This window comes from Scardinius erythrophthalmus (genome assembly GCF_964197995.2).
Source record: "Scardinius erythrophthalmus genome assembly, chromosome: 2".
Lineage (NCBI taxonomy): Eukaryota > Metazoa > Chordata > Actinopteri > Cypriniformes > Leuciscidae > Scardinius > Scardinius erythrophthalmus.
Window position 1 is genome coordinate 9,764,869 of NC_138222.1, and position 72,089 is coordinate 9,836,957.

At 38.9% G+C, this 72,089-nt stretch overlaps 1 protein-coding gene across 3 annotated transcripts; it reads right to left on the reverse strand.

Moving 5' to 3' along the window:
* Positions 1 to 4,182: 4,182 nt before the first annotated feature.
* Positions 4,183 to 51,980, reverse strand: ppargc1a (peroxisome proliferator-activated receptor gamma, coactivator 1 alpha). 3 transcript variants are annotated; one of them, XM_081359518.1, is made up of 13 exons: positions 51,810 to 51,980; positions 48,167 to 48,346; positions 26,118 to 26,312; positions 25,021 to 25,143; positions 23,134 to 24,331; positions 22,275 to 22,320; positions 22,027 to 22,100; positions 17,187 to 18,219; positions 15,914 to 16,006; positions 14,748 to 14,868; positions 10,421 to 10,542; positions 9,922 to 10,073; positions 4,183 to 7,012 (listed from the first exon to the last, which is right to left on the reverse strand). In XM_081359518.1, the coding sequence occupies exons 1-13, from the start codon at positions 51,855 to 51,857 to the stop codon at positions 6,909 to 6,911; spliced, it is 3,489 nt and encodes a 1,162-aa protein (XP_081215644.1). In that variant the 5' UTR covers positions 51,858 to 51,980; the 3' UTR covers positions 4,183 to 6,908. The 3 variants fall into 3 exon arrangements, with proteins under 3 accessions (XP_081215644.1, XP_081215645.1, XP_081215646.1); XM_081359519.1 differs by having other exon boundaries at positions 26,118 to 26,309; positions 51,810 to 51,974; XM_081359520.1 differs by having other exon boundaries at positions 23,971 to 24,331; positions 51,810 to 51,974.
* Between the last annotated feature and the right edge of the window lie 20,109 nt (positions 51,981 to 72,089).

A 72,089-nucleotide genomic window follows, 5' to 3' on the forward strand; every position in this document is an offset into this window, starting at 1 on the left:
ACACCTCAAAATAACACACTGGTGAGCTCACTGAAATCCTGGAGTATCAGCTTACCACTGCTCCTTTGATGTTGTTTCATCATCATCATCATAAAAGCTTCTGAACTCCATCCTAATAAATCTCACGGTGAATTCAGTTTTTGTTGCCTTATTTCTGCTGCCATTATTTGCTTTTAATGCAGCTGAAAGGAGAATATGTATTTTCAAACAACATGCCGCTCAGAAAGTTTGGGGACAGTAATATTATTTGTTTCAAATAAATCACTTTTTTTTCATCAGGGATGTATTAAAATGGTCCAAAGTACAGATTCTTGCATTTTAGCATACACACACACACACACACACACACACACACACACACACACACACACACACACACACACACACACACTTATACATATTGTCACATACATGTTCTGTTTTGACTTAGACCGCGTACACTCTGCAAAGTTTCAGGACAGTGACAACTGCATTTAAATGCGGGAGTGTGTCCCCTGAATTATCATTCCATGTGTGTATGGAACTCGACTCACTCCTGAAACTGCATTTTTGACACCATGGTAATATAGCAACACTCTGGCGTCTCGCGTGTTTGATCTCCACTATTCTGACCAAAGTTATATTACAGTGACAAAAGACTTGTTGTGTTTTATCTAAAGCACAGTCGACGGAGGCGTCGTGTTTTGTTTAGGGCCTGCTCAAAGGCCAAAGTTGCCATGTCCACTTATTATAAGCATTTTTGGGCTTGTTGTTTAAGCTTGGCTCATACAGCGATATATACAGTAGTCATAATTTGAAGTGGATCAAAACCTTTCATCAAAGTTACACATGAACCCAATGCAACAATACCCGTTCTTGTCTTAGGACAACTTTGATGAACTTTTTTGATCCACTTCAGATGTTGACTACTCTATATTATATATTGTATATTATAATGCATTTCCATTCATTTCATTTTTAAAGGGTTTGTTCTTGTTTGCTGATTTGCTTGCAAGATCTGACAACACGATTCAGGCTCGTACCGCTTTCCCTGTGATTTCATACAGATGAGTAACACGTACATGTCTTTCTCGAAATACGTATTTTAATATGCACCTGAGAGGTATCTCTCATCTGTCATCTCTCGTATATCTTGTTGTACGTCATTAACAACTTGTTTTTCAGTTCGGTTCTGTACAGAATATGTAGAATTTTTGTAAATGTGGTTGTCACTACCTGCATTTTTCGGGAGATAATTCAGTTGCTGTAAATTACTGAACTGTGTGTGTACAGAACTGGATTAAGCACTAAAAGATGAACTGAAATCCAAATTTAGCTGCAATGTGCATGTGGCCTTAGTTTCTTTATGTTTTAGTTCTGTTCCTGTTTGCCCGTGTGCCCTGTACTTTGACCCAGTTTCCTAGTGTTTGATTAATGATTCCGTTCACCTGTCGTTTAGTTAATTACCTCATTTAGTCTGTGCATATACTCCCTGTTTTGTTCAGTTCTTTGTTTTTGTGAAGTGTATGGGTTACCCTGTGTTTCTGCCCTGTATCCTGTGGATTATTGAATTAAAAGATTTTATCCTTGCATTCTTCGTCTTTGTACACTCAATATACAGCCACCTGTTACAGAAGACCGGATCTAGATGGTATTTAATTTTGCTGCTTTTTCTTTCTCCCCTTTTGATTTCTTTTCCCCTCTCATTGATTTACCTGCAGTTCAACTACTCTGTTTGTAGCAGAGGGATCAACCACTGGAGGACCATACCCTGGACTTTATCAACCTGGTGTGCCAGACTCACTATCAACTGTGTTTTCTTTTACACCAACGATCCATGGCATGCTTCCCAGTGGATGGTCCAAGGGAAAATTTTGCCGTGTTTGTGAAATAGGTACTGACGTGTAACAGATCGCCTTTTACCATCTGCCCGATCAAGGAAGACACCGCCAGCCCCACTCCTCACCCAGAGACCTGGCAGCCACCAACCAGAATCGTGATGGAGATTATGCATGAGCCCACCACAGACAGAGTGCCCGAGCCTGGTTCGAGAGAAGCCCAGAGAGTCTGACCAGGTGTGTGTGCCGGCTACATCAACCATTCCCGTGGGGCTGCTCGTAGAGTTCGAGGGCATGGTGTGGAACCCCGCCCACACCACCAGAGTTGAGGAAATGCTGAATCCAATCTCTGTGGAAATTCATGGCATGGATGAGTTTAAAGAGAATGCTGCCCTGTGTTTCCTATGCCCTCTGGTCCTGCCCAGCCCCAGTTCCCCTATATCTCTGTTGGTTCAGTCCAGTTCCGAGTGTCCAGAGTCCCCACCCAGCCTCCCTCTACCACCTCCTCTACCAAAACCAAAAGTGCATCGGCCCTGCTTTCGCTGGTCCCCTCCAGCTCCCCTACTCCTCCAGCCACCCCGCTGTGCTGGATTGATGAACTTCCAGTAATCAGCTCAGTCCTGGCAAGAGGATCCTGTGGCTCTATATCAGTCCTCCGAGCCCTTGACTCTTCAGCGTCTCCTTGGCTCCACGTTCCCTCAGCTCCACGGATTCCACTAGGCTCCCTTACTACACCATGGTCTTCCACTCCTCTGGCTGTGCCTCATCCCTCCATTCCTCTGGCTCCATCAGGCTCCTCCTTCCCTCCAGCGCTGCCTTGGTACTCGCTCTGCCCCGCCCTGCTGAGCCCCCATCTCCAACTCGGTCCTGCGAGCCTGCAGTTCCGTCTCGGCCCTCCGGATCACTGGTGTCACCTTGGGTGTCCATTCCGCCTGAGACTCCTCAGTCTCCATCAGTCGCCACCATTGGTATCGTCTAGGGATTTTTCAACATGGCTTATCCTTCCCTCAACGCCGCCGTGGTCCTACTTCTGGCTGGGCCCATTTCTCTGGGTCATCATCAAGCTCAATTTGCTCCTGGCTCCTCCATCCTTCCACTCCTCCTTGGACTGTTTTGCCTGCCCCTAACTTTGTCCGTCTCTCTCCTGTTCATCGTCCTCCTCCAGAGGCCCCGTCCTTTCTCCTCAGTTGTCACATACATGTTCTGTTTTGACTTTGTGTTTTAGTTCTGTTCCTGGTTGCCCGTGTCCCTGTAATTTGACCCAGTTTCCGAGTGTGTTTGATTAATCATTCCGTTTACCTGACGTTTGTTAAATGCCTCATTTAGTTTGTGTAAATATATATAATCTCTGTTTTGTTCAATTCTTTTTACGGCCTAGTCTTTGAAGTGGAAGTTACTCCATCTTTCTGCCCTGTATCATGTGGATTATTGAATTAAAAGACTATATCCTTGCATTCTTCGTCTTTGTATGTACAGCCATCTGTGATGCATAAACACACACACACACACACACACACACATATATATATATATATATATAAACACTAAATTTTTTCATACTGCAGTTTGTGTCATTTGATTTAGTTTCAATGACTGTGGTCCAGACGTTTGACTGGTAGTGTATGAATACACTATATATCATATATAGTCATATATTTTAGGATAGCAGGTAGAAGACCCTCAAAAACTGCAGACATGGCCAGTTTTACCAATGGCTGTGTGAAATGAAAGATAAGGATGGATTGCCAGAGTAAGTACCTGCATCACACAAAAAGACAGAGGTGAAGTGAAGCTCTTGAGCTTCCAGTTTCATTGTGTGGAAAAGGGCAAACTGCAAAAGACCTCCTGCCTGGATGATTGTGACGGCGAAATGAAAGAAGTCTCTTTTCTCTGAGGCTAAACTGAAGCATTAATGAAAAAGATAAATAAATAAATCCACAATTGGATCCTCTTCTTTTAAAATTTAATGTCCACTCCTGCCACATCTCTCAAAGAAGAGAAGAGGTTATTCACCTTCCCTATACTCACTGGCTGAATAGTAATGATAAAGTATTATGTTTCATCTGGACAGATGTGCCATCAAATTCTCTCGGCCCCTTTATAGGCACGCCTTCGCTCGGATGCACATGCAAAACCTGTCAAAAAGAGTTTATGGGAATTAAGAAACAAGCTCCACGGGATTATCATCAGTCATTTTCCAGGGTCGTGCAGAGTTGGCGAAAACACGAGCATCCGCCAAAAATAACTGACTCTGCAAGTGAGTCATCCAAAACAATGTGCTCTACAGCTTACAGTGATGATGCGCAGAAAACAGCATCACCCGGCAGGGGTCCGTATGATTCCTGTGCGCGCTTTAGTCAATAGGAACGTCGCAAAAGCCTGAACACTTGCTTGTAATCATTTGAGCAACTTCTTTTAAATGTATTTAGTTTCTGCAAAGAAAAGAAAAAGGAGGATAAGAATAAATTAGACACAATTCCCTTTATTGGCATGGTGAGGCTGATGAAAACTACACATAAAAAAGAAAATCCACAACAAAGATTGTACAATACGTACAACTACAAAGGCATTGGTTAGGACTCAGCAGAAGGCAACATGGATAGGAGACAAATAGAAGATAACACAGCCAAACACAGTCCCCTTGACCCGAAATACACGCACACTCTATCAAATCCACACACAAAATCACACACAGCCTCATTTAGATATATCTGCTTCTTTATGGAAACACAAAAAAATCGTCCAACGCAGTGGCAAATCCTTCAGTAGTAGTTTTCACTATGGTAAAAAGTCTGCCACTCCAAAAGATACACCCCATCAGGTGTTGTAACATATTGCTACAGCAATTTACAAAGCAGATTTGCAACATACATGTTGCATTGATTAAAGCCACACATATCGAACGCGACATGACTCCATACCCAAGCTCTGTGCAGAAAATAATGTACAAAACATTTCTGAAACCAGACATTTACATTGACAGTTTGTGAATCTTGTATTATAGGCTGCAACAAAACCTGCTGTTAATCGACGTTAAAAAGGTTACTTTAAGCGTCCGTGAGAAGTTCTTGTTGTATTTGGGTGATTCCAATTATTAACAGTTCCTTTGCCTTCAAACCACAGCAAAGACAAAAATAGCTCTTGCTTTGGAAAGAGACTCAATCTCATTGATGCAATTTTTGGCTTTTCAACTTCTTTCATTGCTTATATTGAATTCTTAAATTTGCTCACACTCATGCACACACTTAAGATCTGTGTTGAGGCACTGGAATGGATCCCCCGTATTTGAACAGAGTCTGGGTAATTTGTCATGTCTAAAACCATACAACAACATGAGCTAAAATACAGCTTTGAAAAATAATTTATTGCTTTTTTATTTATTCATTTTTTTTTTAATTCACATTTTCATATTCCATTATTACTTTTCATTATTTTGAGCTATTGTGAGTAATTACAAGATTAGTATCATCATATATATAATTTTTTTTTTTAATTTTTTTTTTTTACATCAAATACATCTTTTTTCTTCTTTTTAAAAAATTCAGGAAAGAAAATTGTAAACTTTAGTTTGGCATTCACATAATCAAAAGTGTGGAGCAAAGACACAGATTTTCTGTGGTACAACAAAATACCTGCAAAATTATTTTATTGCTTCATGTAATAAAAAAAGAGATGAAAAGGTGGATGTTTTAGAGCTAGAAAAACAAATAAATCACTTGAGTTTTGGAGCAGCAAAGTTCATCATGAGCCTAGAATATGATCATACAATATATTGTTTGTTCCATCTCTGAAGGCATATAAAAAGAATATTTCTCTAGAACTTGTAAATTTACATCCTTTCCAGTGATTGTTGAATAACAAATAATATAAATAGCAAAATTTGTAAGGCGCATCACGTGAGATGGCTGCCATAAATATTTTGATTAGAATACTGAGATAAATACATAAATAAGCATGAGTAATTCTGTGTTAGAAGAGTAATCATCTCTGTGAAAGTGTATTATCAAACAGGAACAATAACAATTATCAGTGTGCACAGAGAAATTAAAATAAAATCTATTGATTCCTTCAGACATAAAGGATAAAAAAATATCTTGGGGTTTATCTTCTTCTTTTTTTTTTTTCTTTTTTTTTTTTTTTTACACAGTAGTGAACATAAACTCTTAAAAATCTATCTTACACTGCATGTATATACGGAAAACACTGAGTTGTTATTAACTTCAAAATCGGATAAAACTGCACATGGAGTTTTTCAATGAAATAAAAATGAACAAAAAACAAAAGCAAAACAAGAAAAACCAACAGAAAAACAGACACAAATTTGTTGCATGCTCCCCCAAAAAGAGCAATAAATCTCCATACATATTTTTTACAATCAAATCACGTCATCTAAACGCCATGTAGGTTATACATCATCATAATGACTACAGATCAACATTCTTGATTAAGAAAATTTCATCTTAAAAAGGCTGCATTTTACAGTGCATAGCTGTAACAAACAAAGAACGCTGATATGCACATCAAATAAAAAATATTCCTTTTGTAAATAGGTGACTACATTTCCCCCCCTCAATAAATGTAGACTGTTACCTTGAACATCCAAGAGATTTCCCCAAACCCGTCTCGATAATGTAACACCACATCCAAACACCAGATTAAAAAAGGAACAGAAAAAGCCCACAAAAATAAACTCCAAACAATAAAAACAGACTGAACGAGCTGCACTTTTCCCCTCTCAAAGTGCAGAGGGTGGTACGCATGTGAAGCGAACTCTGATGAAGATTCGTGTCTCTTACAGAGCCTCACGCGGCACTCGGATCTGTGTAGTCCACTAAAGTAGTGTGCGCTACTTCACTGGTTATTCCCCACAGGTAGTGTCTCTCCTCAGCTTCGCAGCAGCTAGGTTCATGTAAACTTTGCTTGCAGATATACACATATATCCCTTCATATACGTAGAACGTTAGCGTCTACGTATACTCTTTCCACTTAGAGAAAGTGTAAAACGTCTTTAGTCTTGTATTCAAAGAACAGAAACAACAGTGAGGTATTGCAAATCCCTCTGTTTGCAGCCAGCCGGTGCAGTGGTGCTCATTACCTTCTCAGGCTATACTGGGCCTCTCGTAACAAGCTGTCAAAATCCATGGAGTCGTACTTGCTTTTAGTGGAGGCTGGATCAAAGTCATCCGAATGGGAATCTGAAAGGAGAAAATGGCACGTTTGAACATCTGTGGAAATGGCCTCATTTTGAAAGGTGTGCTACTCATTTTGCAAGAGCTCCTTTGTATGGAAGCCAACTTCCGCCACGTTCGTAGAAAAAATGCTTTTGTAAATCATAATTATGACTTCAAAATTCCAACCTGTCAAAATGACTTTTTGTCATAATTATGAATTTGATCATAATTCCGACTGCCATAATTTACTTTTTATCTTATAATTATGACTAAGGCATAATCTTGACTTTTTCATAATTAGGACATTTTATGTCAATTTAGAATTTTGTATGTCAAAAAATTATGACTGTCAATTTTGACTTTCATAATTTTGACTTCTCATGTCAATTATGAAATGTAATCGCATAATTGTGACTTTTTGTCATTATTTCGTCTTATGTCATTATGACTTTTTTAGTCATAATTTTGACTTTTTATGTCACAATTGTGCATTTCCACCTTATAACTTTGCCAGAATTTCAACATTTGATCTCATAATTCAATGTTGTACATAATTTCCACTTATCCACTTTTTTTTTTTTGCGTTATTATGTGACAAAAATGGGCTTCCATAAGTGCAATGTGATTGTGTGGAAATACCAACAAATACAAAGCCAGACAAATAATTTCACAATGTTCCCGTTTCCTGTTCTATGATAAAAAAGTTTTTAATTTCTGTATTAAAATTCATTTTGATATTTGGAATCAAGGTCGTACAACTGTCAAGATATCATATGAATACTTTTATTATTATTAACATGATATGAATGAACAATTTGTGATATTTGTAAAAACAAAAATGAATAATAAAAAAAAAAAAAAAAAAACATTTAGAAAATAATTAAGATGTGTACCCTGACATGAATTCAAGATAAGGACAATTTTAAACATAAAATGTAAACTTTTCCAGAAAAAAAAGTTTAAAAGTTTAAAGTTTAAGTACAAAGAGTACATTTCTATGAACTTGGCGCATGTTTTAAACTTTAAAAGAGTTTGTCCTTTTCTTTATCGTGGACACTTATTTGTCACTGTGGGTCAATTTTATGCAATATTATATGTTTTATGATAAAATGCAATGAGTTATCCATTTAAAACACAGCAAATCAGTCTTCCAGGCCTCCGTCTCAACCTCTCCTGTAATATACTCATCCATTGTCTTGAACCGCCTAGTTTAATTATTAAACAGTCAGGAGTAACTTCCCGAAGATGAGAGCCGAACGGCCATTAGACATACAGTTTGATTTGTGGCCAGGATAACAAATACGGCTGTCTTATCTCTAGTAGTATACAGCTTCACAAATGGTGCCCTCGTACGCACAGCGGCAAAGTCGAAGCACGTGAGAAATGGGAATGACCGTGGCATGCAGGAGATGCCAGTCGTGATCTAATACTATGGCTAAGGGGAGAATGGTGTCACGCAGCGCACCTTGAAAGATGAAAAATGCTCCTGCGCTCTACTTCGAACTAATGGACGGTGTCTTGGAAAACAAGGAGGAAAGAGGAAGAGAAAGGCAGAAGATTGAGAGGAAGGTTCTCAGGCTATTGTGGCGTGGCGTGCTATTCTAGTCACTTGCCTCTTTCCCCCCCATTCCCTCTTCATCTGAAACAGTCGCTGCGCTTCAGCCTACACTCGCCGTAAAACTCTGTGTCTAGCGAAAGGTCTCAAGAAAATGAAGGTCAACTCATCCATCTGCCCTGAGGTGAGGGTAGTTTCCCAAATACAATGACTCTGCTATATGACCCTTAACCAAAGCTTCCACGCTTACCTTTGGAGAGCGTATTATGTCCACAATCTGAATACCTTTAGCCTTACCATGAGCCTTTGAAATATAAGGTAATGTCCCCATTATTTGAGGGAAAGTGCTCTTGTTCCTTTCCATTGACCTGCAGCACCATCAACGCCACTGAGACGGATCATCCCAACCGTCCCGACCATTACACGTCCCTGACCTCACATTTTGCAGAAAATAAATGTGGAGTGGAGCATTGACTAAATTTTGAAGTGCATGCTGTTCACCAACCTCACATTTTTCCTGTTATAACAGGAAGTAATGATTTCATGTTGCATGGCTGCACAGAGCAGAATCCCCCTTTCACCAACATGTAAAGGCATTGCCCTTAGGATTCAATTCCTTTGCTTCCTTCTACATCTCGTCCCTTCCCCCAAAAGACACTTTCCCCTTTGGGTGGAGATGATTGCCTATTACAGCCACAACCATATCGTAGGCATCATGGGTAGAAAAAAGCCCCATAACATTTTACAAAGGAATTTGTCGCTCACAGATCCATCCATCTGATCTAGATTGTCACCTTGGTAATCCTGGACAGAGGGCATGGTGCATATGAAAAGAAGGCATGCTGTCTAAAAGCCTTTTGGCATTGTGTGAGAAAGTGATGGGATGAGAGTGAAAGAAAGAAACGCATTGGGATCGGTTCAGAGACGGCCAGTGTTTTTTAGTATTATTTATAGACTATTATTAATATTTTGAATTACTTATTGAGTTAATGTTGTATTGCAGACAGGTTTGCTCCTATTGAGGTTGGATAAAGGTAAGGTTAGGGACAGGTTTGGTGGTATGGGTAGGTATAAAGGTGGGTTAAGGGGTAAGGGAAGTGTCAACAGTTAAATTATAGATTACAGAAACTAATTACAGTTGTAATTGCAGGAATTTGTTTTAAATATAAGTACAATGTAAAAACATCTACATACACATGAAGTGCATAGTATAAGATTGTATTTAAATGTTAGTGCATACAAGTTAAAGACTATATAGAGACTATATAGAGTATAATATAATAGCTGTTGTTGATTTTCTTTCTGTTTTAAGGCGGCGGTTTTTATTAGTTGCATATCTAGTCAGCTGTACACAATTGCAGCCAGGCTGTGTACTTACCTAAGTCTGTGTAATTCGATTTACTGTACTGCTTTTGTCCACCAAGGCAGAGCTCAAAGTGAGGCTCGTTCGACCTGCGCAGGGTGTGTCCATTCTCAAGGGCAGCGAGCGCATCACAAGTGTAGCGGTAGGTGATGAAGCCAAAGTTGTCTCTGGGTTGAAAAATAGAAAACGAAGCGTCAGTCATCGAGAGCGCAGCAAAAACATGCTCATCTTTCATTCCCCATTCAAAAAGCAAAATTGGAATCAGTAAATATGAGACATCTTGCTGTTTGTTGCAGTATAATCCTATTTGTATTCAAACACGCCTGTGCTGTCTGTGACGTGTGCAATGAGAAGCAGATAAGTCTGCTTTCCTAATCACCGTCCAATGGCCACAAGTACGTCATTAACTAGATTTAGAAGATTCCTTTTATGCTGAAAGATAATATTGACTCCTTTTAACCATTTGACACACGCAATCCAGAAAAAACACACAGAAACGGGCCCACAGTCTTACCCGTCATGTCTCAAGTTGACTGTGCACTCCTCAATCTCGCCGAAGACTTCAAAGCGGCGTTTGAGCTCCGTGCGTGTGCTGTTGGCACGAAGACGTCCCACATACACCACTCGCCTCTCCTCCTGGTCATAAAGGGAACGAGAGAGAAGAGATTAGTCTAACATAGTGCTTCTGCTACTTTTTTCCTCTTCCCCCTCTCCTTGACTTTTCTCAACCTCACCCCATGACTGTAATTAACATCCACCACTGTGGGAAAGCCAAGAACCGTCTGGAGAAAATAGCTGGAGGACTCTCCTTTATCTTTTTCACTCTGATTTGTGAGTAACAAAAGCTGAGTGATACAGCTTAAAAAAGCTTTCATTCTTTTTTATATAGATCCAATATATATCTTGATATTTATGTTTTTTTTTAAAATAGTTTAAAGGGTACCTTTCTGTGGCAAGCAGTGCGGGGCCGAGAACCGTGGGAACAGAGCGAGGCCGGTGGCGCGATTGCTTATGAGCGCCACCTGCGCGCCACACCGGTCTTGAATCTCTCGGAAGGAGATCTGTAAGAATAAAAGGAGGAGTGACGGCAGTGCAAGACGAGAGAGGACCAGGCTTGGACGTTATGTTGTGTTTTTATTATGTTTATATCTTTACTTTCGTTTTGTTGTTTTTACTTATTTTGAGTCAATCTTTACGTTGATTGTTCGCCTGTTCCTGCCTCCTCCTTCCCTGAGCCTACATTGGTGCCAAAACCCGGGAGGATGGAGGAACACACTGTCAAAGAACCCTTGCCGCTGTGGGGAATCCGTGGTGCCATCCAACCGAGCGGAGTCTACCGACATCGACGCTCGAGGCGGTGGGCTGGAGTGATATGCCGGGGGGACGGACTAACTAACTGCCGTCCCCCTTGGTTGTGGAGAGGTGGCTGCCGTCCGTATTTTTTATTTATTTTTTACGTTTAACAAACTTTAATATCAAAATAAACAAACAACAAAACGAAAGTAAAGCGGCAGCCCCTCATGGACGACTGCCGCACATAAACTTAATAAAACACAAAATAAAGTCCAGACCTGGTCCTCTCTCGTCTTGCATTGTCATCACTCCTCCTTTTATCCTTCCGGGTCTCCTTCCGTGATACTCGAGACCGGTCCGTTCCCAAAGCTCTCGGCCCCGCACTGCTTGCCACACTTTCATTTTAACCAAACAGCATCATTGCCAAGCAGATTCAAAATACTTGTGTATATATACATAAAGAAAGCCACCCGGGGAACAGCACAAGCTCTCTTTCATGCTTTTAATAACTTTTTTTAATATCAAGCAGGTCCCACAGTAGACTGCATTTTACGAAAGTCACGTTACATGATTTGACTGATTTGCACATTAAGTTTGGGCTTTTAAGAAATATTATACTATATTATTTTATCTGGGTTATTGTGTTTTTTTAATCATTGGAAACTGAAGTCAAACCTAAAATTCGATTAATCACATGACCCACTGTCATATTCCCAATGTTACTTATTTTGGTAACACTTTACAATAAGGTTCATTAGTTAACATTAGTTAACTACCTAAGTTAACATGAACTAAGAATTAACAAGTCTTCTACAGCATTTATTAGTTAATATTAATTTCAACATTTTACTAATACCTTAGGTTGTATTTGTTAACATTAGTTAATGCACTGTGAACTAACATGAACAAATGAAGAATGATATTTTAGGTATTTTATTCCTGCTGCGATTAGGCTGTACAACCACACCCTGATTCGAAGTATGTGCAGAATAGTGAGGGTATGTATATGTATATGCATTTATATGGATAGAAGTGTGTATGTGTGTATTTGCGTGCATGTATAGGTATGTATGTATATGGGTATATTTAGGTATGTACGTATGCAGAGGGATGTATACGGGTATGTATGGTTTGCGTATTTGTGTATATGTAATTACGTAGATGCACGAATGGAAGTTATTTCGTATATTTACAATTTGAATATTTTAGTCCATATTACTGTAATAACTTGTTTTAAATAATATATTAAATGTTTTTGCTTGGACTAGGGGTAGAGTGGCATTGTTTGGTACGATATGTAATGTGAGAGTACTGAGTGTGTATGTGGGTAAAGGAATTGGAGATGTTTTTGAATTTGTTATGTTAAGTAGGTCGTTGTATTTTGTAATTAATATGTTCAGATTATTGATCAATTGATTGTATTGTCTATTTTTTTTTTTGCTACGGGTGTTGTCTCAATTTTCTGTTGCTGCTGTAACATCTTATTTTACACCGCCAACAAAATTATCATAAATATTGTGAATATTTATTATATTGCCCAGCCCTACTCACAGATGCATTATGTGACTAATACTAAGCTACAGCATTGTGATGCAAAACATTTAATAATAATCAGTTCTCAGTTCTAAGATGCCTAAATGTAGGGTGTTTACAGTGCCAAGCAACTCATCACATTAAAATAGAAATGATGTAGTCAAGTTTTATCATCAATTTTAGCTACAGGCTAATATGACTTTGTTCCATTATTCATTGAAGCAAAAGAACACATAGATTGAGAAAACGTAAAGACCCCATCAGGCTGAATATATAAAATGGTGGTATTTAATTTAGTTTGCTAATCTTGAGACAAAGCACAAGCCTCAGGCCTTATTACGTGGCATTACTTATTCATTTGTTCATGTACCTGCCATTATGTGTGACAAAATATACTTATGATCCTCGACAATAACCTGAGGTCTCTTGTAAGTCATACATAAAATTATGATTCGTATCTATTGCCCCACAACAGAGTCATAATTCACCTGTGTATATGATGTCACCGTGTCACAACAACAACGACAGCTACAACAAAAACCTACAAATTAGCTAGAACACCTGGGAGAGGGTTTTCTTTTTTGCATTTCCTCTGAAGCTCCCCTCACATTTCCATCATGTACAATAGGAGACAAAAGTGTTTGCTGAATTGGTGGTTTTGTTGCTGACAGCTGATAAATGCGGTGAGGTTTTAAAGATGACACCCTGAGACTAGCGCTTCATATGAAGCTCTCACATCCTTTGCCCCCCCAAAACCTCTCCTGACAGCTCAGCCGCCACCGCTAGTAATTGTCTCGCTGCCGCAGAACACGGAGAAAAAAGAGAAAAAGAAAAAAAAAAGAGAAAAAAAAAAAAAAACGTACGCAGGGCCAAGTCATGCGTGCATTATTTGACGTGTGCATTTATCAGTGAACTGAGTTGGAAAGCCGTCTCATTTCACAGTCTGGTCAGGCACAGCGAGAGAGAACAAAACTGATATTTCATCTCAGAGAACTGCATTTCAAATATGTAAGTGTTAGAAATTAAACTGCTCATTTTGAGCCCACATATTAACATACCTTTGATTTGGGCAATCTTATTTCAACTTTTCCCTCAATTGTCTGGTCGAAAGCATTTAGCCCATGGTGTGATTAATTGAATCTGGCACCATTCGGAAACTCCACAGAGATGTTAAAAATACACAACTGGGAGATAAAGAGGAAACGCGTGCAGCCTGAATGATTCAGAGTGCAGTCTTTGCACGAGTTAACTTTTTGAGTGAGAGAGAGAGAGAGAGAGAGAGAGCGCGCTGGGATGGCTGTGTGCTTCGAGCTTTCTGTAGGCATACACAGTGACGGAGGCAGAGAAAGCCTGAGAGAAGGATAACGTCTGTGCTAATGTACGATTCCTGCTAGAAGGAGAGAGACCACAACTGAAAAACACCTCCAAGCATAATAGGGTTTTCGTCAACTATGGGCATGTTTGGCCCTATGGACTTTTAGAAATTCAACACCCAATATTTTGTTTAAATTGTCCAACAGTGGACAGACATTTAAAACAAAATAATTCTGTCATGTTTTCTGAAACATTTGAATCCCAGAGCCATTACCATCACATTCAAAATTATATTTTGTGTTTAATAGCATTCTGGGATGGAAATATATATATATTTTTTACATTTGTTTTTTATTTTTTTCATCATTATTATTTTTATTTCACTCCTATTTAGATTATCATGTTTCAATCTAAACAATCTTATCAATGTTTTTAAATTAATATTTGTATGATGAATTTTGGTTGAAAGTCTGGCTCATAAAATCTATGCATAATGGGCATTTGAAAAGATATAAAAGTAAATTATGAAACCAGAGTAATAGTTTCAAGAAAGTGTTATATGCCCTTTATAAAACAAAACAAAGCAAAACAAAACCAATTTTTTTTTTAAATCTGTAGGTTTTAACTCCAATGATATAAATGTGTCCATAGTTGAAAAAACATCCAATAATTTAATAAAATACTAAAGAGGGTGTACTTACTATTGCTTTTTGCCGTTGTCTCTCCCTCTGCTCGGCTCTCTCACATTCCCGTTTCTCATAGTCACGTCGGAACTCTTCCTGCTTCAGACGCTCATGCTGGTATTCCTCGTAGCTGTCATACCTGTAGTTGAAAAGGACAAAACATTCCATAATAAATATACACACCCTCTAAACACACAACTATCACAACTATATGAAATATAAAGAGAATATATATACTTTTTTTTTTTTTACATAAATTCCCTAGTAATGTCAAGTGTCTCCTCTAGAGTTCATAAAAGAGTATTCAAAAGAACACACAATTTCTGGTAAAATCTTTCAGGGATCAAATTATCTTGGCTAACTAATTCAAAAAATACTTCCGTTTTAATTTTTTCAAAGGAACTGTTGAAGAAACTTAAATTAAATATAACTGAGAACTCAATTAAGTCTTCTGAGCTGTGAAAGAGCAACCCCTGAGCAATAAAATTTTTCTCTGAGGACATAGATATATTGTTTGCTGTTTTGCTCAAGTGGCCTTGGGAATCAGCTAGCTCAGAGCAGACTGCTTTCCATTCTTCTTAGCGTGGAAGACAAACAAACACATTAATAAGATGTCTCATTACATCGCAAAAGGTTACAGCTCCCAATGGCGGGACTCTTAAGGGAATATGGCAGAAATTTGGCAGCTGTGTCTGTCAGCACAACTTCACATGCCATTACTTTTTGCTTAGTTTGAACTTTACGTCCAAAAAGTGCAACTTTTTTCTACAGCCATTTGCAAAAGAGGCAACATGGTGTAAAAGCACAATATGAGCGGACTACAGCACCATCAGGGAAAAGGTGTAGATGGGAGGTAGTGGGTCCCTAATGCAAGCTGCTCTTGCCAACGAAAGCTTTATTGTAAAAGTTTGAAAAGTTAAGGCCTTGAAATGATGTATCATGATAACTCATCATATCAATTAGACAGAGTCAGCAAGTGACTTGCTTCCTTTGCATAAGGACAGACTGAAAGTATTGCAGACATAGTACATTATCTTGCAGCACTTATTTAAGTCTGTCTCATGTACAGGTCTTTAATATCAGCATATACGCTTTTTTTTCTAGTATAAGTGTAACATCATACATTTATACAGTATATTAAAGAGTGAAAAATAGAAAAGCATTTGCCATGCGCAAGCACTCACCTGGGTCTCCGACCAAAAATAGAATTAGACTGGGACCGAGGGCTTTTATAAATCCTGGGAATAATAGTGCTATCGTCCATATTGTGAGGAGACCTGTGTATAAGCAGAAAAAAATAAAATTGTACCTTAGTCTTAAACTGAACACTTTCTTTACTTACAAAGGATCATCAGCAAGTGAAATCTATACAGTGTATAGTGTAACTTTAAATAACAGACATAAGCAATAAAAAGAGAAATAAAGGGGGAACCTTGGAATAAAAAAAAGGGGAAAACAATGCTTATGGGAAAACGTTTAGCTATATAGGCCATTAGAAGTTTCGAGAGCTTGTAAACGTGAACAATGTCAATATCACTAGATATTGAAAAGGAAGTAAACAATCTGAGAAATCTTCTGGATAGCGGTTTTGATTTCTCCTTTATCAGAACAATCACTTTATCATGTGTTACTAAACACACACACACACACACACACACACACTCATATATATCAAAAGGAGGCACTGTAAATATTGTCTTGCTGGCATGCTATCTGGATGTAACCCACTTTAGAGACTTCACTTACTGGGCATTTCTTTCATCTCGCGGGGATGGAGCGGGCAATGCTGTCGAGCAAAACAACAGCTGCTACTAAAAACAACAGAGCCCCATCAAAGAGTGCTGGAGAGAAATTAATCTAAAATTCAAGTTAAAGGGATGAAGGCCCATTGAGGAAACAATGTGAGACTTCCATAAGTCTCCCAAGTTCCTCAAGTGACACAAGCTTGTTTGCCCAAGAAATGACTCTGCTGGACTCTATTTGTCATCTGCACTGCTTGCGAATGATACGTGAAATGAAACTTCAAATCTCCTCTGAAGATGTTTCTGCAATTTATGAAAAGTCAGTGTATCGCTATAATGGTGAGTGAATGTCTAAACTCAGGTTTGGAATGGCTCATTTAGTGTAACAGCAAGAACGTTGCAAGTGTGTAGATGAGCAATTTACCATCTAAAAAACTGTTTATCTTCCAAGCTCATTTTATCTTGTGTCTCTCAAAGCCAATGCTTATTGTATACTGAACATAATTTTTCTCTGGTTGTGCAAAATCAGCCGTAATGACTTCAGTGTCCGTTCTGTGAGACCCAGACTGGCGCTTTATCGCAATGACAGCCACAGAAAGATGTTTATATTCTTTACAGCCCCTCCTGCAGAGATACTGTATGTGGATTTGTGTCCAAAAAGATTGCTAGGTAAACGTGTTTCTGAGACAGGTGGTAGGCTCACACCAGAACTTACCTAGAGGGAGAACGGCTGTCGGGAGACTCAGAGCGGGAGTATGGAGACCTGGAGAGGGATCTGTATCTGTGGTGAGATGAGAAACGTGTGCGAGAGATGGAGTGTGACCAGCGGAGGTGCTGTGGGGAGAGCTGAGTTGAAGGAGGTGAGACAGAGCTCCATGAGAATGAACTGCTGGAAGGGGAGCTGGAGGGCGATCCTTCGAGGAGCAGCTCAAGTGGAGAACCTTCCCCCAAGTAGAACAGGCGCTCCCGGCCTACCTCAAGGTCCTCAAAGTCAGGCAGAACCGGGTGCATGTAGTCACTGAGAAGACCGGGGTACTCATCCCCAGAGTCACTGTCCTCTAGCGGCCGGTTCTCCCTTTGCTCTCCCACAACCCCGTTATAGAAGGCTTGCTGAGGCTTTCCAAAGTGCTTGTTGAGCTCTTCCCGGATCTCCTGGTCCCTTAGTAGTTTCCTGCCAGCAGAACTGCAATCCTCAGACGTTTCGGAGCCTGAAGTGGACTTGTGGTCCTGTCCGTGAGCATCTGTGTCCAGACAAGCCTCCTGAGCAGTGGGGGAAAGACCCTGAAGCTGCCTGGCCAGAGAGGAAGACAAAGGGGTGGTGGAAGACAATGATGATGTAGAAGTAGAGGAGGTCGGCATGTTCGAGTCTTTACATTCCACATGCCGGCCCTCCATTGGCCCAGTTACCGCTGTAGCTGTGGTGGTGCTGTCTCGTTTTGTGCTTGTAGACTGACAATAGTCGTGATCGCCAAAGACGCGGGGCATGGGCCGCTTGCCCCGACGCTCCTCCAAGCCCCCTAGGGGCATTGTGAAGGATGCCTTGCTCAGCTGGGCATAGAGCTCAGTCTGTTCGGGGCCCTTCCGAATAAAGCCGCTGGTTGGCTGAGGGCAAGAGCCCCCATTGCTCAGCCTGGGCCTTTTGCTTGTCAGGGCCAAGGGAGAGCATGAAGAAAGCTTGTTTTTGAGTGATAGTTTGAAAGGGTTCTCTTGACTGGCTTTGTGAGGAGGCGTGGTAGGTGGTGTCAGACCTGGAGGGAAGAAGAGACAAAAGATTTACCAAATGAGATCCCTCATGTTCCTTAGCAGTGCTTGGTCTGTCTCTAAGTGACTGGATGAGCACACACTTGAGCCTGATTAAAATATTCCCTTTCATTTAGACCTAATCCTTATCCACATTTTATTGCAACCCTGACATATTAATGTGACCTCAGATTGCACTGCGATACAGACAGAGTTACTCAATTAAACTTCCTCCAGACCATAAACAATCCTAATTCATTAGAAAGTAAAGAGTCAGATCTTATAATAATACTGGTGCTTTCGACAGATGCATGAATGCCACCCTCCTGGGACTCTGATGAAAGCACAGTGATGCAGGAGCTGTTATCATTCTCTTCATCTTTGCCACCTTTTCTGCTCATGAACCCCAGCCATCTTGACAGATTTATGTGCCAACAGATGGCATTTATATGGGAAGTCTTGAGATGTGTTGCTTTATGGCATGGATAATGCACTTGCACAAACAACCGGAGGTAGTTCCTCTTTATTTTTCTCTACTTCTCCCTCTCTCTTTCTATTTCAACACCTCTCCTGATTTCTGTTTTCCTGCTTCATATACATATTATGACCTTTCTATAAATTATTTCTTTTGATTAAAAACAGCTTTCAGTGCATCAAACTACAGCCATTTTCTGAATATTTTCAGGATCACATTATTTTACGACCATATCCTGACAGGTATTTCAACAACAACAAAATTAAATAAATAAATACCCATCTCTCCTTTTCTTTTTTCATCTGTCTGTCAATCACCTAATTAAATGGATACAGTACTGCAACCATTACGAGCCTGATTCGGCATACAAAACAACAGTGGCCTTGACTAAATTTATCATTATGCCAATGCAATGAGCTATGAAAAGAAAGCATGCACTGCCAAAGGAACTTCTGCTGCACCAATCAAACACCATCTGGGCAAAACAATGCACGCAGGGTCATAAACCAAGGACCATTATCGCCTTTACATTACATTACATAAATTACTTTACATAGCATTACATAAATATGTGCTGTTCAGTTCAAGGCAGCCATGATGAATGCACACAGATACAAACACTAATCATATACCGGTGGGTTCTCTCATCTGTTTCTGGCAGGGTGTGAATTACGCAGGGACCTCTGAACGAATTATTACTTAAAGCTTACAGAACTGATCCCCGTGGTAATCTTAAAATGCCACACAAGGAGCGTAACACAGACTGACCTGGGTGTCATATGATACCATAATTAAAGCAACCCCCGCTCAAGTTAATCTATTAGACTAGAGGAATGGGGATTAGGGAATGGTATTAAATCTGGCACTTTCATAGTGCTGGCTATTCCACAGGTGTCAAGGTGTTTTGCTCAGCAGTGAAACACCTGGACATTTTCTAATTCAACAGCTCCATAAATATGGATTCTCACATCGCTGCAATGATGACACAAACCTCAACGGAAATGTATTTATTGTATGACTTCAGAGTCTCATTCGGCTTTACACTGACTTGTAATCAGTTAATCTGCAATTATCATCAGTAAACACATATTAGAATGAAGGGCTTAGGGTAGTCTATAGGACTATAGCAGACACTAGGAGAATGTATACTTATCCTCATCAGAGAACTTCAACTTCAAAGCACTTGCCCTCCCTTTCCTGTTTTAAAATAGTACTGAATCCTAAATCTGAATCGTGTAAGAGGGTATCGTAGAAAAGGTTAGTAGGCACAAGCTTGTGTATTAAATACCGAGATAAATTAACCCCTTAGCCTTGCATAAGAGGCTGATGGTAAAGGTGACCTCACATGACTCTTTAATCTTAAAGCTAATACACATCTTTAAAGGACAAGTTCGGTATTTTACACTTAAAGCCCTGTTTACAGATCGTTTCTGATGAAATAGAACAGTTAAGATTAAAATTTGGACACATGCAGCTGTCCCGAGAATTTTAGGTTTATTTCGCTTTCCCCAAAACCTCTAGAATGGGTGTATAGGTGCACTGGGACAATCCTTCATAAAACGCATTAAACTTTCGTTTACAAAGACCTGAAACTCACCGAGTGGTCAGGGGTGTTCACTGATATGCTCACACAAAAATCGCTGCAAAAGATGCTTTCCAACAGGTTTTATCGTAGTTTTTGTCCAACTCCATTGACTTGTATTGAATGTGCTGTGTGAGGTACGGTATTACTCCGCCGCTTCTTCTTCTGCTTCTTCTGTGTATTCAATGAAATGCCAGTGGTTTGCTTGCAATTGGCAAAGGTGCATTATCGCCACCAACTGGGCTGGAGTGTCTATTATTCAAGCTCTCAACGGAAGAATCTACGGGTGTGAGACGTTTGGAAAAATAGATCCACAGTTTTACAACGAATGGTAAAACACCTGTTGGAAAGCATCTTTTGCAGCGATTTTTGTGTGAGCATATCAGTGAACATCCCTGACCACTCGGTGAGTTTCAGGTCTTTGTAAACGAAAGTTTAATGCGTTTTATGAAGTATTGTTGCAGTGCACCTATACACCCATTCTAGAGGTTTTGGGGAAAGCGAAAGAAACCTAAAATTCTTGGGACAGCAGCATGTGTCCAAATTTTAATCTTAACCGTTCTATTTCATCAGAAACAATCTGTAAACAGGGCTTTAAGTGTAAAATACCGAACTTACCCTTTAATATATGGAAACACGAATGGCTTGCAGAAGTGACTAAGTTCCTCAAAATGTGTAGTTTCTCTAAACACTTATGACATAATCCACGTTTGAGCAAATACACCAAACATAGAGTTACATTGTACCCTCTGGCTAAGTCAAATCTTTACACTGAGGGCCAATACCTTGTAGTAAGTGCATATCAAATTGCCCATTCACCATGACACACTTTGAGAGGGAAAGGGCAGCCATTTTGTATTTATTGACCTGGAATGATTAATCTCTGCATGGGGGATACAGAAATAATTACCTGCATGATTTATGCTGAGAGAAAGAAAGTGAGAAAGGGGAGAACTGCTGAAGAGTTGTGTTTCAGCCCCAGCTGACATAAACTTCGTCCGGGTATAATTACTTTTGGTCAACACCAACGTGTTTTAAAATAAATATATGAAAAGACACACACGCACGCATGCACACACACACACACACACACACACACATACACATACACATACACACACACACACACACACACACACACACACACACACACACATATATATATCTCCTTTCAATTAAATAAAAAATGCTTTGGCTCAATTTCACAAATGGGCCCTCTTCATAAATAGCAGAATTAACAGAGGAAATTACCTTTATGTCCCTAATCAAATTGCCAGACTCTCTAAAAAAAGATGCTGATAATATCGGCAAACCCAAATTGCATGGCAAAACCAATTAAAACAATAATAATGCCACAACAATTTATCTCTGATGTACTGAAGCAGTGAGCTGCCCAGTCAAAAAGCATTAGACTAAATGAGAAAGAGAGAATACTAACTGTTAAAAAAGGGAAGAGTGAAACTTTCCAATAAATCACACAAAGAATGGAAAAAAGTAATCAATGGAGGACTGTGTAAAATTCTGACCATGCTCCATCAGTTCACCTCGAACCCTTTGCTTTGATTAAACTATCAAAGTAGGCTTGTTGGAAAATTTGCCCTTTGCCAAATAAGTTTTATCTTTAAAAGTGAATGATAAAAAAAGCAAGATATTTCAGATTATCAATCAGACAAATGGAGGAAAGAGGGAGTTTTTTGTCTTTGGTACAATTTTAATTTTCTTTTCTTGGTTATGAGCAAAGACCTTGTGTTTGTTTACCTGGGGTTCCACAGATCTCCACACTCAATGTGCGTTCAATGGTTTTGTTCTCAAACGGAGATCCCTTGTGGTCACTGCAACACAAAGGGGAAAAAGTTATGAGAACATGAATGGAGTGCTGAAAGTGATTGTGTGAGCTTACAAATGGAAATGAAATTAACAAAATGCCTCATCTTTTTTTTCTTCTTTTTTTTTTAGTTCAGATTGTGTCTGCTCTACAAAAGTTGTGTAAAAACTCTCTCACTTACTTTGGAGACTCTGGGGTCAAAGGAAGTGGCAAGATGGTTGGTTTGGCTGCAGAACACAAAGGAGCATGGGTAATTAATTTACTAATTCACACTGTGCCCAATATATTTCAGGTCCACATCTACTACTAAATATCTTAGACTCAATCAGTGACAGCAAAGATGTTACAAATCCAACCCTGCACTGAAAGGCTAGATGACTCTCCAGCCAGAAATTTGGAGAAAAACCAATAGTTGGACCCCATAGTTTTTGTCTTTATCTGACTGCATTTTTTGAGAGGCAGGATGAAGTGATGGTTTGTGTTCAGTTTCTCAGCCCATCATACAAGGTCCACCACATTCCAACAGTCAGAATGAGTAGAAAACGTAAAACAGACTATGACATGAAAAAGAATGGCACAAATGTTTCATACTGCTAAAATTATGTCTAAAAAGAAGATATTTTGCATGCAATTGAAACCAAAGCAGAGGAAGAAAGAAGAGTCAAGGAAGCGTGTGCAGTTGCCTGAGGCTGCGACCGTCTCCAACTGCAGCTAGGTAGTATCTCTCAGTTAGACAGCTATATTACGACAGCCTGACAAAGAAGCTTTTCAGCACAGATCTGAGTTTGAAATTGGGCACGTGATAGTTTAAAGTGTTACAGGCGTACCTCGTCTTTCATTTATAATTAATCTACAGACAAAGGTTTGTGCCAATTCAGAGGTTTATCCTTTGGAGTGAATTGTGTGGCTGTCTGCTTTTGTTTTAGCTCCCAAGTAAATGTTAGGTTTGTGTTAGTGCTGGGGTTAGTGTGTGGTCAAACTGGGAAGCAGTTAAAGGAAGAGAGGCAAAGGAGAGAGGGCAGGGATGCAGCAATGATTACCTAACACTGGTGGGACTTGGTCATCAAGGTGCCTGCAGAGTGCCTGTTTTTGTGAGTCGGAGGGCGTGTGCTCTGGAACTAAAGAGTCTGGGAACAATGGGCTTGGCAGGCCCTGTGAGAATGACATGGGGCTGCCTATGACATATTCAAAAACATCCTCCCCAGCTTGGCCTACCAGATCATGCAAGCTGTCTCCTGTCACCTGTTCTGGCATGCTTAACCAACTCTCTAGGTCTAATTTAAGCTCTGTTGAACACTTAAAATCACTCTGGTCGGCCACACTAAATGTTTGTTTGTGTAAGCTAGGTGTCTTTCTAGGGTGATCACGGCTAGCTTGATCTAAGTGTCCGCGGCTCTCTTGGACTCTAGGAGCCAAGTCAGGTAGGTCTCGCCTATTATTCTGGGGGACACTGGGCAACTGCAGGTGAGCCCGGTAACGGGCTGGCCTGGGCCTGGAGGTGAGCATCTGACTGAGCATGGGGTGCTCTAGCTCTTGCCTCCTTTTCCTAATGGTCACCGTGATGTGCCTATTAGCACGGCCAGCCTCAGCCAAGCCGCCTGCCTCAAGGCAAGGACCACAGCTGCCTGCATGACCCGTCTCTCTAGGCGGGAGAGAGTAAGAGTGCATGTACCTAATAAAGCGGGCAGCGGCCAGGCTGCCTGGGTCAACAGCTGGCTGCAGGCCTGGCAGCCTCCCCTCTTCGCCGGAGCAAGCATGGCCACAGCCGCCTCCACGGGACAGCACAACGGAGGCGGATTGCTCCCCTTGAGTACACCGCCGCCACTTCCCTGCCCCCTCACCAGCCACACTACACGTGCTGGCTGCCTGGCTCTCACCTCGCTGGGCCTGCAATGCCAGCTGCTGCTGCTGCTGCTGCTGCTGCTGCTGCTGTTGCTGCTGTGATGATGGGGAGGCAGAGGACGTCTTCTTTTTGGAGGCGGTGGAAGAGGAGCAGGACGACAGGGACGAGAAAGAGGAGGTGGACGAAGACGATGGAGAGGAAGAAGATGAGCAGGAAGAGGTGCAAGCCCCTCCCCTGTCCTTGCCGCAACCTGTCCAGGTGCTCTTGGCTTCCCTGGCTTTGGTCTGGAAGGCCTCGTCACTGGAGGTGAGGTACTTGAGCAGCTCAGTGCAAGGGCGTCTCATGGACCGGTTGGGACAGGCCCCACGTGGTTTGCTGTTCCAGGGGTTGTCTGTCTAAAGAACAGGAATCAGAGAAAGAGAGAGAGAGAGAGAGGGGGGGGGGGGCAGAATGAGTATGGCATGTAACAGGGGACACTGGTAACATAGGGAGATTAGAACAGGGGGTTATAGCGCAGAGGTGGTTTAGTCTCCCAAAAGGCAACGTGACTGTGTTTTTCCCATCATCTTAATTACAAGGTCTTGGGATGACTCCAGGAAGATCTGCATGCAGGCAGCAGGAGGAGACAGTGGTGTCCCCTGGGACACTGCCATGTGCAGAGCTCCAGAAACAGAGTCAAAGTCATTATGAAAAATTAACTCCTCAAAGAGAGTTGTGCATGTGTATGAGCATGTTTGTGTGAAGGGGAGAGAATTATGCATGATGTTCACCTCAAATAAATACTATTTTTTCTTCTAGTTTACAACATGACTGGGCCTGTGGTAATAAATTATTGTTTTTGTGACTTTGTTAATTATATCAAGACATCTACACATTTTCTTTATTTCATGGAAATGAGATGGTGCCATTCCGAAGTCCTGAACGTCATTAAGGGTCACAAACTTTTAGATGAGACAGTCACAACACAACGTAATCAAGCTTTAGACTATTTGTATAATTTATCAGAAAGCAAAAAAATTACAAGAAACTAGCAGATGAGCTCTGGCACCAGGCCTTTGATGCAAGAAGTGCAGCGAGCAGCTACCTTGGCAACAGCAGGTGTTGGTCTGATCCGTTGGTTGCTGGCTGCATGGTTCTGTGCCTTGCCACCTGGGTATTGATTATAGCTGAGCTGGGAGTTAGCAGGCGCCAGGAGGAGCTTCTTCAGCTACAAACAGAGCAGAGAAACAGATCATAAGGATTACAGCTATGAATTTATTACAAACTCCAAACAATATTTATATTACATTTATGCATTTGGCAGACACTTCTATCCAAAGTGATTTACATTGCATTCAGGGTATATAGTTTATTGGTTCATGCATTTTCTGAGAATCAAACCCATGACTGTGGCGTTGTTACCTACACCATGCTCTGCTGTTTGTAAATATTGTCTCTTGCAAGCCATTTACATGTATATTTTTCAAAAGATTCTCTCTGTAAGCATCCTGTAAGTTAACAAACCGATTTATTTGATGACAGCAGTATCATGTGCATATAATACATTTATGCAATATATGACTATATGGGTGATGCAAACTTAAACTTTACGGATTTCATTTAGTAGGATATGAGTCAGATCAAAATAATAGTGTGGCAGTATGTCAGGTAGATCAGGTGCAATGCTTTTTCTGTGATACTCATCAGATTCTGATGTGATGAGCATTAATCTGCTAATACACAACAAAACAAATGCTATGTGGATTGCTATTGCTTTTTACTGCTGGTTTATTAAAGAAAAATTCAAATAGTCTACTTGATTATATTGAATTATTTCAGCATATTTTTCATTGCTTGTGAGTGTTGTGCATGTTTCTTTTTGCAGTAATGAACAAAGCAATTAACACCTCAGGAACACTGATATACTTTGATCTGCTTTTTCAACAGAGCTATGGTTATGTTCTGTGCAGACATCAATAGGAGGCTGCCAGAGCTGTTGTCTGGCGAGTCTGTACCCATTTTTGGTGATAGGCCTGCAGCATCTCCTTATCTGGTGCTAGTGAAGACCAGACAGAGGGAGTCAGGGAAAGTGAAAGACTTTGGGACGGAGAAAGACCGAGGGAAGGAAACAGAATGAGAGGGCCATGCTTCATGGCAAAACAGGATTGGGCACACGGGAAGCACGGAAGGAGCGTTTCTTACCAGGGAAGGCTCCTCTGGCTCTGGGGTGCGTGGCGAGCCATCGGGGGTGGAAGGACAGCTCTGATCACTGGCATTGGTCACGTCCCCATCTGCCAGGGCCTCGAACGAAGGCAAACCGTCTTCGTCCACTGGGATACTGTCCAGGGTTTCTGTGAGCACTGCCAGCAAGTTGGCCTCATTTTCCTCATCTATCTTCTTAAGGGGGCGAAAAGAAAAGGGGAAAGAGAAAGAACAGTGGAAAAAAAGGGACATTTTAGTCTGGAGGAGTCGATTTTGTTTTCAGACTGAGTGGAGCAGTGCTCTATAATCGCTAATAGAAGATGGAGATTTTTTTTTTTTTTTTTTTACTACAAAATCTCTTTCAACTACAAATTGCCTAAGCCACATGAGTCAGCACTGTCAGTCATACATTAAACATGCAGCTTACTGGACCAAAATAATATCTCCCCTAAGAAACCCATTAACTGAGCTGACACACAGCAACTACCCAGGGAAGTAGTGAGAAAGAGGTAAGAAACAAAAAGAGGGAAGTTAAGTTCCTCCAATCCCTAACTCAGATGTCTCAAATGGCTCATCAACAAAATTCAAGCTGGCAATCCATAGATAAGGAGCCTTATTATGAACTGAAATAGATGCAATATTTTTTGAGCATATGAAGTGTGATTACAGAATCAAATGCTAAATGCTGCTTCCAGTCTTTGATGTTCCTGTCTCTGTCTCTTCTGCAGATGGTAACACAGAAGGGGTAGTATCTGTAAAGCAGTGGCTGTGGAAAAGTCACAGGCACTGGAAGTTCCAGCACCAAAACCCACGGGACTTAGCAATTGCAAAAGATAAACACCAAAATTGCTGGGGGACGTGGCGTATGCAGGCCAACAAGAACAAATCCTTTTATGCACACCACAGGATTAGCATCGCTTGCTGATAGCGTTCGGGCACAATTGTGATGGCTGCAGGGGGACTGTCCTCTTTAGATAGAAGTGTTGCATTGCTTAGCCTTCAGTCCCATGTGCAACGATCACCCCGTTTGATCCCTTTTCTATTAATAGTTTCCCACGATTACACACCAGCATCTCCCCATGCTCACGGGAGCAGCTTTTGAGACATCAAAACAAGGCCATTTTACTTATCTCACTCTATTTAAGAGATTTCACTGATAGACTGATAGAGCTAACGTTTGATTAGTGCACTGACAGGGAGGAAAATACTAAGCCCGACTTCACTGAATTCATAATGCCCTCCTTAGGACATGTTTCTTAATTCTGTATTGGATTAGATAACAGAGCATTTTTCCGAGATATGACAAAACATTCACAGGGACACCTGAGTTCTGACGCAAAGCAGCTAGAAAGCCTGCGACTTAGCCTGCTGCCATTTAATGGTTGGCTAATAATGTCCTTTCTTTGAGCTATGCTTTTGCTGTCTCCCGCAATTTGTCTTCTGCAACGTCATAAAAACTCAGGCAGCCAATAAAACAGAGGGCAATAACAATAAGTATTTCATTCCAGCTAATTTTAATCCTGGTTATTCAGGATGACTTCCCGTAGATGCTCATAATTTGGTTTACAGAGAAAAGTTTTTATTCGTTTGAGGATCTTCTTTACGGAAACAGTTTTCTCAATAGCAGCATGCACGCAAATAAGGACTGGTGGTTAGTAAAACTACTTGTTAAGTGTGAACTCTAGCTCAGACTTTATCTAGAATGACAGAGGGTGCTCCGGGGTTTATACAGCAATCAAACGTTCTGCCAAAACCTGCACTCCTCTTTCAACATTGGTTATCTCGTATATTCTATGAAACAGGCTCAATAACCTTTGTCCTCCATTCAGACTCATAATTCAAAGTGCAACCAACATTTGCAAAGTACATCCAGCCCAGTGCCAGAGTGGTCAGATTTGCCTGGCAACCTCTGGAGCCGTGTCCACAGCCATCGATTGCCTCTGGCAGCTCCAAAGAAAAACGGCCTTGAGTAAGAAGGGAAGAAAAATAGAAAGGACCTTTCCCATTCCGCTTAATGGAGCCCACCGAATTAAACAGATCTTAACAATCGTGGGCTAATTGTGGGATCACAATATATTAACCTGCTCTAATTCTAAAGGGTGCCATTCATGGCTGTTTTACCACAAATGCTTCAATTAGCCATAAAACACACTGGCAAGCGCTCGGTAGTCACACTCCATCTAGCTCCCCTCCTTTCCCTTAGTACTTCAGAGGCATGCCAGCATTCACCATTCATTCATTATCAGGTGCGCTCTTTTGTTATCAGACAGGCTGTCTTTGAAATTGTCCTTGCTTTAACTCTTTTATTGAGTTCCACCTAAGCCATTGTATTCCTGAGATATAACTTATGCCACTGATAACAGGTTAGCATGGTCCTTTTCTTTTACCCATAATTTACCCACATAATTAACTTCACTACAAACTGAAAAATAATCCATCCAATATCATTCAGGGATCTGAGCGAATACCCCACAGGTGACGAAAGAATAAAAAAAAAAGATAGTAAAATACGAGGCTCGTATTTCCTGTGTGTCTGCGGCCTTGCATCTCCGCCGCGACAGAGAAGGAAAACTCTGCAGGTAATAAAACCTGGAAAGTCAATTACTCAGAGTGAGTTTTACAACCAAAGCCTTGCACAATCACAAGGAAGACATTAAATGAGCTAGAATATGTGGAAAAAGTTTAAAGTGAAGATTGGTGGATTTTTCTTTCTCTTTTTATTCTCTCTAAAACCAAAACACATCTGAATATTGTTTTGCTCATTTCAATATTTGTCTATAATTTGACTAATTCTTGCTGTGACACAAACAAGGTGTGTATGCCATTCAGAACTGGATTATGAATGCCTTTTGAATTTCAGTTCAAATTCAGAATTTGAATAGAGGTGGTGGTAAGCAGGATGGAGAATTGTGACCCTGGATCACAAAACCAGTCATAATTCGCACGGGTATATTTGTGGCAAAAGCCAACAATACATTGTATGGGTCAAAATTATCCATTTTTCTTTTATGCCAAAAATCATTAGGATATTAAGTAAAGATCATGTTCCATGAAGATATTTTGTAAATTTCCAACCGTAAATATATAAAACATTTATTTTTGTGAGTGAATGCAGCTCAATCGTGAACATAAACGGACAAATTTAAAGGGGATTTTCTCAATGTTTAGATTTGTTTGCACCCTCAGATTCCAGATTTTCAAATAGTTGTACCTTGGCCAAATATTGTCCTATCCTAGTAAACCATAAATCAATGGAAAGCTTATTTAGTTAGTTTTCAGATTATGGATAAATCTCAATTTCAAAAAATGTACCCATGTGACTGGTTTTGTCATCCAGGGTCAAAATTTTATAACTGTACATTTTAACTTAAAGCACAAGTTCGTAAAGACTTTGAATGCTGGTTGAACAAAGCCTCATTTGAAAGATTTGAAATAAGATTTACAAAAAAAAAAAAAAACTTTTAAGGTTTATAGGCTTTCTGGAAAGTGAGAATGATTAGTTTACCTCTGATTCCACAGCTAATAAATCCAAGTAACATACTACATTATGTGAGCTTGGCCTGGTCATATCATTGTGGGTAGGAAGAGAGAGAGAAACATGGTATAGAGCACTGAATATGACACTTATTTAATTCATGGTCAGCAAAAAAAGAAAAAGAACCAAAAAAAAAAAAGAGACCACAATAACTATTATACGTCACACATCATATTGACATTATCAAAAACATTCCAACGTAAGCCTCCCTCAATAAGCCTAACCAGATTTTGTCACAGTATACGTAAATGGCACAGCAGTCATATGTCATACTCAAAAATAGGATTCTGCCAGTGGAATCACTAGAACTATTTCAAACCTCATTTCCCCCGCAAATGATCCTGCAAGCTGGGCACCGAGGCATGCCTGCTCCAGAGGCAATGATCACAGAGAGACGGAGTATGGCAAAGATTAACTTTTCATAACCCTCACCAACATTACCACCCCCCTGACACAGTCTGAACACCACGACCAGAAGCTTGAACAGGTACCAATCAAACTCATCAGCAACAAGAACCATTGCTTATTTTAACATGTAAACAATCAGAATAATGCATACTAGTGAGGAGTCATCAGACGGATATTAAAATATAATATTGCCAATTTATTGCAAGTGCCCGTGACCTGATAATCGGAACCAAAAGTGAAAGAGATGAAAAGGACTACAACAAACTGACAATTTAAATGGATGCACTAATCATGAAGAGAGAAAGGGGAGTTTGCATGCTGTTTCTTAGCTGTGGTGCAACAGATGGTCCACAGCTCTGTTTCTAATGCAATTAGAATAAACTTAGTTTTCGGTGCTCAGACATATTGATGCACTACTTATTTTAGAAACTTGTCCAATAACGCTGACACTAGGGTGCTCGGGTTCCTAAAGAGCTGGAGTCTAAATATGTTAATGCGGTGAAGAAAAGAAAAAACACACATCGTTATTCCTTTTTGAAACGTGCATGTGAACAGAACTTCGCTTAAGTCAGAGGTGGCAAATCTGCAGAGGTAGGCAATCTTTTGTGAGAATAAACATACACAGGATGGCGATCATGCTATGATGTGCTAGACAGCCAAAGAAAATGCAAGGAAGGAGGAACGGTATGAAAGGAAAGAGAGTCCTGTTTCATTCCAATGCAGAGAAACAGCCATGCATGTGGAAACGTGGACATATAAAGCTGATATTTAAGCATGTAAAGTCACCCTCTTCTCTTTGTTAAAAGTGCTTTGTTACCCTCCGAATCCTCCTTTGACCTTTCGGCTGTTGGCACGCTTATGAGCATCAAACCGCAGGGCGGCCCGTCATTTGTCACCATGATATCAGCAGCAGGGCACATCATTACCGACACTGCACCCAGCACGCGGAGGAGCGACAACAAAGGAGAAAGACCTGACTATAGTTCTCTTTCTATAATAAAGCATATGTGTGTTACCTGCACAAGGGTCAATTGCCTGAATACGTCTGTATGAAAGCAGAGAGCAAAAAAACGCTTAGATTGCATGCCTGCATGTTCTATCATGAACACATGCTCTCGTTCGAGTATCCATGAGGAACGATTGGGGTTACAGACTCCAATATCAAAAAATGTATGGTAATTGAAACCACCAAATGTGTGTGGAAAATGCAGTCAATTTGATTCGGTTGCAGAAGGTCATTCTATTCAATTTACACTCAATGCTGAGTACAGTAGCCAGCAAAACACCTGAAAGCAAATGATCTTATCAGAACCCACTGCACTGCTCTCACCCCTACTGGATAAAAGCTATTTGCTGATTACTAAATAAATGCATTATCTTTTACCTTGACTTCCATCTCCTGTAGGTGAGGGAAGATCTACCAGACCTTGACTTTGTGAGACGATTATTCCCATTGCGCTTTAAACATGTTTTTTTTTCTCTTCCTTTTCTCTCTGTTTGTGTGTACACTGCAGTTCAAAAGTTTGGGATCGGTAAGATTTTTTAATGTTTCTGAAAGAAGTCTCTTATGCTCACAGAGGCGGCATTTATTTAATAAAAGAATAAAAAAATTAAAAAAACAGTGATATTGTGAAATATTATTACAATTTAAAATATTTTTTTTCTGTTTGAATATATTTTAAAATGTAATTTTATTACTGTGTTGGCAAAGCTGAATTTTCAGCATCATTACTCCAGTCTTCAGTGTCACATGATCCTTCATAAATCATTTTAATATGCAGATTTTCTGATTTCTGATTATTATCAGTTGAAAATAGTTCAAAAGAACAGGATTTACCTGAAATAGAAAACTTTTGTAACATTATATACACTATTGTTCAAAGGTTTGGGGTCAGTGAATACTTTTAATTCAGCAAGGATGCATTAAATTGATCAAAAGTGACAGTAAAGACATTTATAATGTTATGACAATTTATAAATTATACATAACTGTTTTAAACAATGATAAGAGGAAAAAATGTTTCAGGGCTGTGACGGTGGCAGTTTTTTACCACCGCGGTGGTAATGGACCAACTACCAGCGGTGGCGCGGTGGTTGGGAAATAGGCCTATATATAGAAAAAATATAAAGGCCTATGTATATATATATATATATATATACATATATATATATATATATATATATATACATATATATATATATATATATATATATATACATATATATATATATATATATATATACATATATATATATATATATATACATATATATATATACATATACATATATATATATATATATACACATATACATATATATATATATATACATATATATATATATATATACACATATACATATATATATATATATATATATATATATATATATATATATATATATATATATATATATATATATATATATACACCTCAATTAAATACATTTTGAATTTTTTTTTAAAATAAACGAGGCTCAAACATCCAGCGAAACTAAAATCCCCCGCGTGTGTGAAACGTGCTTTACAAATAAACTTGACGCACCTTACCAAGTCTAATAATAAGCACAAACTGTGTTAAACAGAATCTGACATGCAACTAAAAAGGTAGGCTATCTGTCCTACAGCGTTTTTCTACTTTACCACTTTACTAATCTTACTGATCCCAAACTTTTAAAATGGCATTGCATGTACAATGTACATTTTGTACATTATCAGCATAAATCCAGATCATCACTTTGCAACCCAAATAATTTAAACAAACAAACAAACAAACAAACAAACAAACAAACACACACAAAATGAACGAACAAACAAACAAATTAATCAACGAATGAATGAATGAATAAATCCAGTACCTAGAAAAAAATACTAGAGCTATTTACGATCTCTATTCTGGACAATGTTTAAACTTCGTATTGCTAGCATTTCTTGTGTTATTGCCTCCTTAAAGATATCTATATTGCCATTATTATGTAATCATCTGCTGGTCTTCAAGTATAATTACAAATGACTTCAAAATGCATCTACGCCAAGAGATGATAAGGACTTCTGCTCATATTGCTTAGAGCATTTCTAAACTTTTGGAGGCATTATGTGTATATGCGTGCTTGCAAACATTTAAAAGGTATGGCTTGGCCTGGGCCATAAATTAAAACACCAACCCAAATGAAATTTGCTTTTGTGTGCATTTGTGCACATACAAATAATAATACTTGTGTACAGCACTGAATTACATCTTTTAACCATCAAAAAGTGACAAGGATGCATCACTCAAAATATATGTTCACCCTTTATGTCACTGATGAATATCATGGTAATAAAAGGATGAACTACAGATGGATGGAGGAATGAGAGTGGAAAAAACCTGGTGATTTTTCAAACTGGTCTCATGGCAACTGTTAGGAATATATTTTACAGTGGTTCATTTTACCTTGCAAACAGAGCTATTAAAAGGTGCCCATGCAAGTCTACAATGCACCCAATCAGCTCAGTCCTCATTGCAGAAATTTAGCATTTGTTTGTTAATTTACCCACTCCATGAAATTGTGCAGTGTGACGCCACTAAGCTATGTCCGAAACGCTCTGTACCCTGCAGTGCATAAGCCCTAAAAGAACCAGCATTCCTGGAATTCAGAGATTCAAACTACCCCTCCCTGTGATGCTGTAGTATTAAATAATCCAGGAAACGCCTGTACCGGGACTCACTTTCTCTCCTGGCCTCGAGTTGAGGCAGACGCCTGAGGCTTATTGGCTTAGCATTTCCGGCCAGGTTAGAAAGAGACGGGCTCTGAAAGGCTCTTAGAAGAGATTACCGTCCCAGACTAAAAATAGCCCACAATGGCTATCCCGCACTTACGACTGGTGACACGTTACAAAATGTGAATATTACTGCACAGGGCGACTGCGCGCGCGCGTGTGTGTGTGTGTTTGGACGCTTTTGTATGTCAATGCACAAGACTCTGTGGAGCTTATGATGATAGCACGTATGGCCATTCAAATTATCAGTAGGGGTGTAACAATATAATCAAGTTGATTTGATAGATGAGACTGATCTCACTATACTTTAAACAAAGCCAAAATAAAACTGTTAAAACGTTTTTTTAATGATTCATTCTAAACAGTTAACCAAAGTGCTGTTCATTAAAATGATAAATTTGGTAATAAATCAGGAATAGGCTTGAATAAGTTTGGTCTTTCTACCTCATGTACAAGACAATGGTGACACCAGAACAGAACTGTTCGTTATTCTGCTTTTGCTAAAAATACAGAATCATGTTAGACTCGTATGCTTGGATACATTTGAACAGTTTTAAATATTGCGTGTTATTAAATAATGTATTTTATTTTTTATTAAATGATTAATAATAAATAATAAACAGCAAATGTGTGACCTTCTGGGTTTACCATATCTGATGCGCCATTACCATATTTGATGATCAATTAAATCTGTCTGAAATACAAAGACATATATTGTTGCATTGTTGTACAATATATTGTCACAATTATCAGCATAATATAAGCCACCATTAAATCCTCAGATACAGTGCTATGCATAAGTTTAGACACCCATGCTAAAGTTGAGTAAAAAGTGGAATAAAAAATCATCTTTTGGAAATTGAACTTAATGCCTTAATTTAAAAAAATAGGAAAAATCCAACCTTTAAGGACACCAATTTTCTTTGTGAATGAATAATGTATCGTAAATAAATAAATGTTCTTCCTTAAAATACAGGGTGCATAAGTTTGGACACCCCTATGTTAAATTCCCATAGAGGCAGGCAGATTTTTATTAAGGCCAGTTACTTCATGGATCCAGGATACTATGCATCCTGATAAAGTTCCCTTGGCCTCTGGAATTAAAATAGCCCCACATCATCACATAGCCTTCACCATACCTAGAGATCGGCATGGTTTTATTTCAGTTAGCCTAATAGCTGGTTTGATTTGCATTGAGAGATGATCTTATGGAAAATACTCCTTAAGAAAAGCACACCTTAAGAAAAATGTGCTATTCACTACTCCCCATAGTGTATGATTGCAGAAAGAATACATATGTTTGTATTGAACATTTATGGAGCAACAGATTTTTGTGTGAAAATAAATCATAAAAGTACACAGTATTGATACAAATACTTTAGCCAGCATAAGTTAATGTGTCTATAGCCATGTTAATGTTAAAAGAGTTAATACTTGTCAAAACAATCACTTTAACAAAGTTTGCACTATTTTCTCTTTATTTTAAAAAATCCTTTTTGTTCAATAAATATACTGCCATTCAAATATGTTAATACAAAAATATCTTTTAAAAATACAAAAACAAAATTATTTTAAAAAGTAAAGATTCTGAAAGCATTGAAGGAGATCCCATTATAATTTAATATAGATTTACAGTAGTAACAATACATTATATTTTATGATTAATATCATATTTTTAAATATGATGGTTTCATTATAAATATGGTGATTATCTCTAAGGTGGACACCAAACATAATATATGATTTTTAACCATCTAAATCTATTAACAAATGGAAAAGTCAGCCAGCTATGTCTTATCATGCTAATTATTGTGTCTTGTGCATTATGTTCATTGTGTCAACAGCAGGGGTGCTTTTTACCCCAAATACCATACTTTTACATATTCTTCTGTCATTGAAAAACTGTTGCTTTAATTACCTTGAACAAAACTGGAAGTCATTTAGATGACCATTCAGCCAAATTTCTACATGCATCTTGAAAAGCGGATGTTTTTAATAGTGCTACGGCAAGTTTTTGTGCCATCTAGTGGTTTAGAGGAAAATAAAATCAAGGGCACCTTTTTACCCCGAGGCGCCTTTAGCCTGTTGTACCCCTACTGGTTGTACTGTCGATGTACAATATTTATCAGGACCGGCATGAATTTTGGCACCAGATCAGTGCAATTTCCACCACAAGCTGTCTAAGCCAGACTCATAAAAAGAGTTAAGAGGCTGAACACCATGTCCAAGGAAAACCCCCTTGTATAACTTGTCCCCAGACATGGAAAAATGGTCTCATGTGTGACACCACCTGTGGTGCTTCAGTTCTGGGTAGCAGCCATCAGATGACACTCAACTGGTAGAACATAGTGTGTCCCAGAGCAAAGCAAGCAAAACCCATGCAACAGCCATTTGAACGGGGACAAACATGCTGTACACACAAACAAACACAGGAGATATGTGTTAAGATCAAAGCTTAAAGCAACACCAAAGAACTTTTCCTCTTCGGTCACCCTACAGGTTGGAAGCGGAATTGTCCATTACCGCTGTCGTAAATAATTCAGCCTACCACAGCCTACTGTCGCACGCACGCTCGCTGTTTATCCAGCACTGGCTTTGGAATGAACCATGTCCACAGAAGAGGAAGAGTATGTTGCATGATTTTATGAAAGTATGATGTATTGCGACATCACAAACAAAGAAAAAACAAATAATGACAATTGTAACGCTTGCCGTAAAGCAAGTCAAATTTGTAGTTTCTTATGTCTCATTCGAACTACAGAAACACGACCCAATCTGGCAAACTTGCATAGTGCGGTTATAGCAGATATAGGCCCGCAAAGCAAATGCAGAAGTGCCTTTCACCCTGTTACGACTTGATGAACCACTGAAACGATTTTGGAAACATTATTTTAAGGTAAAAAATAATCTTCAGTGTTGCTTTAAGGTAATTCATATCGGTGGCTTGAAGGGATTAGATAAAATGTATTATCAGATAACATGAAGATGACAGTCAGAAATATTGTATTTATCTAGCACAGTAATACTTTGATCCAGCATATGCCATGGTACTTCACTCCAAAGTACTTCAAATAATATGTTCGTTTCACTCAGAGGCAATCTGAAACGAATGCGGCACTATTGCATTTGTAGTGTAATCCGTCCTCATATGCTCCAGAAAATACCTCCTACTCACCTGTCAATCAAACATTGCGCTAAAACAAGGTTCATTTCATACTCGGCTAAAATAACTGAGCAATTCTGTGTCAAGATAAATTTAGAGAAAAAGAGTGTGCGAGAGTGTGAGTGTTTTCTGTGCGTTTTTGCACTTTATCAACATGCAGCAATATACGGATGCAGTAAGTGATGTTTGAATTCAGACTCTCCCTCCTCAATGAAATCCTGTGATCATAAAGTCATTTTCATCCAGCAAAAAATAAATAATAAATAAAATAATAATAATAATAAACGGAGCAGATCTAATAGGGTCCTCTCACCATTAGTGCTCGGGCCCTAATTTTATATGTATATATATATATATATATATATAGTTATAGTAATACTTTTGGAAGGCATTGGATTTCAAACACCAAACGTTTTGACTTCAGTGAATGACTGATGCAAGTCTGTGCTCAGTTCACCTGAAATGTCAACAGAACCAACAATGTAATTTATATTAATATTCAGTGATGCACCAAAATTTATTTTTTCAGAAACACAGAAACCGAAATTAATGTTTTAATTTAGCAAACAACCCACAATGATTCAATAATCAATTAAGCTAATTTATTTAATGTTTTTTTTTTTTTTCTAGTTGACTCATGAACTATGGAAACTGAATGAAAATTAAAAATTGACATAATGATTGACAGATTATTGTGTGCACGAAACAGATGTTGACACAGTCAAACACGGCAGAAAACTCGATAAACGCTAATTAAACGTCACCATTTCGGTCAATGGTTTCAGTCGAATCACATTAACAAAATTTCCTGAAGGTTTATGTTTTATAGATATATATATCTCAATACATGCCAATAACAGGCACAAAATTATATTTAAAAAAATATATATTTACTCTTTCTTTTCCACACACAGACTTCCATTTCTCTTGGCAACAAATTCCCCCCATACTCTCTCCCTCACATGTGTGTGTGGGGTGTTAAATTGGCACTGTGTTGAGCATCAGGTGGCTAAGAATGAAGATCAGCTGAGGCTACAGGCCCCTGAAGAACGATCCCGCGTACAACCACCACTTTGGAGAGCAAGAGATGGGAAAGCAAGCATAAAAGAATAAAAGATGTGTGTATGGACAGAGAAGGATGACAGAAGCATGGAAATGAATACAGGACAGGAAACCAGAGCCTGAGAAAGAAGCAGAATGCAAGAGTACGCAAGAAAGCCGAGCAACAAGCTTTATGTTAACTTGTGCTTCTCCAAACATGCCCTGCGGGGACTATTTTCCAACTGCAAGTGATGTTACCCTCCCTCTTCTTTCCCTCCTCCTCCTCCTTGCACTCCCTTTCTTTTCCCCTCCCTTCATTGCAAAGTGAATAAATTTGCTTATACCCACTGGAATTCAGACTCTCTCTACAGTTGTTTGACAAGCTTCTCCATCAAAACTTCAGAGGTTTCTTATTGATGACAGGACTCTGTTGCATTTCGTAACCATTGCAACTAAGTGGTCGCCCTGGTACGACTGCAAAATTGTGCAACTCTTTTTTTTTTTTTTTTAGCACTGCATATGAGAAACACCAGAAGTCAAACACTCCAAAAGTGTGATGAAACAACCCTAACCAATTATCTGCATTGCCCAATGGTGGCACCAGTGCCACTGCTCTCATAGACATTATCATTCCAGGAAAATACTACTTATACTAGGGATGTCCAATCCGGCATCCTGCTGAGCTCAACTCCAACCCTAATTAAACACACCTTTGCCAGCTGTTCAAGGTCTTCAGGATTACTTTAAACCTCCAGGCAGGTGTGTTGGAGGAAGGTGGCCCTCTGGGAGCAAGATGGAGCCATGGCATATACCTAAATTTAACTGGTTCATGCAAAATGAGAGATATAACCAGTGAAATTCACTGAACCAATGGTTTCAAATCCTGATCCGGGAGTATCCACAACAGAAATCAAACATGTGCACTCTCTTACCTATTCTAACATACATATTTGAGGTCTTGGAGCAATGTCAGTCCTGGAGAGCCACAGCCCTGCAGAGTTTTGCTCCAACCCAAATTAAACACACCTGATCCAGCTAATCGAGGTCTTCAGGATTACTAGAAACTTTTAAGCAGGTGAGTTGGAGCTGGTTGGAGCTAAACTCGGCAGGGCCCTGTTGCCCTCCAGGAGCTGAGTTTGAGACCTTGGGCTGAATCCGAAATCCCTCAATCACTATTCCCTATGTCAGTCCACTAATACAGTTCACTTGAATGAGTGATTGAAAACGAGTGAGAGAATTCAAACAGCCTTTGAACGTCCATCAGCTGTACACTCGTTATTGTGGTGCAATGTGGGATAGAATGAGTCCACTCAATATCGTCCACTATGGTTTCAGACACCACTACAAATGGCTGTCCCCTCAAATAATGATTTAAGGGTATAAAGGGCGATTTCAGATTCAGCCTTGGAGTCTGTCTTTATTAATGAGCTGATGAATTGAATCAGGTGTGTTTGATTAGGGAGACAGATAAAAGGGCTGTTTATAAGACACCATTTTCAACTAAAAACGTAAAACTTTTTGTGCGTTTTAGCCGTTCGTTTACACGACAATGGCGTTTCGGGTGCCTGAAAACGCAACAGGTTTCAAAGTGCAAGTTTTAGAAATCGGTCTCCGTGTAAACAATAAAAACGTGAATCTGTGAAAGCGATGACGTCATGCACATGCGTATTACGTGTTCAGTCTATAGTGTTTAATCGCCATCTAATGGCCTGGCAGCAGAATACAGGGTTTTTAGTCGTTTTCGCGGATCCGTGTGAATGGGGATCGTTTTGACAATGTCTGTATGCATGCAGAGAACTCAAAGGTAAAACTTCTCCGTTTTAAGCATATCGTTGTCATGTAAACGAACCATCAAATGTGCAGTGCTGCGGGACCAGGATTGGGAACCACTGCACTAAACCATTCAGATTCACTCTGAAGCAACAGAATTAATTTAGTTCTCAGCTGACTAAACATCCTAAACAGCCATAAATTGAAAATTGACAAAGTCAGTGTGGTTTTGTGGTAACTGAAACTATTTACTTCTAGTTATCTGCCTAAAGGAGCTAATGAATTGGCTAATAAAACCTAAAAAAAAAAAAAAAAAAAAAACAGAAATTGTAAATGTTACCCTGGCAACTAATTGATATAAATAAGTTGAAGTAGCCTACTAAAATTACTAAAATTGAAATAAAAATAAAATAAGCGAGATGAATGATAAAAAAAAATGACAAAAGCACATAACAAAATAACTAAGACTTCAACTAAAATTAAAATATGAATAAATACTATAATGTATAAATAATTCTAAAATAACACTGCCACAACATGACAAAAGAGGCTTTTGAGGAGGCTGACACCAAACAACATGCAAAACATCTCGTTTCGATAGGCACGGAGATAAGTCAAAGTGTGGTGCATGTGTGTGAATGCGAGTGCATGTAAGTGTTCACTTGAGGAAATCATATTATACAGCACAAAATGATAATATGCTTGGCCCAGCTGAACTTGTGCAGCTAAACTGATGGTGTGTTTTCAAATGTCAGCATAAATTTGCAAATTAAAAATGTGAAACCATCAGCAGTCACCGTTAACACCATGTGCGTGTGTGTCTTGGTGTGGATATGCTTGTGAGCATTTTTCTGTCTTCTGAGAGAGATGTAGGCCTACAGTACATTTGGCCAATTTTATCAATCACGGTTCAGTGTTGTTGCTATAGGTTTCTATTTGATAGATTTACAAATTACTAGACAAGCAAGAAGCAAATAGGACCTGTTTACATGCGTTTATATGTAAGTGAATGTGTGTACTTGAGTATGCGTGTGATTTATTTCAGCAATTAATCAGCGGAGTCACTTTCACACTTAGACATCCACACACACTTTGGCTCACCAGTTATAGCTAGGTCAAAGTCTGGTCAAAATTTTGACCGGTCATCAGTAACACTCACCTTACAAAGCACAGCCAGTGCTTTCACCCCACAACCAAGTTGTAATTCCAAACACTTCTTGGCGGCATAGATTCATGTTTGGATATAAACATCACACAACCCGACCACACGGCCCTTATTGGATGACTTAATACAGTAGAAGCTTAAATAGGGAGTTATTTTGACTAGGTGTCAAGTGCCCTTAAAATAAATAGCTGCGGCAATCACTTGGAGTCAGGGAGTGTTCCATTCCACACATTGTCCTTGCAGTGGAGAGAACAGTGAGAACTCTTGCCAAGATTCAGAGCTAAAGGCCATCAAAAAGACAGCATGTTAAACTCCAGTCATCTGTTTATCAAATGAGAAGGGGGATCAAGGCGGTATGACCCTATAAAATGTTTTAGTCAGAGAACAGCTTGAATTACATTGAACTATTAGCTAAAATTGATCCGATATTCTGAAACTTGACTACACATTTACTGACAAAGGCTTAAAAAAAACTTTTTTTTTTTTACTTACTCATCGAGCCAACTTAATGCCTTAATGCAAATCCTTATATTTTGTTTGATTATTCACTCTTCTGCACTAACAGAATGTAAAATGGTTTTACCAGTGTTTTGGATATGGCAGCATAGGAATACTCAACGCATTCACATCCTTGGGCGTCATATACTGACACTTTTGACATTTCGTCGACATCGAACGCACATGGCACCCTTTAGCGTCAATATGAGACGCACAGAGCTTTGTTCGGTTATGGGTAGGTTTAGGTCTGGTGTAGGGTTAGGGTTAGACCGCTAGGAGGCGTCTTCTGGCACATATCTATCTGCGTCTCATATTGACGCTAAAGCCTGTTTTATACTTCTGCGTCGAACTGCCGCCGTAGCTACGTCGTAGGCTGTGTGTAGCGCGCGTACCCTACGGCGTACCCTGACGTGCACCTCTCCAAAAATGTAACAACGCGTCAATTCTACGCGGACACAAGCGCGGTGATTGGTCTACCAGAACCCCTCCCTCGGGGTTTCACATGCTCCCTAGGTGCGCGTCAACGCGGACAACGACACAGAAGTATAAATTAAAACCAACACGTTGCCTACGGCGTATAGGCTCCGGCGTAGGTCCGACGCAGAAGTATAATGAGGCCTTAAAGGGTGCCATGTGCGTTCGATGTCGACGAAATGTCAAAAGCGTCAATATATGACGCCCTAGGATGAGAACGGGCTGGAATACCATAGGACATACATACCATGTTGTACCATGAAGTGTCTTGTATAAATTAAAATAAATAGTAATTATTCTTTTTTTTTTATTTATTATGAATAATAAAAACAACATGGGCTCATATCTACATTTTTGCAAAACTCCAAAAGCATACCTATAAATACAATTCACTGCAGTTTCCAGCTTAAGTGAACACTAGGGGCAGTAAAACAGCAACAACCTTTATTACTTTTCACACAAATTATGATTATTATCTATTAATATCTATTGTCTTATTTTTTTTTTCTCTGACGTAGTAAACTTGCTCTGTTGCTCACCTGGTACAGCATTGCACTTGACTGCTTCCTTGCAGTGCCGTGAAACACAAGTCATGATCTAAGACAAGCTCAAATGGGATGGTTGCTTCAGCAAATGCATTTTATCTTATTTTTTCTTTGGTTAACACTATCAGTTTAAGATTTAGTTTAGTTGGTACATTATTTCCAAACGCAATAGAGCATTATAACCTTTTTAGCGCCACTCACTGGACAATTTAATTTCTGAGCCAGTGCTAGACGTACAACCACCAACATCCTAAAAAGATTGCCAGATTCACGTCTATTTTAGATAAAACTGAACAAGCTTTTAGTGCCAATCAATTGGACATTTCCCTTTGAAAGTGTCATGAAACGAACAAGACGCAATGTAATATCTTATTTTGCAAAAATGTCGCCACAGACACGTTTTTCCAACTAGCCTAAGTTGAATAAAAATACATAACATGGTACAGTATGTAAATATGGTAATCAATCAGCAGCCTGATACTAAAGCATCTGCCATGAAATGTGTTTAAAATATCCTAAAAAACGCTATCTAATGTGATTTTGCTTTTAAAATCCCTGGAAAAAAGGTAAGATAACATCCTGTATGATAAACTTGTGCCGTTTCACATTTATCACTATGCATGGGAACTAAATGTTCCATTTAGTGGATACAATCGGCTCAATACAAATGTAGCAGCTTTCAACTAATGCTTAAAAGAGCAAATATATTTGACTAAAAACATGGTTTTACATGTCTGAGTGAGTGCTTCTAACCTCCCCACGGCCCTGTTCCCGAGAGAGGGGCTGCCGGTGACAGGCTGACCGTGCTGTCAGGCCCTCTCCCTGGGGCAAAGCGAGCTGCCTATCGGCCCCCACCTCCAGAGATCCATTTTAGCCCCTGAGATGGGCTTGATAACTAGGGCTGAACTGCCACTGAAAGGCATAAGCCGTCACGTCACACAAAATCTCTAGGCTGCGTTTCCCTGCCCGCTGCTATCGCTCACTCTCATCAGCCTGCCGGCTTGCCCCACACGGCCCTGCAATAATGGAACATCATGTACAAAATGTCAGGAAAGCGGAAGACATGAAATAATGAATCATTATAGAGAGAAAAGCTTTGTGTCGCATGCAAGCGCATGTTTAAATGCACATGCCATGTATCGGTATCATATTTGATATGCAAATTTCTAATTCCTCTAAATTATCACCATAATCAAAACTTTGCTGAAAAACCTGTTCACGCAATCTAATGCCTATCATCTGATTGATAGTGTGTAATCATTTTCCTTTACAATAGTTTATGCATTTCTTAACTGAATTTTAAGTAAATGTAAAAATAACTTATATTGTTAGTAATATTTCAAGATGAACATTTACTGGATTGAAGCCACTTTGAGGAATGTTTATTTGTTCATCTCTCAATCATTATTGTACTGCACTGCATTATATGTTTTGCCTCCCACAATAAAAACTACAGAGCTTTGATCATAATTTTTTTTATATCATCTTACAGAGACATACTATTGAAGATATAGAGTGACAAATTATATTTATATGCATTTTATGCAAGTAGTCTGAATTTCATCTTACTTTTTTGCCATATAAATATCAGCATTAAAATGGCATATTTTTGCTCAGTTTGGCTCAGATGTTTTTCCTCCTCGAGTATGAACTCCATGTCCTACATCATAGGAAGCATAAATGCCTGACATAAGACATATGATACTCAACAAAAGATGTATAGACTGAGTCTGAAAACGTATGGCAGCTGACTTGTTGCCTCGCTGCCTTATCAGGCAATGACTTTGCAGGAAGCGTTTGCGCACAAAGGTATACCTCACAAAACTGATTTCAGACAAACTTCTGAGGCAGCGTGATGGTTTATCTACAGCAAAGCGAGCTTTGGTGAAAACTAAGCAAATATTTAATTACTACAATTGTAATTTCTCACTAGAAATGACATCAAGTTGGTTGGTCAAAAACATACATTAACTGACCACCAACCGCAACATTCAGACGCCATCTTTATTTTTTTCTAGCTCAACTGTCATAGAATAGAAAGCACTGGATTGTGGGATATCAGCGAAGGACACTTCTATGCTGCCTTCAAAAATGTATCAAGGGGTGCGTTTCCCGTACAATGACGTAACTCGCTGCTTCGTTGCAGAAATCATGTAGCTAGTCATGACTGTTTCCTGAAACCGTATTGTCGCAAATTGGTTGTTTAACCACGTTGGTTAAGGATGTCACACACATGGTGGAGTAATAACTTATTTTAATGAATCTGTTTGAGATCGAATTAATGATAGATTTTTTATTTTTTTTTGCATTAAATTACAGACATGGCATCTGAGGACTATTTCTCATTTTTCTCATTTATTTTGCTTTATTTCCAGATTCAATCCATGCTCGTTCTTACGCAGGCTACTAGAACACGTATGCACATGCGCACTCTTAAAAAAACACGCTTTAAATGTTTTGACAAACTAAAAGACGTAAATGACATTTGTATGTATTCTAAACAAAATATACAGATTGTACTGAATGTCAGCTTGCTTATTTGGCTCAAGATAAGGATTTATTGAGTTCACATGTCATGCAAACAAAAAACTCTGCTTCTAACCACTGTTCGAGAGCTGTCGTTCCAACCACACAACTTTGCGATGCTGTTTACTGTGGTTTCAGGAAACACAGACTCGTTGAACTATGCTGATAACGACGGAACCTGCGACCATAGTTGGCTAACGATGCTTTCGGGAAACACATCCCAGATGAAGGTATCTCAGGAGACAGGATGAGAAGCTAACATTGGATTTGGACGTGCCTTGACGCCTTAGTTCCTACCCTGGAACGCATCCTCCAAAGGCAGCATTTTTAAGCTTTTGGACACAGCCTGCTCCTGGAGAGCTACCATTCTGCAGAGTTCAGCTCCGGCCCTAATCAAATACACCTGAACCAGCTAATCAAGGTGTTCGGGGTTACTTGGAAATTACAGGCAGGTGTGTTGGAGCAGGGTTGGAACTGAAGTCTGCAGGACGGAAGCTCTTCAGGAGCAGTGTTGGAGATCCCTGCTTGAATCTAAGGGGCTGTTTACACGACACCATTTTCAAATAAAAGCGTAAAAAGTGTTTTGGCCGTTCATTTACATGACAACAGCGTTTTGGGAGCCTGAAAACGCAAACTTTTGAAAACGAGTTTCAAAGTGCAGGTTTTGGAAAACGGTCTCCGTGTAAACAACAAAAACGCGAATCTCTGAAGACGATGACGTCATGCACATGCGTATTACGTGTTCGGTCTATAGTGTTTCATCGCCATCTAACGGCCTGGCAGCAGAACACAGTGCTTTTAGTTGTTTTTACGAATCCGTGTGAATGGGGATCGTTTTGACAATGGTGGCGTCTATAGGTGGAAAACTCAAAGGAAAAGCTTCTCCGTTTTAAGCATATCGTTGTCGTGTAAACGTACCCTAACTTTAATGTGCATATAAACCTTTTTAGATTATTAAAATGGCCTTGTTCTCTCTCAGACCCTAAACAGCACAGGCGCATTGAGTGAGTCTCTATATCCTCTGTGTGGCCTGCTAGTTGAGTGACATCAGAGGACTCACCAGGCCACCCATTAACTACACTGCAGTCAGACAGGTTAAGAAAACATTGCCAGGGGTTTGAGTGAGTGCAGGGGGAGGAATATAAAGTTCTGCCAACTACCTTTACACAAGAGCTGGTCATTCATTAACCTGTCTTCGCTCTGCTCTTGGGCACTGTACTGACCCACATAGGCTAGTATTGGAAATGCATATACAATGCACACATTCATCACTATTGACACCTCATGTCCCATCTCACTGAACTAGGATCAGCTGCTTTAGCACCTTGTGCTTATTCCGTCCCCACTAAAATTTTAAAGCAGACAATGAGGGTATACAAAAAAAGAGCAAACGGTCAAAAATATTCTATATCTATACGAATTTCAAAAATGCTTCCATCACAGTAGCAGTAATGCATGTAAATTATTAACATGTCAATTAACATACACACACACAGTATTAATTTTTTATCCGGGTCCTTGGCACTCGTAATTGTGGGCCTCATAAAATCATCATCTCACCACACGGTCCAGGATAGGAATGTGGAAGAATTCCCTATCACACCATGACACAAAACCCTAAAACACGCAACAGACCCAGCGCTATATTTGCCAGCACTCAAAGCAACGCAGCGTTATCATTTCTCTTCTCTATCTTCTCAGATAAGACAATGAACTAGCCAGGGCCAGTGCTGCTTTGTTTTAGCCGCCTCATTTCTTTTCCTATGGACTTTGCTTTCTTTGTCAGTGACGAAGAAGCGCAAGTGTGCAACAGGTTTAAAGTTTTACCTCTTCCCTTTTTCAACATGACAACCCGGGGCAGGAGCAATCCGGTTAAAAGTGGACCATCTAGATTAAGGTAATGATTCAGATATGAGACCAGTTGTGTAATTAAAATAAACTACAACAGTGTTAGTGACTAAGTTGAATGATTTCTGATTTGTTATTCATTTTCTCCATAAGCATAAGGAAGTTGATTTTGAACTTATACATATTTAAAGACAGGCCTGAAACATATAAGGTACAAATTATATGCTTTTGTTGAAGCAAAATGATTGAATTCAGCAGTGGAATTCCTGGTGAAAACTACATTACCAATGGTTGTGCAAAGAAATCTCCACCAATCAGAAAAATGCAACAAGCAAATCGCACCAAAAGAACCATTTGGTGCCCACCTACTACCATGAAGCACTGTGATAGAGTCAGTTTCCCTATGCTCCCAAACTGCTTAAATATTAGTATGCATAATATGCATATTTTCTCCATGTATTTGCACAAAATGTCAAGGCATAGAGACATTTATTTTGTACTTATTAAACCTTTAAAGACATACCTGTGAGCTATGAGGTATACTTTTGTTGAAGCTGTCAACTCTTTTTTTTTTTTTAAGTTCATGTTCAACAGTGCAATTCTACATTACCTACATTGAAATCTCCACTAATCAGACTGCAACAAACAAATCACACCAAAATAATACTTTGGCACCCACCCGCTCTCATGAAGCACTGCAAATTAATCATGCTCTCAAACTGCTTAAATATTAGTATGAAATGCATAATTTTAATATGATCATGTCATTCCCAATGCATCATGTGAAGTTCTTGTTCTTTTTGTCTGATTTTCAAATATATATATATCTTTGCTTCAGATCAAAGTTTGTGATGTTGTGATTTACCTAGCTGGTTGGTCATGGCTTATAACTACTAAACAAAGACTTCGACCTAAACAAAGGTCGCTGAAAAAGTGGACAAACACTGTCGTACTCTATTCTAACTGACCATTACGGAACATCAAGAGGAATGTGCATAAAACAGCCATAAATAGTGCTTCGGCCCAAGATTGTCCCAAAAGGTACAAACACTGACCTTAAGTACTGGACAAAGGTTGGGAGCTTATCATGATACCTCACCCCAATTATCATTCCCAATGAGTTATTAACTAATTAACTCTCTGTTATTAACTAATAAACAGCACTGATTGACAAGCCCATCTTTTGAAGAATTCCACACTCACAGTTACAATCTCCCACAATAAACTGCATGAGGCTAGAATCATATCTACATTTACAAGAGACAAGCATGCATGATCAGATAAGAAAAACATCGCAGCACATTGACCCTCTTTACCTCAAACAGGTTTGATGCTTCATTGCCATACTGACTGGAAATGATTTCTGATTGGTCGCTGTACCACTTGAGTCCTCCCAGAAAGGTATCTGCATCGAGGTCACTGACATCCAGCTCAGAGAGGTCAAGCTCAGGCAGGTCAGGGCAAAGGGGCTGGTCTTCACCAACCAAGGCAGCACACTGGAAAAGAGAAGAGATTGTTTAGCACATATTTGCCAAGATGTTAAACATCTTCATTAAGTGTTTATGTAGAAATGAGCGCTTAGTTTCCAAAAAAGCCGCATATTTCATAGCTTGGTTCAGTTACAGTGATAGTAGAATTGTTCAAATGGAATTCGACGTGTTTTACTGTTGGTTAACATTTTGTTTTTACTCTCTAACTTTGCAGCTGCTGTATGAGCTCAAATCACCCACAAAATAAATCAAAATAAAATAAACTATGACATTGCTGTTGGTGGGATCAACTAATCAAATCAGTACTGGTCAGGCATTACAACACCTTGTATATTGACAGCAGTCTCCATAAACATGTTCCCGGAATAAGCTTGTAAACCTATTTATTTTTCATTGCTTTCATTTATGTATTTATTTAAACTAAAACCTATATTTTTATTGCTTTTGACTTTTTAATCAAATAAGTAAGGTAAGGCAATGATGCTTTGTCATGTTTTAACACACCATGCATAATAATACTTTAACAAATGCTTATATTCTTGAGAATGAGGCATAATTGTTTACTTTTTTTCCATTTCATGATGTAAAAATGAAATGTCCTCGCAATATGGCATTTGAGACAGTTTAGTATTCAAGATGGGGCAATGTTTTAAAAGAGATATGGAGTTGTACCTCTTTTTTTTCATTGAGCATTAAATGCTAAAAACGAATTGTGTGAAACACTGAAAGCAAAACATTACATTTCTATAAAACAACTATTTGAGCATCAGAAAAGTGAATCACTGTACACAAAGACTTAATTCTATCAAGTCTGTATAAGTAAAACTGACAAACTGCGCCACATCATGCCATAATATCTCAAAAATTTGCACCTGTCTATTTGCACATTGTGTGACTGATGCAACCACCAATAACTCATCCTTTATTTGATTCATAGGGAGTGTAACTTACCTAAGTAATTGCCACCTGTGTAACTAACATGAAAAAGCTACTTCGTTCGCTGCTGAATTTAATAACCAGAACTCATTTGGGTTTGATTATCCCGAACTAGAGGAGTTAGACATATTAAGAACCAAATGAGAGAAACATAAATCTAACCAAACATCATATTTAGATGCGTTTTCTGCATCTAGGAAACCACAACAACATAACCAACCAGAAAACAAATAATTCTGTGATTGGTTGCGAGAGGGGAGGGGTGGTCCGTCGTAGGGAAGAGCACGACAGCCTGATTGGTCAGAATACTGTACTTCTATCAGTGAGTATGTTGTGAGTAAAATAGAGGCGAGGTGGGAGCTAAACCAGCAGAGAGACTGTGCGTGCGCACAGGTGTGTAGAGTTTTGACAGACGGCGGAGGGTGCTGTGGAGCAGGCCTGGATTAACACAGTGTATGCCCTAGGGTGACCACATTTTAATTCACACATTGATTCATCAATCGGTATGAATTCAGCCCGATTGAAACAAAAGTTATGCATGTAATAAGCATCTCTAACTAAGCCATTTACCGCCTTTGCTCACAACATTAGCTGCAGCTTGAGTATCGGCTGAGGCATTAGTTTCGCTGCTAGTGCCTTCTGCTGGTGATGCCGGTATGTCTTTTCTTCATTTCTAAGAAATAGGCTACACTATAACCTGACCCAATCACAATTCTTTATATGCATATATTTTCTATTCTCTCTGTATATATATTGTATCATTTAACTGCATTTTATATCTGCATCTCTCAGCAAAATATGTATACAAAACATGAAAACTATGACTAAAGGTTAGTCATTCTCTTAATCATTTGGTGCACCCCTATTGGCTGGTGCCCCAGGCCACTCGCCCAATCCTGTCTATGGATAATCCGGCCCTGCTGTTAGTGATGCTTTTCGTGAACAAATGTTTATTTTGTACGATTGTCGAAAGGATTACATCAGCGCGCGCTAACTGTCGAAACTGCATCCCATAACTCTGCTTTTTTTTTTTTTCTCGGTAATACTGGCACAAAGGTAACATCACAACAAGCAATCTGCAATAAGTAATCTGAAATCAAAGAAGATTCTCACACCTCACACTTGATCATCGGTATCTGATTTAGATCTATTTATGACACAAATCCTCTCCTTCCGCTGTCACAGATTTATAGACGCCGGGGAAACATCCATTTGTATAGGTTAATGATAAAATAAGATAAAATCACATGCATCAGATGCTTCTGAAAGCCTTCTCCCCCTTTTTCCTCTCAAAAATACGGACACGCTCACGCTTAATCACGAGCACATGCACACACACACAGAGAGAGAGAGAGAGAGAGAGAGAGAGAGAGAGAGAGAGAGAGAGAGAGAGAGAGAGAGAGAGAGAATAGCTACTTGTGTTGGAAATTATATGATTAGAATTGGAAACGAGAAGCAATTTGCTGATTGTGTTTAGATGGATTTATGCTCCGACTGAGACACTTAACTAACCTTTTAAAACGGAAATAACAATAGCGCACGTGCATGCAACGTAGACAGGTGCCTATACAGTCAGCGCAGCGATATATTCATATATAGTGAGTAAAAAGTTTCAGCTAGGCATACTGAATATAAGCACTGCTTTATGAATAAACCAATACGCGATAGATAGATAGATAGATAGATAGATAGATAGATAGATAGATAGATAGATAGATAGATAGATAGATATCATAACGTAGCTAATGTAGACTACATGTAAGTGCGTCGATATTATCGTTATCTTACATTTCGCCGTAACACGTGTTTAAATAAACCTAAAATGTATCGAACAGCATGTTTTAATGATTCACCTATGTCATACACAGCTATGCAATCGTTATTGATGTAATGCACTAGAGCAACACTTAACCTTGCAACGAAGTCTTGCTAAATACAAAGTAAACGAGGTTCAACCCCGATTTCCTGCGCATTCTCCAATAATCCAGCACGCGCTCCGCATGCATGCAAATAAGCCTTCTTCGAGACTGTATCTGTTTTCTGATAGGAAAGTTTCAATGTACAATACCTGACGCGAGTACATTTTAGTAATTCCAGCACATCGTCAGTGGCTCTAGGCTCTCACTGAAGCAGATACCTGTCTCATCATCACCTGCGTTACCAGCGAGCGAGCGCGCACTCCATCCACGAGCATGTCAACAATTCCCCACGACAAGACATCCTAAACAGCCTGTCACTGTTCAACTCCGACACCGCTTGAGAAAAGCCACTCGCTATCACCAGATAAATCACAGCACACACAATTTCTGCCAACATGTTCGACTTTCTCACAACCCGGTGTAATTCCAGTGCATTCTGAGCGTCTGTGTCTTCCGTGCATCTTACAAGAACGGTCGACTTCACATAACGGGGACTACGACCGAAGCCAGTCTCGGACGTTTACTGCGCTCCATCTCCTCAAAGAAAAAAAAAGAAGAAGAAGAAAAAAAAAGTGTTCCAGCCCTGGAAAAATAAGTTGCACATCAGTTCTCACCTCTAGTTCTCTCCACACCGAGTCCTGATTACACCTGTCCCACGCCATCCAGCCACTGAATGACGGTACGAAAAAATAAAAAATAAATTACGGACGAAAGAGAAAATCCACTCGTTCCCTCGCGCCCCTCACTGACAATGAACCGAGGGCACCTGTCTTACAACTGCTTTCCATCACATGACAAAGCTATTAAAAGTAGGCAGGGGAGTGACTCCCCTTCGCTGTTACTCGCCAATGACGTACGAAAGGAGGGCGGGGTCTGGCACGCGCATAGTAAATCTTCCTCAACTATAAACCACTCGCCCCTCTCTCAACATGCCTCTAGTAACAGCTGGGGTTGGGAACCAAGAACCCTTAATGTTTTAAAAATATGACCGGAATCGAATGATTTTCTTGACGTTCGAATGCATGAACGTTTTTCAAACGTGTATTCTTATTAGATGCAAACACGAGCCCGTGTTAAAATAGCCCTCTCTTGACTATTCAGCGGCGCCACAGCACCGCCACTGAATATACAGCGCGGAACATACAGGGACCAATGCAGTTCGATTCCCGAACGAATGACTCTTATGAGCCGGTTCTTTTACGTGAATCAAACAGCCGACAGCGCGACCGGCACCGAATGAATGACACCGGCTCTTTTTAGTGGATAAAGATCATTGTGATTCTTTTGGAGCGGCTATAGGCACGACGTTGGATATGAACATACAAAAATACACAAATGCTGCCTGTTTAGAAAGCTAACATCGGTCAGTGCAGTCAGTCAGAGGAGGGATAATTTACGAGTCTGCCGGGACCTTTTACCCATCAGTGCATCCATCAGATATGCTATTATTTTTTTCTCTCTCTTGTGAACAGCTTCCTCATTCGCCATATCATAATTGGTCCGCTTAAGAAAAGCTTTTAATCCTAATTACTTTCGTTCACCGAAGTAAACACTTTGCTCTGGGCCTCTTTATTAAGCAAATCATCGTTCATCTCCGCTGCAATGCGAAAGGAAAATAATGTTAATAAAAGACGGGAAAAATTGGTTGGTTATATGAGAACGCGGTCAATAAGTTGTGAAGACTATGGTGGTTCGCAGAATACTTTGAATCCATATAGCCCGAGGCATCTTTTTTTACTCGAATGCTCACAGTCAGAAGTGAGTGTGTGTGTGTGTGAGGGGGGGTTGTGTGCTCAAATACAATGTTTCAATATATATATATATACGCTGGACTGCGCACCGACCGACTGAGGACTGACTTCATTTTGAGCTCATTGAATGTCGTGTCACATTTAGCACCCCCACCTTCTCTCCCCGCGCGCGATTTATACTTTGCATCCGGCATCGCAAACTAAGCATCGGCTTGGCTGCTCTGAGAGTCATAACGGCGGAAAGATAAAGTAATGCGGTCATAACGGATTTTCTTCCTCACTCAAACGCCAGGAAGAAGCAGGTGACGAAGTGTACAGATCAACAGTTCATGTATACGCAACACAGATAGAGAAAACCAAAACACGAGGTATTTTCAGTCAAAACAAAAAGCAGATCGACCACTGATGACCGCCCACTTTTTGAGAGCTGGAAGCCCACAATTTATCAGCTGCATCATCAGTTTTCATGTCCAAAACACTGAGAAAAATAGTTAATATTATAGGCTATATTGTGTTGGTGAGGTATAAACAAATATGGTTTGCAAGAGTTTGCATATTTAAATATAATAAACAGAACCCCTATATATAATGTTTATCCTATTTTATGTAGGCCTATTTGAGCTGATGTCAGTGTAATGGTGGCATGTGCTATACAGTATCCACGCGACCACTCTTATCTCAGATGGTTCTTACATGGTAGCATAAACACAATACTAATGCGACACACTGATGCCATATTGTAATCAAGGCTGGAGCTGGAGGGATGAAAATAGTTGGTTGCTCATTGAATGGTAGTAAAGGCACGTGACTCCCTCTCTGTCCCTTTGCTTTCTGCGCTCTCTCTCTCTCTCGCACAGACACGCTGAAAGCCTTATCTGATTGTTCTCTTTATTGCAATTAAGAAATAGCGAGCTAAAAATATGACTCTGTTGTGATTTCCTTTTAAATGGATTTTGATTTGTTTTCATTTTCTTCCTCGTGCTAGCAGCACTTTCCAAGAGAAGATATTTTTTTCCAGATAGAACTAGTGTACAACATGTCACGAGTCTGTTCATGGTGGCATACAATGTCTAAATGAACAGCAGGTTTCGAATGTAAATGAATTGTGAAACTGTCAATGAATAAATGCCAAACCGCCACATTCAAATAAATAGAAGTATTCTGGAACAAATATACCTTTGTGGAAAAGAAATGGGCTTAATTGTTTTAAATGTGCACTTGTGCACTTAGAATGTTAAAAGTAGCCTATATATATATATATTAAATGTACCTGCAAATTAGCCTGGAAATCCAGACCTAAATCTGAAAGATTAATGGTCTGGCATCGACTAATGAAAATCGTCCAGCTCAAGGGGCGGCAACAAGCATGCATTTGAAAATCTCACTGCACGCAATTGGATAACACTACGACCAATCACAACAAGCCCCATACGCTTAGCTACCAGCGGAGCTAACTGGTAGATTAGACTCTTGCCGTATCCGGTCGGCAAAACAGCAAAAACGCCCTTCTTGCAAAGGAACGATTCGAGCGCCGTCTTCTGTTCCTCTTTTAGAGAAAAAGCCAAGTCTAACTCGTTCATTGTAGCGGCCAAAGCCGTTTCAAACAACTGGTGTTCATCCATAGCCGTCTTGCAATGTTTACTAATGACTTCGACGTAGCAGCGCTGTCGTCATCTGTTTAGCTCGCCTCTGGCCCGCCTATGTCAGATAACCCGATGTGATTGGTGCAGCTCGGCTACAAGGGCATATTTAATGAGCATCATTACTCAACGCCAGAGTAAACTGGCTGAGCAAATTCAACTTGTGCTCTCTCGAGAACTCTGGATTTCCAGGGTACCTGAAATAATAATATTAAGGAAATAAAAGACCACTTAAGTATGGAAGCTTGATTCCACCACGGAATAAAACAATTAAAAAAATAATTGGGACTTTTTATCTCACAATTCAGGCTTTTTTCTCCTCACAATTCTGAGTTTATAACTTTTTTTTTTTCAGAATTGTGAGTTATGAACTCGCGAATTGTGAGTAAAGTCCAATTCTGAGGGAAAAAAAGACTCACTTTTTTAAAAAGTTTATATCTAACAAATCTGACATTAGAAAATGCAATTGCGAATTGCGAGAAAAAAAGTCAGAATTGCGAGATAAAAAGTTGCAATTACCTTTTTTAAATTTTATTCTGTGGCGGAAACAAGCTTCCATACTTAAGTGTACTCTAAGATTAATAGTTTTGCTTCAAAGTACATTTTAAATCACTATGTTTTAATAATCTTTTGGTATATATACAATCTATTGGAAGGTATACATTACAGCTATGTTGGATACGGCTAAGACACACCAGCACTATAAAACATTTATTAACATGACTTGGAGGCAGATTTGGGGCAAAGCCCTGGAGCTTACCTTGCAGTTTAAAGGCATCTGTGCTTATATTTGCAAAACTATTTTGTGGGATATTCTTCCCCCATTGCTTCAAATTTCAGAGAAACAAAACAAACATGTGCATCTTACCTTTCTTCATATATACTAATATTTTTGTTTTATGATGATACTTTTAAATTATAATATACTGTATTCATATGCTGGTAGACACAGACAGATCATAGAAACACACTGCATTGCTGTAATTTCTATATCTGCTAAGAAAGTATACCTAGTATCTATAAGCAGCAAATGAGCACATGACAGTTGTTTCACTCCAGCTTTTTACAGTTGTACATCTTAGAATATCTCCTCTACAGAATAAGAAAACCAGATGAAAGCAACCAAATATGAGGGTCGGCTCTGAAATACTTAAGATGCATCACCTTGCCGCACAACGTACCACGGATACAATAAAACCCAAAATAATAGCAGCAAATGGAAGACAGTTCCTCTGAAAGGAAGTCATCTTGAGAGAGGAATCAAAGAAAGCTATTCAGCCTAGTCTATCAGAACAAAAGGCTTTCTATTGACGAATTCAACCATTTCACAGGAGGTTTGGAGTGTGGCCGATTGCTACCTTAGAGGGGCCGGTGTGTATTCAGTAAATGGCATAGAGAGGCTGGGGCGTGCTAGCCAGGACTCAGCTATGAAATTGGAAATAACAATGGTGGGACACAACAGCATATCCACACTAAGGACATAACTCAAGAGAGAAGTATGGGCTCAGTGGGAAAGCCCTGTGATATTTTTTGGAGAGAAAGCTTGAAGCCTCCCTTGGACAAAAATACCACGGTCAAGCAGAAAAAAAGGGGGGAAAACTGGCTCCAGTTTCTTTCTCGGGGCAGCACACACGGAAGAAGCTCCCCCATCTAAAGCTGTTATTACAGCAAGTTAGAATCACTATGCAGTCATGAAAGATGCATGGAGAAAAACATGAGTCTGCATGCAAGAAGACGAGCGCTAGCAGGGACGTGTTCACAAGCTCCGAATGACTTGCGTTCGCATGCAAGTGGAGTTTTTTGATGACTTTCACGTGATTCGACAGAATGCGAAGGGCGGTTCTAGAATGAGTGGAATTAAATGGATTGAAGCCACAACATCAAAACGGTCATACTTGTTAACGCCATTAAAAAGGAGGAGTTGAAACGCATTAGCGGCCGTTCTTATGTAGTCCTGGTATGATTAGAACTCGAACTCCCTTTGTGTGAGAAGATGAGTTTGCCTCTCTTGCTCTCTCAGCAGTGTCTGCATGCTTGGGAAGAATTAGGTCACTATTTGAGTGGTGTGCCTGCAAGAAAACTCCATGTTAAAATCGTATCATGAAATGGTGAAAGATGGGGGAGGGAAGGTGCACAGGTAGAGAATTTTAGAAATGTTGTGGTGCGCTGCTCATGACCAGTCTAATTACTCTTAGAACACGTGAGGAGAGGTGGAAAAACATGTGAGATGTTGGCTTGCATACAGGCGAAAGCCCTTACGGCATCAAAAAAAAAAAAAAGTGTATCATCATCTTATTTTCCCCTTACAGAGGGAATTTCTCCTATATGCCACCCTACCCCCCAAAATTTCCATAGCGTACCTGGACTAAGAATGAAGACATGCAGATTTAGTGCTTCTTAATATACATAGATAGATCATGAAGACTGAAAATGACATGAATTCAGACGGTATAGAGAGAGAATGATGGGAAGATGTTAACCAACCATTAAGTGTTAAAGTTAAGGAGGATTCGAATGATGCCAATTCTCAAACCATTCCATGTGTGTCCATCACTGGGTTGGAAAAAATTGTTCTGCATCAATGTCATGAACAAAGCATACTTTTAAGAGTACTTATTACGGAAATAATACACATTAATATGCATTCTTTTCAGACTCTTAATTACATAACTGCAATTAAAACACTTCAAAATATTATCACAACAAAATGTACTTTAAAGTAAAACCTTTAAATTGATATTATTACAAAGTGCACTTATTAAAAGCGTACTTAAGTGTGAAATGTCATGAAAGTGTACACTTAGCTTATTGTGTTAATATTATATTATCTGCAAGTAGTTTTTAATAGTTTCAAGATAGTTTCAAGAAATTTGATCAGGCATTACAAATGACTAACTCCAACTCCCAACTCAAACTCACCCAAAACAATACATGGAGAGCAGAAAGTCCTGGTCATGAATAAAACGTAGTCACTTTTTTCTGAATTCCACACATTTTCAGTACTACAATCATTGACTGAGAAAAAAGAAAAATAATACTGTAACAATATAATCTTGCACATCTTCATATGATTAATTTTCCTGTAAATATATGATTAGTGAGTTTAATCAGATTAATTAGGTGGGCAAATGTTGAGCTTTTAAGTAACATTATATAAAAAAAAAACATTCAAGAAGAATGCGTGAATTACTACATGAGCCTGTGGTTAATGTTAAATCTTTTCCTAAGTGGTTAACCACAAGAACCATTTTCATGATGAGATGGGGTTTCTTTGACTTCAGTTTCATTCTACACAGCAGTTCCCAAGCCTTGGTTAACGAATATCTCTCTGGCAAGCCACTAATATTGTGAAGTCTATGGAGGATAGTTTGGTACATTAAAGTAGTAGAGGAAAGAGTAGCAGTCCAGTTGGCCTCAAAAGCAGTCATGCAGTAAAGTGCCAACTCCACAATTCCTGTGTAATTAAGGTAGAGATGGTTGGGTGATTCAATGGTAGTGGTTTTCAATGAATTTTTTGAGCTGACAAAACGAAGGGAGCTTAAATGAATGGATACACCCAGGAAATGTTCTTAACACAGCACTTCTGTGATCCAATAACAGTGATATTTGATACCCAAATGTGTAATCTACCTCGAAGTGTCTGAACGTAGCAAGGCTTCTTTACAATCAGATTGGCTACTGATTCTGGTCACAAAATGATCATGGCTCTGAAATGCAGATCTATCAAAGATCTAGTCAAACAGTATGGAACAATGCTTTGAGCAGCAATGCTTAATTTTAACAGTCTTCTTCAGATGCGATTCAGGGTCTTAAAGTCACCATGAAATCAAAATTCTTATTTTTTTATAGAATATTGCATTCATTATAAATGATGTATCCGTGCACATCATTGTTTATGTGCCATTGCAATCTTTAATCTAAATAACTTATAGGTGAAGGTATTTACATTTCTTCTCTGTTAATGTGTTTACTGGAGCGAGGGCTGGACAACATGTCACTCACATTAGATCATAGCAATAGAAAACCACAATAATCCAATGATCATTTTTTCTTTCTTTTCTTTTTTTTTTTTTGTTGTTGTTAGTCGAGCAGCTGTTTCACTCGGATATTTCTTTTCCAACATTCCCGAAAGTTTTAAACTCCCAAAAGCAACTTCAAACAAACTCCAAATTAACTTCAGTTTGGCCTGGTTTTGTTCGAAATTATGTCACATGAGTTCAATCTTCGATTTCACTTGAAGTATATTGTGGCCTTAATACTTAAATGTAACAACATTTTTTGTTAACGACTGGCATTGGAGGATTCAGAGTGAAATGACCTCAGTTATGTTGATGACAGTTAATGGCTGATTTTGATGATAGAGAGTCTAGTAATGCCTATGATCATCATTTAGGCTTTTTCTCTTTTTCAGGTAAAGCTTTGTACCAATAAACGGACGTGTTCATGTTAATATTGTTTACCCGGCCCTTAACGCAATAACAAACTTTGTCAGTAATCATTCAGATGCAGTCATTGGCATTGTTAAGGGCTATATTCAGAAACAGCCTGCCTGATCTCTCGTTCTCGCCGTCCTCTTTGTGGAGGTCCATCCCTTCATCCGTCTCTCCAGAGACTGGCTGTGACCACCGGGAGGCTTGTCAGTACGGTAAACAGGATTTATCAGCCAGATGACGCATGTAATTAGAGAGTAATTGGCACATCATCTGGACACGAGGAAAGATGATATACGTTCAGCAGAGATATGCAAAAACGGTTACAATGACCAACGAACACAGAGACAATGGTAACACTTTACAAAAAGGTCTCATTTTTTAGCATTAGTTATTGCATTACCTAACATGAACTAACAATATATTTTTACAGCATTTATTAACCTTTGATAATGTTAGTTAATTAAAATGTGCATGTTCATGTTCACAGTGCATTAACTAATTATTAAGAGAACAAGTTAAAACATATTATGTTGGGATTAACTAAAGGTGCGGTCGCAATTTTACGGGCAAAAAAAGCTCAATTGTCTATCGTTAGAGTGTAGCTATAAGCACAGCTCACAGAGAAGTCACTGAAACCAAGCAGCTTTCTGTTGATCAACACGCTGAATATGCGTTACCAACTGAACCCGATGTGAAATATGCACGTGGAAATCTTATCCCCTTACGCAAAATTCCCTATTGTGTGGATTGACTGGATTTTGCCTGCAAAAATCTTCAGAATAATGTGACTGCACCTTATTCTGAGGTATTGTTCATATTCCGATCAAAATCAGTTTAAAAGTCTACATGGAATGAAAATGCATGTAAACCTCAATCGAAATTATTTTGGTCAATCGGTTTGATTGGGGTGGGCTCAACTTTTTCTAATCCATTTGATAGAACATGTAAACACTTGATCAGATTGAAACTGAAACTGAAAGTTTTGTGCATGTGCAATAAAGTAGAAATGGCATAATGATGTATATGACGCACGGAACTAGCTGATGTTGCTGTTGTTGAATGTAATAAATTACGTGTCAATCTAAAATTCTCTTTCCACTCATCATCTGTGAAGTGGCGCAGGACAACGTTGTCCCACAAGTGCTTGCTTACGATCACTTTATTTAGCATTCATGTGTTCGGATTCAACAATCGGAATGATTTCATTCCGACTGAAACAAAAAGTGTCCATGTAAGCATGGCTATTGTTAGTTCATGTAGTAAATAAACGGGTAAAGTGTTCCAAAAACATTTTTAAAGTGAAAGTCAGAAATACTCCAGATGATGTTTTCAAGACATTTACGGTACAGTTACCATGGAAGGATTCAGATAGCAACACTATAAAAAAACCTTTCAAAACAACTTGAACCACATAGCTGCGAGTTTTTCATTGCTGAACACATATTTCTTCTGAAAATGTGAAATCTAGTTCGGTTTGCTTGATGCAGTTCAAAGCTGATGGGTGTTCTGTGGTGGTAGAACTAATCGGTAAGCCCTCACTCCTTCGAAATGCAATAAGTAGTTCATCTTATAACTCATTCACTCGCTTATTACTCATTCACTCACTCGCTCTCTCCCCGGCTCTGTCCCATTCCTTTAAGTCTTACATTTATTCATTTATTTACATACTAAGCTATTTATTTACTTTCCCCTCCACACTTGTGTACCCATTTACATACAAACTCACTTACTAAACATTTTTATTCATTTATCTCTTCATCTATTTCCATTCTAATTCACTTATGTTCCTGGTCACTTACTTATGTTCTAATTTGCGTACTAAATGACGCTTTTTCTAGCAGTAACTCGTTGGGCATTCTTAATTGCAGCTTAGTTATTTACCCATTTATTTCGCCTCATCCCCTCGTGCCTAAGGCGCATACAACTCTTAAAACAATAGTTCATTAGACCAAACCTCAGATGGCCTCCAGTTGAGGTCAACGGGTGCGACAGTGAATTAACATATAAGAGTAGAGCCACAAGAGGTTCAATCAGACTGTGAACATGGTGTTAATCAGGGAAAACCTACTGTAGGGCACCAGTTATACAGCCTAGGACATTAGTAAAAAAAAAAAATTATATCATAAATATCACGTTTTTGGACACAGACTCAATCACATGATCCTTCAAAAATCATTTTAATATGGCGAATTGCTGCTCAATAAATATTTCTTATTATCAACGTTGAAGATTTGTGCTGTGTTGTGCTGCAATATTTTTGTGAAAACCGTGATACAGTACCATTCAAAAGTTCGGGATAAGTTAAAAAAGAAATTCATACTTGTATTCAGCAAGGATGCATTAAATTCAAAAGTGACTGTAAAGATATATATATACTAGTCAATGAGGTTAATGAGTTAATGAGGTTCCTCAGAATTTTCTATTCTATCCACAAAAAAATGATAAGAAGAAGAAATGTTACTTGAGCAGCAAAAGAGCATATTAGAATGATTTCTGGAGGATCATGTGACACTTAATGATTCTGAATATTCAGCTTTGCTTTACAGGAATACATTAAATTAAAAAAATATTCAAATTGAAAAAAAAATCTTTTAAATTGTAATATTATTTCACATTATTATTGTTTTTACTGTATCTTTGATCATATAAATGCAGTCTTCTTTCAAAACATAAAAAACATTCATTATTCCAAACCTGCTATATTGACATATTTATGACCCGTCTTTTAAAAAGGCATCTGAAATAAACTAAGTGCAAGGTAGTGTTGTCAAAAATATAGATTTTTCGATAAATATCGATACAGAAATATCTGAAACGCTTTCATAAACTTCTGCAGAATAGATACACAATACCAGCCACGCTTCCTCGCTTTCTCATGATCTCTTCGACAGCGAGTGACACACAAACCCGCCTCCCCTCACTCACTCGTTTAATTTGCTCTGGATGAATATTGTTGGTGTTACAGGGCTTGAATTTCAGCTTGGGATTGTGCGTATTGTGCATAATTGTACTCATTCCCACAGAATTTGTGCTCACACCCAAAGTGCGTGCACATAAAAACACATAAAGGCACTTAAACAGTCAAATGCACACACAATAAGGTCAAAATGCGGGTCTTGGCAAGTATTCACGAAAGCAAGTTGGTTATGTTTTAAGTGAACACAGTTGAGAAAGAAAACACATGTGTAACAGTGCAACGGATCAGTGCGTCAGGTCTTAATGTGACAGCAGCCTAATAATCCTGCTGCCTATAAAAATATCGGTCCCACTTTATATTAAGTGGTGTTAAGTACTATGTACTTACATCAAAAAATAAGTACAATGTACTTATTGTGTTCATGTTGTATTGTAAAACACTTTTGCTGCTATTGAGGTGTGATACGGGTAAGGTTAGGGACAAGTGCGGTAGATTGGGTAGGTTTAAGGGTGAGTTAAGGTGTAAGGGAAGGGTCAACTGTGTAATAACAAATGTAATACGTAAACTAATTACAGCTGTAATTACATGCAGGAATTTTTAAAATGTAAGTACAATGTAAAAACATGTAGTTACACAATAAGTTCATTGTTTCAAATGATTAATTTCAATGTAAGTACATAGTACTTCAAGCCACTTAATATAAAGTGGGACCAAAATATCTATATGGCAGTTTTTTTTAACCATGGTGTTGATTAAAATGCATTAAATTCAAATGCACTGAATTGCATTTAAGTCATTGTATGTGTGAATTGCATTCTTTAACATGTTTTTGACTTAGTTTATAGATAAACAGAAGAAACAAAACAATCAAATGCCACCATATAGAAATATAACATCATTAGGATGACTTTGTTTTAGGTCTAAACAACCAAGCCCTGTCCTATTCTCACCAGGGAGACAAAAAGTGAGCCCTGGATTAAACAAAACTGAGAAATACTCAGACAGCCTAAGAAAAAAAAAAAAAAAAAGGAAAAAGTGTTCCTACTTCACTGAAGTCAAAGCAGCAAAGCCTGGACAACTGAACTCAAAGGTCTGATTTTTCAGGGAGGGGGTCATCGTTGTGAGATGCTGATAACCTATGATAGTGGCAGGGTAATTTGCACCGGGTTCCCCATCACAGCGGAGGTCTGGGGACGTGCTGGGGCGAAGGCCAAGTAGCCGTGATGGTGTGGAAAATGGCTCACAGAGATAGGCTGGTTGTTGTTTTTTTATCACGTCAGTTTCATGGCCGTCGAGTGAGGGATGGAGACCAGGGGGGTTAGGGATTAAAAGAAAAAGAATACTTCATTTCAGAAACCGTTTTCTTAACCTCGCAGTGTGTACGGCATAGTTGGTTGGGAAACCGAGGAGGCAGAAGACGATGGAGGCGAGGGGGGAAGGGAAAATAAGGAATAATTCTTTAGTCAGAGCCCATCAGTGGTTCAGTTTATGCTCGTGAGGGGGAAAGAGATAGCGAGAGCGTGAGTCAGTACGAGAGAAAACTAGGGGGAAAAAAAGTGTGTATGCATACGTGCTGGTGAGGGACAAACTAGGTCAGGGCTTCTTGATATTTACTGGAAGCATTGCCACGCAAAACATCCCATTTCACTTGTCCTTTATATTTCTCCATATTTATTTTGCATTAGTATGTTAAACTGCACGATAAACAAATGTCACCCTATTCCTGGCGAGGAACTGTAATTTAAAGAGAAAGTGAAAAGGAGTGTACGGAGGGATATTATATCTCTTTGTCTGTGCATACGGAAACACTGTCATCATTCCTTGACAGCGTGGAAAAATAAACACCTTACGCAAGGGCATTTTTCCTTGCTATTTTTAGTGGCCAGACTCTTTATATCTTTGGGAGAATCTGTCATGCCATGTTCCTCTCTAATGGCATCACAGACTCTCGTGATCCCCTCAACTCACCCTTGCCCATGTCCAAAGTTTTCCCTTTCGCTATCCGTGAATAATTTGAAACCATTGGGTTTGTAAAAGGTCTTACATGTTCAATGAACATCCTTATGAAAAAGAAGCATAGACTTTAGCATGCACGTAATAAATAATACTAATAATATATTTGAATACCTGTATAATGTTTTCTAAAAATTTTTAATTTCATGTTAATTGTAATTAAATGAAAAAAAAAATAGTGTTTAAATTTATGTTAAATGAAATTAGCTGAAGCTTAAAGTCTGTTTGACACACTTAAGTTGGACATAGGCACATCTTTATATGTAATTTCATAATTCTTTTGTCTTTTAAATATGGTTAAAGTGTACTGCTGAATGTACTGACAAGCATTTGTGGTAAACTTTGGTGTATTTTCTATTAACTGAAACTTGTATGTCATGTATTTAAATTTGTAATAACACATTTGTAACCATGAAGGTGCAATTTAGTACATTTAAATTATATTAACTTTCAATGTAATACTGAATTTTATTGGTGGGGATTTTCCCCTTGGTTAAAATCGCGTGCCGCTTCCTCCTCGATTAAACAGATTTGGCAAATGCTCTAGTGCGTATTGGTGTTTGCACTCTGGAGAACGTCAAATGTTTCTATTTCACGTGTTTTTCCAACCAATTGATCTCTTGAACACAGTAGCCAATCAGGGGTGTTTAATTTAGTCCGAATCCACTCACCGGTCAACATGCCAGAGTTTTTGTTCAGAGTTCAAAGTAGACAATATGTAAATAAGAGATTCATTGTGTAGACAAATGAATGATTATAATGGAACTTTTTAAGACTGCAAACTGACTAAAATCTGTGGGGTTGAGATTTAAACTGAGGGGGCACACATTAGATCAAAAGATGATTAAACATATTTTAAAACATATCACAAAAATGCACATTTAATATAATGAAATGCACTTATTTTTCACAAGGGATGTCTGTACTTTCTATCTGTATTGGAAAAGCTGCTTTTGAAAAATTCTTCAAAAACACTCTCAAAAAAATTGTTTTCACAGGTCACAGTTGTTTTCTGTTCATCAAAACCCAGCTACTACCATTTCCAGGCAAAGAAAGTGGAAAACCACATTTTCCAGCATCATGTATGATAGTGATGGAGGTGTTTGTTAGAACTTCTGGAGAAACAGGCTGTCGATATTATGTCATAACCAAGTCCAGATGGAATCTTCAGATTTGTTTTCGGAACGAGGAATTGCGAATACATGGAATTCTACAGAATGGATTTAAAGATTATCCAACTCATTACCCAACTTCTGTGGAATTCTGTTTTAGGTGGGCTTAATCATGAACTATATATCCTAGTAGCAAACTGATACTATACAATGACATTTTTCTCACTCACAAAAGCCCCCCCAATGTATTGCCTTCAAAAGTGGTGCGCTACAAAAATAATGAAGGCACATTTTTAATAAGCCCACATGTGGAAGGCACTACTGCGTTTGTTTATTAATTCCTGCTGATTCCTATATAAACACTGTAAGGTTAATGACACAGGTATTTTACGTAATTGGATTTTTATTACACCCCATAAGCATATAGATATTAGTTAGCAACAAAAAATGAAGCTCCCCATCCACCATCACAGGACATCATCAATGATTCTTTAAATAATTCATAATGTAAGATATGTATGGGATTTTTTTTCTTCCTCGCTACACAGGATACTGTTATAATTCAGTAGATGTAGCACTTCACACACACACACACACACACACACACACACACACACACACACACACACACACACACACACTCCTTTTGAAGTCTAAGGATCAAATAACCTCATTTCTCATGAAAAGTTCAAGCAGAAAATGTACACTTTTAAAGTGCTTTAACTGGTCACAATTAAATAAATAAAGATAAAGTCAGAGAGAGTTGATAGGAAGTCATCCCTATTCAAGAAATATAGTCGAAAGATTTGAACGCCTGTCATGTTGAAGCCTGAATGTAAAGTTAATCTCCTATTCAGGATACAATCATTTTGAAATGAATAGTAAATGCGAAGCTAGCGAAAATATCTCCAGACCATACAGTCGTTCTGATTCAGGGGATGATGACAAGACAAAAAAAAGGTGAATAAAAGAGCAATATGCAGATTTCGACAATCGTGGGGCCACTTTCGTTACTAAACTCTTTTATGCTAATGCTGCCTAATTCATCCAGACGTCAGCAGGGCTCATACATATTCTTTGGGTCTTTTTGACCTCCGTTGCTGACCGTCAGCTGATTTTTCATGGTGAGAACTCAATCTGTTTGAGTTTGACTACAAAATGCATGTCATGAATCTTCATGAGGGGCGTCATGTCTTCCATATTATCACCATAAGTGTTCAATACTTTTTAGGCACCAATCGAATTGCCTCGAGAATTAATTTAAAATCTAAAAATTAAATTTTTTAAAATTATTAAGTAAATAAACTTAATGCTTAATTGAAAAAAATGAGTTATGTGAACTTCACAATTCCACATTACTTTTAATTTTAAGTTTATTTACTTAATCATTTTAAGACAATGTGTTTCCTCAACTTTTTAAAAGTTAAGTCAATTGATCACTTTTTAATCTTGTCAACATCAGTGAGCCAATAAGCATGCAGCATGATTGGTTGTGGCGAGGCATCAAGGAAAAACAGTAGTTAATGCTGGTTACACCCAGAGACGTAGTGTCCTAACCCCCATAGATGTAAAAGATGTGGAGAAGATCAAACGACAAATCTGATGAAGCACTTGACAGTGCATGGAATAAACTTAAGAGCAGAAAGTTGCTCCGTCTTCAACTGCAAGAAGAACTGGAGTGTGTTAAAAATGAACCGAAACTCGTCGTATAGGCTACTTGCCTCACAGACATGAGAAATAGGCATATAGAAAGCTTAAAATGTCTACTATAATATTAACCAATTCGAATAAAAAATACAATAAAAAAAACTCTCTGGTTATGTAATCCAAATAAACGGTGCATTTCTTTCTATAGGCGCGCGGGTTCACTATACTGTGGAGATGAGCAACGTCAATTTCATCTTTGCAGCCAACACTGACTCAGAAAACCCTAGTTTATTAATAAACAATTAAAATGTCTTCTTGTTATTTTTTCCTGACACATTCATAATCATTTGGCTACTTTTGCCAGTGTTTTGCAGCAAGCTTTATGTGTTAGCTTGAGCGCGAGGCATATATCCCGCCCCCCAGTTAGTTGGGGGCCTTAAGCACATTTTCGCGCAAATTCATCTAAAAGCGCCAAATTTGGCACAGATGTAGCTCAGGTCATACCAAAATGATTTAGCTAGGGCGCCGGAGCCAGCGACCCTCGGGGCCAAGATGGCGGCCAAATCCAATATGGCCGCCGCCCGAAAAGGGTTCCGGCTTTAACTTTTGAACCACATGAGTTACAAATACAAACTTGATATGTTTTTCAGCTTAATTGATCACGAGAAACACATAGGAATGTTTATATTTATGACCCAGTATATCTGGACCCCTCGATCCTCCAATTCCAATATGGCCACTGTCCAAAAAAGCAGTTTGGGCTGTAGTATGGGGCCTTGCACACCATTGTTCGCGCAAATTCACCTACAAGCACCAAATTTGGCACAGATGTAGCTGAGGGGATACTGAAATGATTTAGCCAGGGCGCCCGAGCCAATGGTCCCTGAGACCAAGATGGCGGCCAAATCCAATATGGCCGCCGCCTGAAAGGGTTTCGGCTATAGCTTTTGAGCCAGATGAGATACAAATACAAACTTGATGTCTATTTTACCTTCTTTGACCATGGGAAACCCATAGGAATACTTACATTTATGATTGGGTATATCAGGACCCCCCAAATTCCCTAAATTCAATATGGCCGCTGTCAGAAAAACAGTTTTGGCTACAAATTTTGAACCAAATGCGCTACAAATGAGGATGTGGTGTCTATTTTGTTTATTGACCACAGGAAGTCCATTGGCATATTTATATTTATGCTTGTGTAAGTCTGGAACCTGAAAATAATGAAATAATTTCAATATTTTTTTTTTACCACAACTTTGAAGGTTATTCTCAATGTTGATTCATTTCCTTATAAAAGTGAAATGGTTTTCAGTGCCACAGGTGAATACATTTCAAAGTGTAATCATATAAGAAAGAATAAGACACAATTATTTGCAATATTTATATTATGTTAAATTGTTAAAATAATAATACAGCCAATTTTTCCAAAACTCGAAACCCTTGTGTTATGTTGGAATTCTGTGCACTCCCCTTATGGTCCGGGTCAAATTGACCCGCATTGGATTCAATACAATTCCTCAAAAATCGCACTATGAAAAACAACAAAGATTCAGGTACAAACTGTAAACTTTTAATATCAACATTTGTCAAATATTCCAAAAAATATATATCTGAAGATATGATTTAATGAAAATGTTAACCATTTTTTTAACCGTTTTTTAAAACTGTTTTGCTTTGACAAAATTTTAATATACATTATATTTATATACATTTGAATATACATTTTTTTTTTACTTTTTTTTTTTTTTTTTTGCTTAGAACATCATAACTGAACAATTAATCAATTAATCTGAGCTAATTTTTCCTGCAGTCTATGTCGAAGTCTCAAGATATTTCAGATATCTTGAATATATAAATGAGAGCTTATTTTACTATCTGCGTCTGTCAAAATTTTTCATTTGTAATTTGCAATTAACTCTGAACACCATGATTTAGCTGTTTCAAGTGTTTTTGGTTTGGGTTAGAGCACTTTTAGATACACTTACACTTTAGAACTGGAGTTGATGCCCAGTTGATACATAAAATAAATGTTTTTATGTTGTGTCTGTACAGTTGTCAAATTGACCTGCGAACATCACAAACGTAATAGTAATTTTGTTTGTATATGTAAAAAAAAAAAACACCAGCATGTTGAAACTTTGCATGCATGTTCATGAAGATAAATGCAAAAAAGTCACTATATATATATATATATATATATATATATATATATATATATATATATATATATATATATATATATATATATATATATATATATATATATATATATATATATAAGATTTAATATTATTTCAGGTAGCTTGAAAAAATAAATGATAGGTAATGTTTACCATCTCTGGCTGACAAAATATTTTTCTGTATTGAAATAAGTGTGGAAAACCTATTTTTTTTGCTTCATAAGGTAGTAAAAAAATAAAATAACAAAGTATAACCAAGAAATGTTATTATTTTGGGTCTGTACAGTTGCCTTAGAGCGTTAAAATATGCGGGTCAAATTGACCCGCGAACATCACGAAAGGAACAGTAATTTTGTTTGTATATGTCAAAAAACACCAGCATGTTGAAACCTTGCATGCATGTTCATGATGATAAATGAGAAAAAGTCACAAAATATCAAGAAAAAAAACATAGGTTAACCAGTATTTCCAGCAACTATAAAATCTAAACGGGTCAAATTGACCCGCAATATAACACAAGGGTTAAAGGTTTGCTTAGCATAACAAAAAAACAGCAATAACATAAAAAACAACAGTGAATTCTCATGGTCTCTCACATGAATTATCATTATCACTCACAATCACCGGATCTCTCATTGTCTTCACCATCATTGTTTGTACAAGCACCCTCACATGCATATATAGAAGTGCAATGAACTCCGGCTTTACAGCACTTACAGTGCCGTCTACATGCTGTCTTGCAGCCACAGTGGAGGAGAATGGTGCAGGCTTTACTGGCGTCTCCTAGATTAGTCCAGTAAGGTTCCCAAGTCTTGCTCGTAGAGTCCCGAAACCATCCCCATGCATTAAACTCTGGGATATCTTGCTGGACAGCGGTTGCCTGATTCCAGTAGAAGCTGGCCTTCAGCAGTGCTCTTTTGATGTGCTGAATCAATGCAGCTTGTGTGGGTGGCAGGTTCTTGAGAGACTTGGTACCATTCGAGAAAAGGTGATGTCTAGCTTCATCTACACGGCTGGAACCACAGCTCTTGCTGTACATGATGAGCTCATGTGACAGATTCATAGCTCATGGTCCAAATGGTCCAGCCAACTACTGAAAAAACATTCCATGACTACGTTAACACCAATATTGCTTGGTTTGTGAGGTCACACATGAGCTATGAATCTGTCACGTGATTGGATATTGTGTTTGATAAATATCCAGAGGAGAACCTCAAAACACAAACTCACCAATGCAGAGGAACCGGATCAAGAACTAAAATAGATGGGAGAACTCCAATTCCAAAACGTAACTGGATATATCTATTATATATATACTGGATATATTGTTATATATCTAACTATTTGGATATATCAGTGAAGAGATAACCAAGCATGGCATGTCAGGTATACTCCTCCTTTCCACCAAGAAAGATGCTGTACTCTCCAACAGACCAGGGTATGACATGTCTGCCCTTCAGCCTTGTAATCATCTAGAAGCAGATACAAGAATAATCCTGCATCTTGCACATGCTGGGGCCAATGGCCATAAAAAGGCATTTGTCCGGACTGTCGACAGCGATGTTGTCATCCTTGCCATCTGCTTCAACACACTCGGCCTCACAGAGCTCTGGATCGGCTTTGCAGGTAGAAAAAACTATAGGGACATTTCTGCTCATGAAATCAGCAAGGATCTTGGTCCCCAGAAGTCACTAGCCTTACCACTCTTCCACGCTTTAACAGGCTGTGACACAACCTCAGCCTTCCAGTGCCATGGGAAAAAGAGTGCATGGGCAGCTTGGGAGGCAACACCAGATCTCACAGAATCTCTGGTTACCCTCATTTTGGAGCCTGAACAGATCAACAATGACGTCCATGTCCAAAGACTGGAGCGTATGGTCGTCATCATGTACAGCAAGAGCTGTGGTTCTAGCCGTGTAGATGAAGCTAGACATCACCTTTTCTCGAATGGTACCAAGTCTCTCGAGAACCTGCCACCCACACAAGCTGCATTGATTCAGCACATCAAAAGAGCACTGCTGCAGGCCAGCTTCTACTGGAATCAGGCAACCGCTGTCAAGCAAGATATCCCAGAGTTCAATGCATGGGGATGGTATCGGGACTCTACGAGCAAGACTTGGGAACCTTACTGGACTAATCTAGGAGACGCCAGTAAAGCCTGCACCATTCTCCTCCACTGTGGCTGCAAGACAGCATGTAGAGGGCACTGTAAGTGCTGTAAAGCCGGAGTTCGTTGCACTTCTATATGTATATGCTTGTACAAACAATGATGGTGAAGACAATGAGAGATCCGGTGATTGTGAGTGATAATGATAATTCATGTGAGAGACCATGAGAATTCACTGTTGTTTTTTTATGTTATTGCTGTTTTTTTGTTATGCTAAGCAAACCTTTAAGAGTTTTGGAAAAATTGACTATATTATTATTTTAACAATTTGATATAATATAAATATTTGAAATGATATACACTTTGAAATGTATTCACCTGTGGTAAACTGAAAACCATTTCACTTTTAAGGAAATGAATCAACATTGAGAATAACCTTCAAAGTTGTGGTAAAAAAAAGGATTTTCAACCACAGTCTTGAAAAGAATACAGGTTCCAGACTTACACAAGCATAAATATAAATATGCCAATGGACTTCATGTGGTCAATAAACATAAAATAGACACCACATCCTCATTTGTAGCGCATTTGGTTTAAAATTTGTAGCCAAAACCATTTTTCGGACAGCAGCCATATTGAATTTAGGGAATTTGGGGGGGTCCTGATATACCCAATCATAAATGTAAGTATTCCTATGGGTTTCCCATGGTCAAAGAAGGTAAAATAGACATCAAGTTTGTATTTGTATCTCATCTGGCTCAAAAGCTATAGCCGAAACCCTTTCAGGCGGCGGCCATATTGGATTTGGCCGCCATCTTGGTCTCAGGGACCATTGGCTCGGGCGCCCTGGCTAAATCATTTCAGTATCCCCTCAGCTACATCTGTACCAAATTTGGTGCTTGTAGATGAATTTGCGCGAACAATGGTGTGCAAGGCCCCATACTACAGCCCAAACTGCTTTTTTGGACAGCGGCCATATTGGAATTGGAGGATCGAGGGGTCCAGATATACTGGGTCATAAATATAAACATTCCTATGTGTTTCTCATGATCAATTAAGCTGAAAAACATATCAAGTTTGTATTTGTAACT

Excerpts from the sequence above, each read along its gene's own strand:
- ppargc1a (XM_081359518.1), bottom strand. The coding sequence starts at position 51,857 with ATGGCGTGGGACAGGTGTAATCAGGACTCGGTGTGGAGAGAACTAGAG. Across the intron at positions 22,101-22,274 it reads TTGACCCCAGAGTCTCCAAA|TGACCACAAGGGATCTCCGT; the intron begins GTAAGTGAGAGA and ends TTTGTGTTGCAG. Across the intron at positions 7,013-9,921 it reads ATCGAATTACACAGACTTAG|ATTCCCATTCGGATGACTTT; the intron begins GTAAGTACACAG and ends TTCTCCTTTCAG.